Here is a 60,948-nt window from a genome sequence, read left to right on the forward strand (position 1 = left end):
CTCGCACGCGCTTGTTATTAGGCTCAAGTGGCTTCCTGTGCTCCTCGACTCCTTCCTCTCTCTTTCAAAATCAAAGAACGCAAAGTGAAAACGGACCAGTGACCAGTCCACTCCTCTTTGAGTGCTCCACTCTGGGGTTGTTGTTTTGTTTTGTTTTTTCAAGTCAAGTGAAGTGAGGATGTCGCGGAATCCAGAGACTCACACACAGCAATGGTTGTATAGCTGGGTTTCCTCCAGAGATTTTATTCTATAGGGCATTTTTTTTGATGATTTGTTTGTCTTTTTCCACATTTTATCTTTTCTTTTTATTTATATGAAGTGACTGCATTTGTAATATGTTAAACTGTTTGTATTTGAGTGATAACAGGAAAAAAAACAAAAAAAAACAAGTGGAAGATGCGGGACTGATACGCTGCTACGGGTTCCTCCTGACAAACACACTTGACACCTCCAGTGTGGACAACTGTCTGGTCCTTTTTTGTGAGAGAGAGAAAATACTGTATGTCCTCATGGTGCTATTTACACTTTTTTTTTTTTGTAAGCGTCTGTTTAACATATGTTTGAAAATTACATGTACTTCTGTTTCGGACAAACGTCTTCTCGAGTTGGTTTCAGGCCGCGACGCTTCAACTCTGATGAGAAGTTCCAGGGGAGAGTGAAGACACGCGTGACACATTTCAGTACATGGCATGGTAGATGAAAAAGAAATAAAGAGTCAAACATTTCGGGGTGGCACTTTTCTTAGACACCGTTTCCGTTTCGGCATGTACTTGATTATCATGACATGGTTAACAGTGAAAGTCGACACCGGATACAGTGATCTTTAAAAATAAATCTCCTGAAAGTGTGTAATAATTGAATAATGCACATATACAACCCTTTTTTTTTCACATGGACCAAATTGGGAGGATCAGCAGGATTTTACGTCACGGAAAATTTAACAATAAATACTGCAGTTGGTGCAAAAGAAGTGCTTAGAAACATCCTGCGGCGCTGAATCTTTACAAAAAGGGAGAGGAAATTCAAATTCTGTGGCCGATCTGGCCTACGGGGCAACGCAAAGATATTTTTAGTTGGCAAAAGAAGGCACCACCATAGCAATTACTCCACAAGTAACAGTTTGAAAATGAGGGGGAGGAGAAGAAAAAAAAAAAAAGACTTCTTGGAAATGACAACACTTGAGTTTCTCCGCATGGCTGTAATCACAGCCAACGGCATCCTGATTCTGAATTATGACCCAGGCTGTAGTTAGATTGCACTGTCTGCAGATCCCCGACCGTCTGCAAATGGCTTTCGACAGCAACACTTCTGACTGATTAACTCGCTGCCAGCGACTAACGCCGACCAGAAATGCATCTTCGCCGCGTTTCCTCCGCAGCGTGTTGGCAAAGAGCTCAAGTGGGTGGTACTTTCAGTTTTTCGACGCCCTGACTCTGCTGAACCAGAGTAACCCATTTGATACACCCGCACATGAATCAGCATGAGCTCATCCGGGCAGACCGGCTCACAAGACCGCGGTCACATGAGGCCCTCACATGACGGCCGGCGGGTCATGAGGTGACGGGGCCGGAGGTTAGCGGTGCCTAGTTGGTGAAAGTCTGGGCCGTAAAAAAGAGCGCGGCGCCCCCCCGGGGTTGAAGCGGGCGGGCCGCCGTCGGCAGGTACACAGCATCAGCACATATTTGTTTGAAAACCGCATCCCCCTCAGAAGCCGGAGTGGAATGAAACGCTCAGCAGAACGAAAAACCCGAGGCCAGGCGTAACACTGCAAAATGCTGGGCCAGCGAAGCGGAGCGGAGGGAGGGGGCGGAGGTCAGAGGTAAAGGCAAACACTGGTCTGTGTGTGTGTGTGTGTGTGTGTGTGTGTGTGTGTGTGTGTGCGTGCGCGTGCCACTGTTTTTAAAGGTTCTGCGTCAGTCCCAATTCCCTCCCCCATCTTCATGTTTTGACCCAGTGAAGCTGCTAAATACAATTAATCCATCCATCCATCCGTTCTTTCTCAATACCCGCTTTTTCCTGCACTCAGGCTTGCAGGGAATTGACTAATCACAAAATGAAATTAAACAATGACATTCCACCCATTTCCAGAACTTCGTTTTTCATTTGAGATTCAGCACAGCGGCCGCAGCAAAGTGACTCGCTGCCCGACAAACTCGAGTGGGGACGTGTGGAGTCCAGACCTGCAGAAAAGAGCAGCGTAAGCTCCCTGTTTACAGCCGCCTAGTATAACTGAAACTGACGCGAAATCAGCAAAAGAGAAAGAAAGAAAGAAAAAAGTACAAGGTGGACTTTTCCCATTCCTGGGGAGTTCGCTGACTGGCTGGAGGCTCATTAAAGTTGGCAGGACACGGAGCCTTTTATAACTGATCATGAGGAAATAGTGAGGTGTGTCCGTGACGGAGGCAGGCCGAGAGAAAGCAGAAGTGGGAAGTAACCAAGTGCAAATACTTTGTTGCTGTACTCGAGTAGATTTTTTAAGGTACTTGTACTTTACTTGAGTATTTTTTTATTTTTTTTTTACTTTTCACTTTTACTCCCTACATTTGCATACAAATATCTGTACTTTCTACTTCCTCCCCTGGAAAATAAACATGCTTGTTACTTCAGTGATTAAAAGTGTTAAAAAGATACAAATTCTGTTTTAAGTAATTCACTTATTATTTTTTATAGTTGTTGCTTGAAAGTGGAGCTATTTGAACTGTTGTGTAGTTAAATGTAAAAGTGGATCATACCTTAGGAGGGAGCTTATTTTAGAGTACCTTGACTTTCGGGGTCACTGTTCAGTTTTCAGTACAGAGAAAAATAAACGTGGCAGATAACAAAAGGTTCTTGTTAAAAGTGTAAACATCCAATAATGGCTCACAGGTGGTAACAATTGCTGATTACAGTTTGGCTGTGCTGCAGTTGAAAGAGAAAAAGGAATGTACTGAGAGTACTGAGAGTAGCAAAGCTTGATAGAAAATTGATCCAGATGCTTGTGCAAGACCTCTGGTCAGTTCAGTCCAGATTAATCTGTCACTGCTTTTTCATTTTTGCAAAATTATTGAGAAATTTATTGTTTCATTAATGGAAAAAAAAACTATTTTCATTTCATTTCAGAACCTGGACCCTCTTTCTTTTTGAGGAAAGAAGTGGAATCAGTACTTTCACTAGTCCCCAAGTGTCCGTACCTTTACTGAAGCACAGAAACTTTTGCCACCGCGGAGAGAAGGAGACTGAACACGATGTTAGGCCAAGCCGAGCAGGAGGTGGTGGGTGGTGGATGGGTGAAGGATGGGCCGTGAGGCGAGACAGCACGGCGCTGTCAGAGAGGTGGAGGTGTACTCGCTTCACGCCCTCGGCCGTCACTCGGCTCCCTGTTGTGGCAGCACAGTCGTCACAACCTCGGCGCTCAGACTTGGCGGGAACTGAACAGGAAACACAAACACGGCACCACAGAGGCACAGAGGCGCTCCACCGTCCACAGGGGAGGACGGCGTGAAGCGAGTGCACCCCCCCCAAGGGAGAGTCCTCCGTGCGCACGGGGAAGAGCCGGTTTGTAAACTGGCAGGCGCTCACCTGAGACACGGCCACTCTTACGTAACCGGTACAAACTCCGTCGCCCAATGGGAGCGGCTCACGAGGCGCTGCTCTGGTTTAATTAATTAAGAGCCACGGCACTTTAATGCGTTCTGTCAGCACACGCCGTATCGTAAAGATTCCAAATATAGAGTTGCCGACCCTTCACATGCAGAATTGTTGTTGTCTTGAACGTGAATTTATTTTGGATGCAAACTCACGTTCGTTTAGAGCAGCGGTTCTCAAACTTTCTCTGTCACGCCCCACCTTGGAGGAAGAAAGTTTTTCATGCTAGGGCTAGAAGCCCCAAATTTGACGTGGCTGTGTCTTGAGGGATCCCGATGAACCTGCAAGTGGTCCCATGTCTCTAGGAGAAAGTTGACATTCGACCCCATAGACTTGCATGGCATTAGGGTTAGCGATAAGGCTGGAATTAGGGTTAGGGTTAGGGTTACTGCTGGAATTAGGGTTAGGGTTTCGGGGTTCCTCATTGGCTAGAAGCCCCAAATTTGACGTGGCTGTGTCTTGAGGGATCCCGATGAACCTGCAAGTGGTCCCATGTCTCTAGGGGAAAGTTGACATTCGACCCCATAGACTTGCATGGCATTAGGGTTAGCGATAAGGCTGGAATTAGGGTTAGGGTAGGGTTACTGCTGGAATTAGGGTTAGGGTTTCGGGGTTCCTCATGGGCTAGAAGCCCCAAATTTGACGTGACGGTGTCCTGAGGGATCCCGATGAACCTGCAAGTGGTCCGATGTCTCTAGGACAAAGTTGACATTCGACCCCATGGACTTGCATGGCATTTAGAGTTTGCGTTCAAAACCGTATTCTAATCTACGCAGCTGCATGCAATGCGCAAATTGTGCAACCCTGGCTTGCGTAGGCTATGAATCGGTATCGCTTGTTCTTTTCAGCTTTATTTAATTCCTTTGTAGAATTAATCCATCCTGCACTTTATTGATTGTTGTGTAAAACTATGTTTTATTCAAATACGTCCATCAAATTTAAACATTCAGCTTATTTCTAATGACTATTGGTAACAAAGCCGTTCAATCTATGCGAACCATATACTTTTTTGAAACCCTATTTTAAGTTATGATTTACCACTATTGGCGAGCCACTGGCCTATGATGGCCATCGCCTCCTTTATTTTTCTGAATGAAAGTTGGCAACACTTCACCAAATATCACCTCGAAACAGAACAAAAGAGAGGTGGTGGTGGTGGTGGTGGGTGAGGGGCGTATCAGGTTGTTTTCGCAGTGTGTTCTCCTGCATGTGAGCCCCAACTCATACATGTAAACAGACACAAGCCCAGAGCAAGTCGTGGATAACTGGAGTGCCACAACCGAGGGCAGCAACCGAGGCCACAGATTTAGCCGCCATATTCCTCCCCACCTCCACCTCCACCTCCCTCAGATCCCCAGTCGCACATGCTTGATTCCGATTTCAAAGAAGCTACGCGGGCGACTCAGAAAAAGGAGCCGTACACGACTTCAAAGCCCCAGAGAGAGGCCCGACAGTCCGGGGTGTTTGGTTGGATGGGTAGCGGGGGGTGTTTGGGATTTTCGGGGGGGGGGGGGGTTCGTGAGGACACGCTAATGAAAGGATGTGTGTCGGCCGGCGCAGGAGTGTGTCGTACACGCCGGCCAAAACAAAACCCTTGAGATGTCGAGACCAGCTCTCTGTGTGTGCATCTGATGCTTGAGAGAGACGGGGGTCAGCATACCAGAGCCCTGTGTTTCCCAGACTCCATTAAGATGTGGCTTTTCCAGCCAGCCTGACTGTGTGGGACTCTGCCAAGACTCTCTCTCTCTCACACACACACACACACACACACACACACACACACACACACACAGGGCAGCCACTGTTGCACAGAGGCACAGAAGCAGCCATTTGTTGTTGTTGTGTTTTTTCCCCCTCAAAGAGGATCAAAGGAGGTGCTTCCTACATTTTAAAGGTTTCATCGCTTTTTAATGTTTTCACTGATACACCATAGGTAAAGTTTCTATTTTTAGTGACAACCGCTACCAGTCTGGTGTGGCTGTTTTTTGAAAGTCTATGTTCTCTATGTCTCTGTCTATATTTTTGGATCATTAACCAAGTGATGCCATTAGCCTCTATATCTCTGCCCTGCTGTGTGACAGATAGCATTCTGGACATTTTTCCTGGACTCAATGGCAAATGATGCACTAATGGTTTAGAAAACCATTAGTGCATTATGGTACAACAAACAACTGCTTTGGTTGTTTGTTGTACACAGATTGATTTGAGTGTTTTTGTAACTACTATACATTAATATTTTGTACTGGTTTTTTTTTTTTTTTTTTTTTTTTAGTGCTGCAACAGTGTAGTTTCCCGATTTGGGATCAATGAAGTACATCTATCTATCTATCTATCTATCTATCTATCGGACCTTTAAAATGTTATCTTTTTTTTTACTGGGGATGATGCAGAACATTGAAATTTCGATTGTGCAGCGACTGTATCCCCTTTCTGCCACTCAGTATTTCCCTTTCCACGTTCAGCGTGATTAAATGATCAGCTGTCACTTCTGCTAAGTGGCCGAGACGCACGCTGAATGTGCTAAATGCTACAGGGCTCTGATTCTGAGTGACTTCCTCCTCTGTCTGTCTGCTCTCTGTTCTTCCTCCGGTGGGTGACACACTGGACCGTCGCAACAAGTATCAGCTTTGTCTCCGGCTCCGGATGTGTGCGCCATGACACACACAAATGGAGTGTGTCAAGGGACAAGTGGAAAATGAGGCTATTAACAGAAGTGTAGGGGGATCTGGTTGCAATATGCTGGGCTTTCCATTATTCATCATTGTGTTTATTATTCTTTTTTTTTTTCTTTTTTTTCCCCTGCTGCTCCCAAGAGCCCAAAACAAACAGACAATAATCCCCTGTTTAGAGATAGACACGCTGCTGACTGCTAGGCAGTTTCAAGTGCAGAGCCCCTCGGAAATCAGACGGACGCCCTGTGATGTTCAAGGTCTTTGTATTGACAGAAATGTTATTTTATTCTGTTTTTATTGTCCAGTTATCTGGCACGCTGGAGAGAACATTTCCTTAATCCATCAGCATTTGTCCCACAAAACTAGGAATGTAATTGGACGACTTTCCCGTCTTAACTTTCAAGCAGGCCAGTTTGGTTTGCTAGTGTCGGTTTAGCCTGTTGCATCAGAGCCACTTCCACACCGCATGCTGACCGGAACGAACTGCGTGGTTTTTGCTAGACTCTCGCCGCCGAGGAAAGCCTCTGCTGTCGTTCCGTCCTCACTTTTTAAGAGCGAAGTTGCCAGACAGTCCTGACAAAACTGCTGCCACCGCAGGGTTCGCACAAAATGAATCTGGCAGCAGTCACTTCCTGTTTATCTTTGTCTTAATCTGGGCCGTTTACTGGCAGCCAGTGAGGTGGGAGGAGGGGGCTGCTTCCTGCTTTCATTACAAATGAAAGGAAGCGGATCAATTATAGAGACAAGTGCATTTTTTAAAAAAAACACACGGGACCTGCATGGGTTAAGGAAGGTTCTAGATAGCGTGCGCAGAAATCGGTTGCATATATATATATATATATATATACTGTATATGCCTCGGCCTTTTCAGTGACAGCAGGTCTGAAACTACACAGTACTTCTGTCAGAGTTCTCTTTTCTTTTTCTTTCTCACTGGAAGCTTGCTCTCTAACTGTGGTCAGCTTGTGCTCTGCGTTTTGTACGAGGAGTGAAGTGTCAACAGCCAAATTACAGGAAGCCAGGTCATGTAGGTTTGCACCCTGCGCAAATGTTGTAGTGTGCAGCGCGAGCACATAAATATCCTGGAAGCAGAGCCGCTGCCACTCTGACAAAGTGCTTGTCATCGGTTAATAGTTTCTGGCAGTGTGCTAATGGCTGTCAGGCCTCCTGGAGTGAAGGAAAAACAAACAGGAGCGGAGAGAAATTCGAACTTGACAATTTTTTTTATTTTATTGGTGTACTGACAATAACAATGGTGGTATAAAAGAAAAATCTCCATCATACAAATTTCAATAATCAAAAGATAATATGCCAATACACATACAGATCCACATAAGGCTGACATCAAGTTTCGACGAGTGGCTTCAAATGGCTTCATTTTAAGGAGAATGTCTCCCCTTACAATCAAGAGAAGATATATCTTAAGTCTAACATTATGTATATGTCTTTTTCAGTATCATAGATAGCTCTCATACAAAAAAAAAAAAAAAGAAATTTGTTTGGGAATTTAGAATGGATTGCGAGGCTGGATTTGAACATGTGGCGTTCGCTGACACGTTGTTGTCCTGCAAGTTGGTTGACCTGACTTCACTGTGGCCACTGTCACCAGCCAAGAGACATGGCACGCTGAAACAATGAACCTCCTATTGAAGAGCGTTGTCTTGTGTCTGCTGTGGCATGTCTCTCGTCCAGCATAAAATGTCCGGGAAAGGCTGTCAGTCAGGAACACGGAGCAGCTCACGGGATCGGGGGAATGGGAGGAGGGGGAGGGGGTCTAATATGCACAGGCTAAGGATATAAAAGAAAACAAAGAAAAAAAAATCTGTGCTGCTGTGCAGTGATGTAAAAATGTTGTGTGTAAGCTTCACTTGCACTTTAGTGGCACCACGTCGACCCCCAGCCAAAATCCCTCAAAAGCCTTGTTCTTTCAGCTAGCATCTGTAGTGATTTCAGACCTTTTAGCTTCTAAAACACTACACACGACAATATTTACAATGATCTTACTTCCTGATTTACAATTTTATCAATTTAAATATTTTTGCTTGTAAAAAATAAACAAAACAAAAATGCGTGTTTGTAAAACAAACAAATCAAAATGGTAAAAAGTCAGATGGACGAATAAACACTGCAATAAATTAACAAGAGTTAAGGCCACCAGTTTTGTCAGAGACCAAACAAGCAAAGAAAACAAAACTACGGTCTCGTCATTTTAAACTGGCACAGAATGGATCTGAGGACACGAGGTGATGTTGGGATGAAGCCTCTTTGTCTGAGCAGCGGGTTTCTTGTTCTTAAGTCTGGGTCAAGACTGCTCACAGTAAATATGAGAACAGGGAAAGTACGAGACAACGAGGCAAGCCAGCATGCTTTTACTTTGAAAGTCTACTGACTTTCTCAAAAGCAAAGGCCATTTCTCCCCAGAAACTATGTCATCTAGTGGAAGTGCTGATTACTGTTCTGACTAAAAAGGCTCCTTGCGTGGGGGAAAAAGAGTCTTAACACTGACCCAAATGTATCAACCTCATCCAGGAGTCGGGTGGGGGGGCGGGGGGGCAGTTTACACTGAGATAACGCTTGAATATCTATCATCTAGCTTTCCATTTGAAGCAACAAAAAGGCGTATTATACGATCTAATATGAAAGTGTGAGAAAATAGAAACACATTTCAGCCGCTTTTTTTTTTTTTTAATTCGTTTTGTTGATGTTTTTTCTTTCAAATCAGTGCCAAAAAAACAAAAACGTTAAACAAAAAGGTGGGAGGAGGAGAGTTAGAAGTTGGTGACGTTCACGCCATTTCAATCGAACACGCAGGGAGAAGCGCAGCTCGACGCAAAACGCTTCGCCTGACCGCCGTTTCCCGCCGGGCGCCACCCGAGTCACTGGCTGCCACGTAAACACCTGTTCCTGACATGAACTAGAACAGCATAGGTTTTCCCGGTGGAAGGAATAATAATAGTGATGATAAACAAAAGGTTCTGCACGTTCACAAGGTGACTTTTGCCGCATGGCAGCAGCTTGGGAGTCAAATTAAATGCAACCAAAAGAGCAGCGGGAAGTTTTCGCAGCCACTCCTGCGACGCGTTAAAACCTTTGGATTTTGTTCTAGAAGGAAACTCCCAGAGAATCCCTGGAAGGGAAGCTCGGAAAAATCAGCACCACCCATCACCAATCAGCACTAACGCGGGAGGCGCTCAGCGAGCCACGGCGGCAGCCAGCATTTTTCTTTTCTCCTCGCTCGGCGTCGTTGCTCTTCCCTGTGGTCGTCACACAAAATGGCCTCCTCCCAAAGTGTCCGTTCGCCAGCTTCGAAATTAACACCGGGCAGCGAAGGCACCGTTCCATTTCACTTCAAACCAGCTCCCCGGGAAGGAAAAACCTGCGTGTAAATGAAGTGGAACGCCCCCCCCCCACCCCCGTTTACACAGACCTGAACCTTACAATCTCACACTAAAAAGGAAAAAAAAAAAAAAGGAAAAAAAAACAAAACAACACACACACACACACAACGATGACAAGTTTCAGTGCATGTAACACGGTCCGCTGTACGTCCCCTCCAACAGATGGTCGCATCGACCTGAAGAGAAATCAATATAGAGAAGAATCCTGCAGAGATCAAATCAAATCAAATAAATAAAACGAGGCCCCGCCTCTTCTTATTTTGTCGCGGGAACGTCGACATTTGGTCCAACGCCCGCTTTTATTTTATTTTCTTTTCTAACGGGACTCACTGCTATAAATGCATACAAGGCGATTTGTGTGAGGACAAAGTGGGTGCGAGGTTAACAAAGAGAGCGAGAGAGAGAGAGAGAGAGCGAGAGAGAGAGAGAGAGAGAGAGAGTTAGAGGGGCGGGGAGGGACTTCATTTCTTTCGTCAACACTGATACATGAATGAGGGGGACGGACTTTTTGAGCCACAGCCATCAAAACACCTCGACTCGTGATCCGCAGGCGAGCTGGGCCGAGCCGGGCCGAGCCGAGCCGAGCCGAGCCGACCAGAGCCGAGTGGCGCGGTGTCGTGTTACAACCCCACCTCACGCCTCTGGAAACAAACAGGTGTTTAGATTGGCTCTACTCTACGGATGACGAGCGTCAGTTAAAACACACACACGCACACACGCACACACGCACGCACACGCACACACACAAAAAAACCAACAACAGTCAAGGCAGCAATAGACTTTGTGATCACAGACAGGCAGTTTTCACAGCACCTACAAGTAGGAAGAGGGCCGGCAAACAAACACAATTCAGACAAAAAAAAAAAAAAAAAAAAAGAAACAACACAGAGCAAAGCGGACGTGACAAAGCCGAGTATTGGACCTAAACAATACAAAGAGCAAAGGATTTGTCTCCGCCTAGCGCGTGTCATCCGAGCGCCACAGACAAAGAAAAAAAAGGCCAAAGTCTGAAGCCAGGCTGGATGAGTGAGCGAGTGAACGGCTCCTTCCTGTTCAGAGTCTGTCTGCCACCTACAACAGGATACGCACTTCCCCCATTTGCATAGCTCTCCCTCCCTTTAAACGCACACTTGCACCACACACACAGGTTTTTTTTTTTTTTTTGCTTAGGCAAAGGGTGTGCAGAGTGTTTGTTTTGCATACGCAGTCACTCCCTCTGCATGGTCCAGACCGGGGGGGTCGGGGCCAGGCTCGGCTTTCTGAGGGGGAATTATTGCCAACGGGGGGGCAGGGTGGGGGTCGGGCTTTGCTCGCAGACATACGGGACAAATGAGCGGGGGGGACAAAACAAACAAACAAACAACGACAACAAAAAAAAAAAAAGCCTGCTGTGACCACGCAAACAATAGTCTTTAGGAGGTACTTTTCACAGGACATGACAGGGAATCACAAGAAATGGTCTGTGTGATATTTTGTTTTCTTCTTCTTCTTTTTTTCGTCCGAGCTCGCCAGTTTTCCCTCTTCGTCTCCGCTCGGACGCTCGTTTCCTCATGCGTAGATTTGGCAAACCTTGTGCAGAACCAGCTGCAGGAATTCGCTCGGCTGCGTACGCCAAATGCTTTTCCGCAGGTTAAACGCTTTGTTGGCCAAATAAAAAAAAAAAATTAAAAAAACAAGCCAGACGAGGCAAAGCGCAGTTCAAACCAAAGCTATGGGAACCGAGTCCTGTGTGTGTGTGTGTGTGTGTGTGTGTGTGTGTGTGCAAGTGTGTCATCCCGTTTTTAAGTAAACAAGCGCAATAGCAGAGGGCCGAGTTAATCATTAAAGAAGACGGATGAACGAATGAGATACTGAAGGCCAAAATGGTGCAAAAGGCATGTGGAGACTGATAAGCCCAGATGAGCGGAGTGATGTACTGTGGCACAAGCAAGTGCAGCATTTACCCTTAGCTTTTCTCTCTCTCTTTTTTTTTGTTGTTGTTTCTCTCTCCCTCCCTCCGTGTAGGATTTACCTCGCAAACGTTTGCGAGTCTGCTTTTTGCATACAAACAAAAGAATCAAAGCAAAAGTCAAAAAAAAAATCAAATCAGAGAGTCCTTAAGGAGCGCTGCAACCGCTGAGGATATGGCTATTCCCAGAGGACTTTGATTCCCACTTTGACTTTTTCTTTTTTCTTCTTTACTTTCTTTTTTCTTTTTTTTTCTTTTTTGCCCCCTCCTCCACCACCGAACAATAAGCAGTCCAGCCGAGCCTGCGTCAGTAGTCGGGTATGGGCGCGAGGTTTTTGTTCAGCAGGACCGATATGTTGGTGTAGAGAGGCGTCCTGGACACCACGGGGGAGTAGTTGAGGTTGCTGAGGCCGTCCACTTTCTGCCTCTCTCTGGAGTGGCGCAGCAGACGATACCTGCGGGAAAGACACCATCGATCAGTCAGTCAGCCGGGCCGGGGTAACCTGGCGCTTCAGGTCGGACGAGTTTTGAGAGCGCGGCGGCAGTAACGACGAGGAACGAAACAAATCGCAGAACAGGTTTCACAGTCGGAGCGCGTGTAAAATTAAAAAAAAGCACCAGGCGACACCTTGCAACAGCATCTTGACGGACGGCCCAAAATGTTTTTTTTCAATAGGAAACAGTCAAGCGTTGCAGCGTTGCAGGCTGCGTGAATGCACGAGAGGGAAATTCCCCGTAATACGTGGGAGTCTGAAAAAGTTTTCCACTGAAAATGGATCAAAGGTTACAAAGGTGCCTTTGCCAAGACTTGAATGTGAACTTATTCATTTTGTTGTATTGCATTTATCATTTGTACGATGATAAAGTAATATAATACAAACCGATGATTGGATTATTTATTGCGAAACTGGACGTGCAAGTTCATGGACAAGGTGCACGGCAAACTGGGCCTTTCACACACTGCATTGCTTTAATGAAACAGGAAGTCAGTTGGTTGTTTATTTCCATTTTTTATTATTTCTTTTAAATGAGGCGAGCTTCCTTCGTTGGGGCAAAAAAAATAACAACTGAAAGAACTCGCTGTTTTGACCTTTGAGCTGTTTCCAATTATTTCAAATTCGGGGCGACTGGAACATGATCGGAATTCGGCCCTGAAGGATGCAAGCACATCACATGCAAAGTCTTTAAAAAGAGTTGAAATTCGCTCAAAGTCACTGCGGTGGCCGTTCATGTGACTGGCTTACACCACGTGAGCCTAAGCCTCATTCTAATGACTAGCCTCTGCTTTTAACCAGAGGGTGTGTGTGCGTGTGTGTGTGTGTGTGTGTGATTGCTGAACCGTGCGTACAAACAGTGCACGCACAACACTAACCTTCCCAGGAACTGGACCTCTCCGCGGTGGTGATGAGGAATTGACATGTAGCGGCCCTGCTCGCTGCGTGGTCTGCTGATGGTGTAGTTGGCGTACAGCAACCTGCGCAAACACACCAGAGGGTTTTAGCGACGCACTCCAGCCGTTCACGGTGAAGAACGCTCGCTAAACAGAGGCCGGCGTGAAAGGCGATACGCCGACAAACATCCAAGAGATGGGAGAGGCTGCGCGGTTGTGGCACATGAAAGGAACAGGTTGCGTATCAAAAAAAACAAAACAATAACACAACTCAGTCAACCGGGGGCTGCTTGCGTTCGCGGCGAGCCTCCGGTGTGCACAGCTGCCCGTGGGAAGTGTAGGTGGGGAGAGGACAATGGCGCGCGGACACAAAGAAGAGCACCGCAGACGGCTATTAGGCGCGAGGGACCTCGCTCCTCTTGGGAGTTTGGATTTCACTGCCGTTTAGATTTACAACTGTCTTAAATATCCCGGCGGTCTGGGTGAGCATGGACACGGCGGGTTTGCTCTGCGGATTAATTCTTTCACCGGTTACACTTTCAACCCCCCCCCCCCCCCCCCCCCCCCCCCACACACACACACACACACACACTTTTTACTGCCGCTGTTTGCTCAGTGCTCCTATCAGAGAGGTCCGTGTCTATGTGTGCGTAGGTGGGCGTGTTCTGTGTGTGTTTCCCCCTCACCTGTTCCAGAGGTCATCGTCCTCTCCTCCCCAGCCCCAGAACGCATTTGGAAATCCATTAACCTCCTTGAACTGCTTCACCGTCAGGCCACTGACGCCTCCGAAAAACTCATTATAGGGGAGCCTTGGGGAGACAATCAGAGGCGTTAAATTCATTGTAAGTAAAGGATATGGGCGTTTGGCGAAAAAGCCCAACCAGGACTCACATGTAATAGTACTTGTCGAGCTTGACCGCAAAGTGCCGGGGCATGTCCCTGCAGCCGTAGTAGTTCCTGTCGTTCTCCATGAGGTGGTCCACGTCGTGGAAGATCAGGCAGTCCCAGTCCAGGTCTTTCATGGCCTCCTTGAAGCCCACGTTGAACAGCATCGCTCGATTGAACGACTCGGTGCCGCCCTGGAGACGGAGGGGAGGGCGGTGCAATTACGCGGTCGTTTGTGCATGCGATGCGATTGTGAAACACAGATCAGAGTCACAGGGTCACGGGAGCAAAACTACGGACAAGGCGCTCTTTGCTTCCCGCCGTGGGAAGGACGTGCGCGTACCTGCTCGATGAGATAAAAGGCAAACTGCAATCTCTGCTTCTGCAGCACTGGAACCAGGTGTCGCAGCAGAATGGGTAGGTGCTCATGTCGGTTCCTGAACGGAATGAGTATCGCCACCTGAGTGGACACAAAGCGAGAGGAGACCGTGACATGACACGACGTGCATGGAAAAAAAAAAAAACGGGTTTGCGGCACTTGTTTGCACAAAGTGAGGCCTGATTTATGGCTCACTGTGTGTATTGCACCAACGGCGGGGCGAGGGTGCACTGCACGACTGCAGGCCTCAGGCAATACCCTACATGGTGGCCTGGCACACACTTTCCCAGAAATGTCCCCACACAATCCCGGCAGCGCAGGCCCCAACAAGTGCGGTTGGATCGCTTGCATGCAACACATTGCAGGATGCCATCGATGCCGAGGATAACCGGATAATGCGCAAATTGGTATGACTCTATTTTATTATTATTTTTTTTTAACGGAAGAAAAAAAGGGAAAAAGAAGGAAAAAAGAAAAAAGGAAAAAGAAAAGAAAAAAAATAAATAAAAATTGATACAACTCTGTTCAAAAACCAGTGAAGACTTCCAAAGCTATGGGAGCGGCTGCCAGAGAGGCTGAATGAACCCCTATAAGTTGACCACGAGAGCTACTGTGTGCAATGCAGGTATAAAATGGGCCTGATTCTCTGAGCTATTTTCACATGAAGAGGTGAATGGGTGAAAGTGTGGGTGATAACACAAACACCAAAAAACGGTTCATGACTATGGAGGGAGCAACGGAAGAAGCTCCTCCATCCACTGAAGATCCTGTATCAATCGCTGATAGGCTAGATTGGAATTTTCTCTGCGTTTGCTGTTTGCAAAGACAGCCTCGCCTTTAAGAAATCTCTGCAACAGTCACAAGGGGGATCAGAAACCAGTGTGTGTGTGTGTGTGCCTTTCTGAGGGTAGGACAACCAAATTATTTTACTGCACTACAAGCATACACTTTGATTAATGTATTTATAGGCAGTATGTTTTCAATCCATTTTTTTGTCAAAATAAAAGCGATATTTGTAAAAATTTTGACAGAGAACAATTGAGATTTTCAGGTTGGTTCCGTTGAATGGTGCGAAGCGCAGAAGCCTTAATTTTCGTCAAATCTCGTCCCACAAAACTTTGTTTACATTTGTTTGCCGGCAAGAATGGTGGTTATATTTTTCTCTTTGATTACTTGTAAAAAAAAATATTCCGTCTCCTCCTCTGTCTAAACATAACGCGCCATTTTCACTTGAAGTGAACTGGTCACGTGACCCCGTATGTCACGTCCGGTGATGTATAAATGCGTAAAAAATGCGTTTCCACGACACTTTTGCGGTACACCTCTTTATCGCTACGTCTGAAAAACCACCTCATGAGAGCATCAAAACCTTTTTCGCGATATTTGAGAGGTTTTCCGAAGTTTATGTGTTTCCATTACCAGTTTTTTATTGCGATATTTAGGTTTTGCGCAATTCTAAGGGGTAATGGAAACGCAGCTACTGCCGTCACCCTATGACAGCTGGGGGAGGCTGCGGCAGACCCCAGCAACCCTGAGAGCAGGATGGAGTGGGTATTGAAAGTGGATGGACGTTAAGCTTTTACCAATACAGAAATCATAAATCAAGCCACATTTTACACACTGGACTTTCAAACTGCGAGAGGTTCCTCCTCTTATACGCCTGCCGCATGCGTCTGCAGTGCAGCGGCGGGTGGAAAAAGCAGACGGCGCTGCCGACGTCGAGCCGTCTCCTTGGTGGGCGCCTCGACAACTCAGCGAGACGGAAACCGCTCCCCCCCCCCCCCCCCCCCCCCCGTCCGTCTCGTGTATTCCCCCCGGCGACTCGCGCCGAGCAGCGTCTCGCCCGCACTTACCTTCCAGCGAGGTAAACAATCTCTGGGTTTCCAGTAGCCTCCCAGGGCTATGCTCGGCTCTTTCTCCAGCAAGGACCTTTCCACCTCCTCCAAAGACACCATGGTCATGTTCACCTTCAACATGCCCTCTGTGAAAGTTGTCGTGAAAGAGACAAACAAGCAGACGAAGGGGAATAAAGAGAACAGAGGTAAGAGCCAGAGGGGGGAATAACAAACAAAGAGACAAACAAACAACACGAACATTGGCGAAAGAAAGAGTTGATAATGAAGGAAAAGTGAGTTCAAATAATAGAATGCGGACGCTTGTGGGCAGCGCCACTTTTAGGAAGTTGGCCGCGCTTTAATGCTAAATCAAACAAAGCCGAGCCCGGTTAAGCACGCCAATAAGCCATACATGCATTATTACTTCATTACTGCACAAAAAAGACATTCATCATTTTACAAGGTCAATCAAGAGGAAAAATGTCATAAATCATTAACTACATGGACGGAGGGAGGGGTGGAGTGGGGAGGGGAGGGGAGGGAGGTTTTTCTCTATCGCTGCCTTTACACGCTTTACATTTGTTCATCGGGAAAGACACGCAGGGTGCACTTACTCATCGAGGGCAGCCTCTCGGGGCAAAGCTGAGAGGGGTAGTAGGTGAAGTCCTCCGGGAGGTATGTGGTGGGAGGCCCGTCACTTTCGCTCACATTGTAGTAATAGGAGTAATCTGGGGGAGGGGTGGGGTGCAAACAAACACACACATGACCCTCAGTGCAGGGTGGGTCCTTAATCCAGTCCACAACTGCATAAACCCAGCTCTCTTTTTTTTTTTTTTTTTTTACCCCAGTGTGTTCTTATTTTCTAATTTCTTCAAGTGGCGGTTAAATCGTTGTGCTGCCATGCATGTGCGGCGGTTTATTTATTTATTTATTTTTTTACCTGTGCCGTTTATGTTGTAGGCCCCTCGGACCACTTGCTCTATGACCTGAGCTCCGATGCTCCTCACGTTCTCTCTGATCTGGATCCCTCTGGCCTGGACCATGAACACATACTCGTTCACTGCAGGCAGAAGAAGATGGAGAGAAGGACGCGCTCATTAGTCGCTGTGCGTTACCGGCGTTTATTGCATGATTAGATCTGCTGCATGGAATCGATGGCTTTGCCGGCGAGTGGGCTCATGAGTGGATTAGACAGATATCAGGGACTTCAGCTGAGACGCTGAGGGGGCCTGATCTGCACTGCAGAGGTAAAAAAAAAAAGAGAGAAGCTAAAGCTAAAGGAAGAGCAGAAGGGTGAGGGTTGGGCAGTATGAGGGGATGTGGTGGAAGTGACAAAACCTCATTGCTTGAGATGTCTCATTAACGACCCTGCATACAAGCTGCCCTAAAGCACTGCACTGCACTGCACTGCACGCACCACAGCAGCAGATCTCAACTGGCTCAGTCTCAGCTCAGGACCCACATTGTTTTTCCTGATCACAAAGTCACAACTCAAAATTTATTCCACAGAAAAATGAAAAACGCTAGGCCACTTTCCATCATGTCAATGAATGATTGAAATTATTGAATTGAATTGTGTCCTGCAGAATAAATGCAGTATGTTCTTCAGAAATATATGTTTTTTTTGTGATTCTCCTGAGACACTATTGTTTGCCTGCTCTTTTTTTTTGTTATATTTTTGTTGTTTCAATGTATTGATTTGAAACAACAAATCAATACATTGTCTGATACATGTCTTAAAAGTACCTTTAAAGCATAATTGTCAACCCAGCTGTTGGTCACCTGGACAGACAGAGGGTGGGGGATTTGAAATTTACGTCCATGTCATGATTGTTCGAATACTCTTATTGTACTTATTGTAAAAAAGAAACATATCTGTTTTAAACCCACCCTCCCTTTCCCCCCTCCCACGACCCACTTTTGGGTTGCGACCCACCAGTTGAGAAACGCTGCACCATAGGAGGCAGTCTGGGAGGCAATGATTCCCAATTAAAGATGTCTCGTAATGGTTTTTGTGCATCAGCACAGGAGAGTCCAGAAGCAATGACCTCCAGGAGGATCACCGGCTTGTACCACTGTTGTTTCTGATATTTTGAGCAGCACGCCGGCATGATGGATGCCTGCCCCGCTAGAGCCCAGCCCAACAGCGCAGTCTCTGTCTCTTAATCCAATCATCATTCATCCCGAGACCATCCACACCCTCCTGTGAGTGCATGTAGGTGCGCTACTGGTGTGTGTGTGTGTGTGTGTGTGTGCGTGTGTGTGTGTGCGTGCGCGCGCCCTGATACTGCTGAGCTCGAAATCGAGGGGATGCGATTTGTCATTAGTAATTGCATTACACTTTCCATCACATTCGTCTTGTTTTGTACAAACTGCCGGCCCTGCAGGACCACAGGCCGGAGGACAAGCGGAACCAGTAATCAATGTTCTTGGCTTGTGTCGCCTGGCGCACAAGCAAATCTGCAGAGGACGTCAGAATTGATGGAGGGGCGAAAGGAGGGGGAGGCACTCAAGGGTGATTAACAAGGCTCGTAAAAGACAGACTTAAAAAAAAAAAAAATAGACCCAATTATGGACGAACATTGAAGAACACTTCTGCTTTTAATAATAATAATAATAATATAATATTAATTTTTTATTATATTTTTATATTTTTTTTATCGTGAGGTATTGACTTATCTCCATTCAGGGGCTTCAATGGATGGCATTGCAAACTGGATCATATGTTTAAGACCTACTTCCCACTTTTAGTGACGAGTGAAATGAAAGAGAGAAGGTAAAATTGAGAAATTCAAGAGAAAGCGCTGAGAGACTCATTGCAAGGGGCTTTTTAGTTTCTCATAAAGGAGATGTGAAAACCGTTCCAGGGCTTCTCCTTTACAGGCGACATATGATGGAAAAAGGCCACAAGGCTTCTGGAGGACGTTCCCGTCCTGAAGGCACCAGCATATTCCGACATGTTAGTCTGCCAAAAAAATAGATGAATTATTTATAAAAAAAAAGAGTAATAAAGGAAATGGAGGACACATGAGACAAAAGGTCGATCTCAACCAGAGACAGAGACTCAGAAAGTCGGCTCACGGCTGCAAGAAAAAAACAGTCCATCCTGTGTGGGTCTCCGCGGTGAGTGTTTCTGTTCACTTGGCCTACTGTACACAAAGCGGCAGGCCACTCTGTTTTTACTTTATGCTTCTCCCTCCCTCTGTTGGCAAACACGCACTCCGGCGCCAGCGCTAATGGCTCGCGTCGGGGTATTCGGGCCAACAAACTGTGACAAATGCAATTGAACGTCAGACCTGGGCGAGGGGCTGCCGTGACGGGCGGAGGCAGGGGGCCCTCACAGACCAGGGGGGGTTTGGCTGCAGGCATACATGTATACCAGGGGTGGGCAAACCTTTTGACCGGTGTGCCACGATGGGTTTCTAAAATTTGACATAGGGGGAGCCGGAGTAGGAGTAGATGGATGCAGTGTTTTGGTGACATAGGAGGAAAAAATATATATTGTGGGATATGTAGAAAACAGACGGGAGCATTTACTGAATAAAACAATTGTTTAGGCATCTCGTAATTATGAGAAAAGATGTCGAAATTTATAAGATAAAATAGAGAAAAAGGAAACTTCAGTAAATCCTTTCTAATCAGTGGCCAGTGATGGCGCTATCGCAGTTAATCTGCTACAACTACCTTCTCGGTTTGAGACACTAGGAAATACTTGCATTCCTTAAAACTGAGGATGGTATTAATATTAGTATGCCAACACTGCGCAGGTATGGAAGCGCATTGCGAGATCCTCTATCTCATAATTTCGAGATCTTTTCTCGAAATTACGAGATAAGGTGCCTAATTTCTTTTTCTATCCAGCGAATGCGATGCACTTGCGTGAAAACATGTTTTAATTTTAACCGAAAGTGAACAAAGCGCTACAACAAAATACTGTCTTTGAAGCCTCATGGTAATTAGCTTTTTATTGAAATGACTCTTAAAACACTGAAAACATTGTTAAAAATTGAGCTATTTAATTACTTTATTATAATTATTTCAAAAGCTTAGCAGGTAGTTTGCCCATGCCTGATATATACACAGAGTGGGGGGGGGGGGGGGGGGGGGGGGTTGTGCTCCACCCACAAGCTCCTCCACCATCAGACCCCCTCCCCTCCCCCCTAACATGGTAACTTATCAAGCATGACAGGGGACCTTGAGCGCCCTTGTCCCATTACAACTCTCACTCACGGCCTGCTTCATGCCAAGCCCTGCCCACTTTCCTCCCCCTGCCACTCGCTCCACACCCCACCGCAGCCACCGCCTCCCCCTTTATCTGTCCTTCCCACCCCCATAAAGTGGCTTCTATCGGCTCCTGTCAAGTCCCGCTTGTTCCTAACGTTTAAGCAAAAACAGAAAAAAAAAACAAAAAACTGCGAAACATCGCGATGATGGAGAGATTCCAGCAGCATCCTATAGGCTGGAATTTGAGGTAATAGAAAAAAAAAAAGGAAGGCAACCAACAAGCCACGCACACACACGCAAGCGCATTGCACCCCCGCCCCCAACCCCGAAAGGCAATTAACTCCACATTGATAGCTCAGCAATGGGAAGTGGGGAGCGATCTCTCCTGTTTCTGGTCGTTTCCTGATAAGAGCTGAAAAGGCCGTTATTTTCTATTTTCTCCCCACAGAAGCTGTTTCTGCATGGACACACACAAGGACACACACACAAGCGCACGCTCTTGCACCATACATTCAGCTGTAGCCTACAGGGTTTGAAGCCGTCACTTGCACAAAGGGTCATTTTTCCTGCCGCTGCATATCACAGGCACCCACGGAGGCACACATGCATAGAGGAAAAAAAAAGAAGAAGGGAAAAACACTCAGGAAGCGGCCGCAAAGAAATCATTCCTCCGCCCGCTGGATGTGAAATGTGCCAGCCTGGCAGCGACATTAATGACACTATCAGCAACACAACAATTAAAACTGACCGCGCGCGATTTAGTGGCCCATTTAAATACCTATCCGGAGAGTAAACACTCGTTTAGTCAGGGCATTAGAACCAAATCCCTCACGCTCAACCAGAGCAACTGTTGTAATTACGACGTATTGATCCAGGCAGAGAGCCGACGTGACACGCCGGCCAATTGAGTGACTTTATGATTGGATCGATGTTGATTTTCTTCCAGGAATGCGTGTTTTCGAACTCGCCGTATCTCATCGAAGGGGGGGCCGGCAGGATATTACCTCCGCTGACCCTCTGGAAATAATACACGCTGAACAATGAGGTGGAAGTGGATCAATACATCTAGGCACAGCGGCTTGCTGATCACACACACACACACACACGCACACACACACACACACACACACACACACACACACAAACACCAAGTACTCTCTCCCAAACTTTTAAATCCCAAACAAAGAAAAGTTACATCCTGTTTTCCCACGAGCAAAAATTATAACAATCAGCTTGTTGTTAACATGCATTCAAAAACGATCAAAACATTCACTCATGCTTCCTCCTGCCCTGTAGCGTGCAAGAGTTTCACGATCACGATGCCAAACCTCAGGAAAAATGTTGCCCCCCCCAAAAAAAAATGCAAATGGTTTCCTTTTTACATCCAACCATTTTTTTTGGTCCCGCTCTCTCCTCGACAATGGATCTTTCAAATGCCACGCCACAACATCACTGCAGCCGAACCACATGAAAGCTCTGCATAGCTCCACTGTTTATAAATATTTAACTTTCTGAGTAGCTGCCATTTCTCCGACGAACCCCGGCTGTGGCAACCGACCTCCGTATGCAAAAACTCGCGGCGACGAGAGAGAAGCGACTTTGAAGACGGCCGACAGGGAAGATAGAAGATAAAGTTGTGCACTTTTGCGAATTTATCCCATGTTTCTATTCTCCGTCGGCTGTCCCACAGAAACATCCTTATCTTCATCTTTGCTTTCAACAAGCAACATCTTTCCGCTTCACGCAGACGCTGTCCGACTGTTCTCATGGGTAACTTGAGGTTATGTAAACCACAGTGTGTAATACCCAGAAGTCCATTCTTAGAACAGTCACTTGTGAAGGCAAAAAGTCACTGTGGTTATGGTGACAAAAAACATAGTGTATGGCCTTGGGTACACAGAATGAGATAATTCTAATCTTATATCATTTATTAGGAGCCTTTGCAGCACCGGTACAAAAATAGCAACTGAACAATGGCCCGTCTGTCATGATCTCCCTGTTTCCTCTCAACCATGTGTCGCTCTCAGTGCTTCATGTCACGAGCAGATTCAGCGCTGAGCTCACTATCAACACTCAAACATTAACAAACTCCAAAACAGTCCATAAAAAGTCAAATGTTTAGGCTTTACGAGAACAAACTACACTTGTGGCTGCCAGCATTATAGATGATGAACAGTTATGTCTTTGAGTGCCATTATGTTAAGTTTGTCGTCAGTTTACATTTGATCACAATCGAGATCACAAAAAGCCCCCAGTGAATTTACTCTTTTTTTCTTTTTCTTTTTTAAACTTGAAAATACTTTCCCCACTCTAAACGACCCGGCCTGAGAGCACTTGAGTAAATGTTTCTCCTTAAGGCCACATATTTAGACCAGAAATGATGCATTCATGAGTGAGTTATAACCCATTCTTGTTGATGATTACGACTGTGGACAGTGGATGTTTTCATTCCGCAGAGAATGATGAACAGATCCCACACCACGCAATGGTTCTACACCGCACTGTAGAAAGACAAAAACCATGGAACGGTGTGGTACTTTTACGGGAGGAATGAGTCACGCTGAAAGAAAAAGTGAGAAGGCGAGGGTGGAAGATAACTGAAGAAATGTGTCACGCTGTGGTTTTAATGTGGAAGTGACTTGATAGGTGAGTCACGGACGTTTTTTTGGGTTTGCTTGTACGAAAACGCGCCACAAAAATAAACTCTGTGGACAAGGGAAAAAATGTTGATTCTCGAGGTGAAATGGGAGGAACATTGACGGAAAGTAAGAAAGCACAAAAAATAGCCTCCAAGTATCTTTTTCTTTCCTCTCTCTGGGCGCTCGCCACTCTAGCAGGTGCACCGATCTTTTCCTCCTAGGCATCACAGGTTCCCAACTTTTCACACTGGCCATTTTTTTTGATAAACCCGACCTGAGATGTGCTTTGACGTGGGCAAACAGAGCGAGGGCACCCCTGGGGTCAAAGGTCAAGCTCACGTTTGCACAGAGGGAAAACATTACCTGCCATTACTCAACTCCGCCTCTGACAGCGCTTGCTTAACGCCGTTCTTATCCTTCAAAATAAAAGATAGCGCTGAGTTTTTTAACACTAGCTACTATTACCAATAAATGATACTGATAATGATTCTGCCAAATACTCAGCCACTGTAAGCCCCTTATGTGGCAGTGCATTATCATGCAACTAGGGATAAACACAGAATGGAGACACTGTTTAATCAGTGTTTTTCTCACCAGTGGTTACTTAACACAACTTAGCTGTGTGTCATGTCATTCCTGTGTAATCACACTGGATCACTGAAGTCCATGGAAAATCTTACCAAATATTAAGATAAAAAAAACAAACAAGGCTGCTCAAACAGACACCCCAACCCAGGCCGCACCTACATCTCATCCACGCCATATATGGAAAGTTTGCCACGTCACGTGACGCTCCCGCGGAATCAACTGAAATGTGAAACGTGTTTCATCCTCATCTTGTTCCCGGCAAGCTATTTGCTCAGGCGCAGGACACATGGTCTAGTTCATCGACTCAGGAACAGGAAATGCTTATTAGCCAGAAGAAGATGATGGGGGACAGATGGTGCTGCGGTGCCCAGCGCAAGCTAAAAGGCGGGAAGATAAGATTCTAAAAAGCAAATAGAAATGTCTGCTCGGAAGTGCTTTACACTTGTTGGCTTCCAGAGGCGCAGCAAGGCGAACACAAGCCGGCCACGGCTGATAATGAGGAGAATATTAGCCCAATCCTCGCTCCGTCACATGGCACTCAGTCATAAGTGGATCATAAGACTTCCTCTGAGCCACACAGCTGCACTGCACAGACGTACTCAAACACACACACACACACACACACACACACACGCGAAAGGTCTTTTCAGCACAAACGCAGACTCCTGTGTGTGTGTGTGTGTGTGTGTGTGCGTGCACTGTGTGTGCAAGCACAATGACAGGAAAACCAACACTGGCTGCATTAACCAGAAGTCTCCTCCTGCACGGAGGAATTTAACAAAAAAAAAAAGGATCCTGAAAGAGCAGCAGTTCCTCCCTTGGACTGAGGACGCGTAAACAGATTGGCTGGCTGATACACAGGAGAGAGCAAGAGAGAGAGGGGGGGGGGGGAGAGAGATAGAGAGAGAGGGTCCAAGAAAGGCGAGACTCCTCAAGCAGATGCCTCTTTGACGGGAAAGAGGGCTCTTCATTTCGCTGAAGTGACGTCAAGATGTGATCACAGCCGCTGGCAAGCGTCCAGCTTCCTGACACATTCCATGCTCACATCTCGTGCTTCCCCGTGTCCGCTTCCTCCCGGCCAGCTAATTTCATTCATTTCTACCCGTCACCTGTCCCACAAATCTTTGCTGTTCTCAGCCTTGAGTCTGTCGCACTTTCCGCACGGCTAAAGGCCTCCGCTCGCAACCTTGAGCGTTGGCCCTTGATTCGTCTGCCAACTCTACTGTGACGTTTTTTCTTCTTCGTTTTTTTTTTTTAGTTTTCCCAAAACAAGAAACTCATTTGTGCGAGAAAAAAACAAAAAAACTTTTGCATACAAGCTCCTGTACTGATTTCCTGTGACCACACTTCTCTTTTGCACTACTGAAGAATTTCCCTTTTCTTACGTTGGTGATCACGAGGGTGGTGCACTTCTTGTACGGTTGATTTCCTCCTTGAAGCATGACCATGTAAAACCCCAGTGGTGTTGCACAAGCCAGACCGAGAGCAAGGTCAGAATGGAGAGAGTACAAAGTGGGAAACTTTGTACTCTTTCACCGCACCCTAAGCACGAGACCCGACTCAAACATGTCCGCAAAAGAAAGAAGAAACGTACTCGCGCTAGTTCTGATATCGGATGCTGAGGCAACGTTTCCTCATTTTCAGGTTTCATAGATCATGCAGTCGTTTTTCCAACGTCTCCTAACGCAATGTGTGTCTTTAGCCAGTCAGTGAAATCTCCAGTGCTAAGAAAATGCCACACTTTAGGTACTTTCACTGGAGGGTCAACCATGCTGTTTTGTGATTCCAGTGTGCTAACAAATCCACTGACACCGCTTCAGCAGAGTCTTAATCTAAAGATCTTGGAAAAGGCACGCCGCCTTTGGATGGATTCATTTGACTTCGTTCGCAAGCTACGGCCGCAACGGCCTTTGCCGGCTGAGAGCGCGCGCTATTTTTTCCCCCCGCACCTCTTTATACTGCAAACACCAACGTGTCTACCTCAGCCTCCCTCGATAGATTTCCACTCGAAGTCTCTCAGCGTCCCGGTGGCTTGATCCGCCCTGAATAATCTATGGAGATAATCAATTGATTAACCTGCGGGCGGAGAGGAAACAGAATAGCTTTCCAGGAAACGTGCGCCAGTTGTCAGGAAAGCTGAGCGTCTTGTACCGACGCCTCAGAACACTCAAGATCAAACACTACATTGTGTCCAGGCGACAGGACAACAAAAGAGGTTCTGGGTTGTTTTTTGCTGTTGTTTTCTTTGACTCCTTTTTTTTTGGTCTTGCACTTGTCGCTCTCCTCCATCTGCTCTCCTGTCCCAAGTGTGCGTTTCAGTGTGTGTGTGTGTGTGTGTGGGTGATGAGTCACCATGTCTGCTGAGCCACAACATGACATGAGAGACGATACCAGACACAGTGAGCAGAATTACATAAACGACAGTGCAGTGCCAGGACCCCTCTGGAAAACAGATCGGAAGGAGGCAAAGAGAGAGATGGAAGGCAGCTCGCTGGCAGATTGTGGGTACGGAGACGCCTTTGGAAGCGAGAGAGAAGACACCTGCCCATTTTCCATAACGCATACATGCGCCCTACGCTGACGAATACACAAAAATTGGAAAAAGCATGAGTTTGCTTTGAAGAAGCATCTCCTGAAAACAAATATGGCCAATATGTCTCTATTTTGGATTGTGATTTTTCATCCCCTGGTTTCAGTCAAAAATAAGCAGACTGGTAATGCTGAGTGTCAGACAGTGTGGCTGAGACCCTCCGGTGAACCGTCAGGGCACCGAGGCAGCATCTGGACACTCTCTGACCTGTGGTCAACACGACCTTAATGGAAACAACAAACAACAATGGTTTGCAAACCCACCCGCTCTGATCCGCCCCACCAGGCCATGACTGCACAGCTGGCCAAATGGCTGGCCACCACAGTGGAGTATTTGCATATATGCACTTGATTATTTAAATTTCTCTTGATTTCTATACTTATTTATGCCTTCTTAAACTGGGCCTGACTACTAATTTCTAACCATAAGTGTAAAGATGAGCTGGTATGACAATAAAGTTCCTTGAAATCATGAGCTGTATAGGTTCAGAGTGTAAGCTGTACACCGGTATGGCGATTATGACCAACCACCATCTACTTTATGGAGTCTGTCTGTCCTGTCGACTGGCTGGGAGCTCCTTGACATTTCTAACTGTCTGTACTTAAAACAACTCCTCCTTAATCCAGCTCCACAGATCCACGGCAGCCTCTCCCCTATGCGTGCCCTCTCATGTCTCACGACAACGACTATAGGTTCCTTCTCTTGCCTCATAACTCACAATGCAGCCGACGGTTGAGGATGTCGTGTTGCAACCGTGGATTTCAAAAGGCGCCCTTAATGACTGTGCGCACCCACAGCGTGTGAGCAATCGTGTCGAAATGCGTCAGTTAAGCTGCCGTGTCGGCGGTGGCGTCGAAACTTCCGGGGCTGCCCCGCTGCTCCGCTTTGCCAGTTTGCTTTCACTTGGATTTTTTTCGCTCCTTATTTTTATCTCTGGCCACCGTCCAGCACATTCTTGTTTTTTCTGCTGCAGCTCAGCGTCCAGGCTGTGAGGCAGGCAAATACTCAGGTACACACACAGACTCTGCGAGCTCTCCCTCTCTCTCTCTCACTACCACGCATTCCCTCGGCCTAATACACCCAACTTGCTCTATATTCCCAACGTCCCCATCCCCGGGAGAAAGATAAGGTCCCTTCACAGCTGGAGGTTTTCTCCTGTCGACTGAACAAATGGGCCAGAGTGGGCGAGCGAGCGAGGGAGCGAACGCGAGGCTGTTTCGCAGAAGCCGAATGCAGATGCTACAACCGAGCCCGGCCCTCCCTGCTTATTTCCTCACATTGTTGTGAGCGAGCCTCCACAAGGCTACAGTGCCTGTAATGCTCCCTTTAATCCGCTAAATTCAAAAATAAAATTGCACGGGATTGCTGGTTTGTGTCCACACCCGGGTGGTTAATCTGTTGACACCCACCTATCTAAGCCAGCCAATGACTATCCTTGTGGACATACGCACTGACACAAATTCTCTGATGCAATATGCTGCAGGTGGTTTTGCAGTTTGTTTGCTCTTTTTGAGCTCTCACAAAAAAGGAGCGGTGCTGAGATTTCAACGTCTCCACGATGCTGAGAGGATGAAGTCTTCTCCTAATCGTGTTCATTAGATTGCTTTATTACAAGGCATTTGTCATGCACTAAGGTTTCTGAACATCTAATTACACCAACAGACCAGTGTTTATTGGTGATGCCTCAGCATGTTTTTTGCATTAAGGAATTCCCATGGCCCACCACCGACCAATAATACAATAAAATGACACTTTTTAACCTCAAAATGACAATATAGTCTCTAAATTTAGATGCACACAAAACTGACAGCCTGGGAAGAAAATAGGCAATAATAATACATTAGAATAAATTCCTTTTAAAGAACAGTTTTTTTTTGACCAATTAAGTGAAATTGGATAATTTCTCACAGCACACCTGACATTATCTCACGGTACACTAGTGGTTGAAAAACACTGCAATAGACTATAGTTCATCTAGCACCACCTGAGAATGGCATAAAGGCCCTTTAAGCTTTGCAGCAACCACTGCGTCGCACAGAAGCACGTACGGTCATTAGCAGCGGGTGCATTTAAGCTTTTATCACAGGTCTGCATGTAAATCAGCCGCCGTCGCCACTGTGCTTTGTTAATCAGCCGTGCTGCTGCCCTCCTGAGGTTTAATTATAAAGGCCTTGGAATAAAGGCTCCGACGCGGGTCCTGCGCCGAGTGTTTGTGCGCGCTGCCAGGGCCAACCTGAGGTGTTGATCTGGGGAGCTGAGAGCGAGGCAGCTGCGACAGTGGAGGCAGCGACACAACACCCTGCAACTCCGTGGTCGCGCAGTACAAACAACAACGCCCCCCTCCATCACCTTTGCACGTCGACGCAGGGAGCTGCTGCAGATGAGCTCAAACACAGACACACAGGTGGATACACAGGCCTCAAAATGAAAGTTTGGCATGCAACGGGCAGCACACACTCAATTATACGGCGTGCAGAAGAATCATTGAATTATAGCTATGACGTCCATGACAAAAGGCAGGGAGAATAATTCACAACAAATAATTCACAACCTAGGAGAATTTATGGTCATGTGTCATTCATAACAGAGAAAGTTATCAAAAGCTCTCCCATCAACCTTGTGAGTAGTTACCTGTCAAACATGTTTGTTTTTTTTGCCAACTGTTAACAGTCCCTGTCCTCTGATTCCGGTTTTGTGTGACAAATGCTTCCTCCTGGATTCCTGGTCCATTTAAGGGCTTTGATATAGTGGCACGTGATGTAAGTTGAGTGTGACAGGATAAAGCTATTCAGTTTCCTCGAATGTGTCACTGATGTGTTGCTCTAACATAACAAAATCCAGCAAAAAGGAAATTGAAGAAAGGAATTAATTGTAAGCAAATATTAGACATAATACACATGTTGGTTGTGGCTGGTAAATTGTGAACGACTTCACTCCTATGATTGTTTAGCACAACTAGACACTGATATGGAGAATATGTTTCATTTTGTTTGGTTTTCATTTCATATCTACTACATGTTTTGTTTTAAATTGGCGACAAGAAAACTGACAACACTTTTCATAACACTTCAAATGGAACAGAAGAAGTGACAGCCTGCCTTGGACTGAGCATTTACCGCAGGGAAAACAAGTGCCATCATTTCAAACATGATCCAACACACAGTCAGCAGGCCCTCTGCTCGTCATCAAGACCAAAACCTCATTTATCTACTTTGGTGCACCCGTTGCTCTGAGTCACGTGACCAAGGTCGCCATGGTAACAGTCTGATTAGGAGAAGCAGATGGGGCCTGACCGGGTCAACAAAGAGCGGGGTTCTCCTCGGGATGATTGGGTTACATAAATGATTAGCGTCTCAAAACGTGCGCCTCTGAAAATGGCTCACGAGTCTCCACCTCAGACACCTCTGCTCCCCTCAGCTTTGATGCACTCAGCCCCACCATCTGTCAGTGGTCAAATAACCGGACTGTAGGAGCTGGACATGAGTCATCTTACAGATAACAATGCATTAGACTAGAGTTACTGTGTGTGTACAGAGATCAGGCGTGGTTGCCATGCCACCCTGGTTGGCCAAACAGTCTGTAATTGCAGGAACATTATAACAGGAATTACCGCTGAGGAAAGTTTGGGATAACGTTACAACACAGTAATTATTAATTGCTACAAAAGTGTAAATGACATGACGCCTTTCTGCTGTCGCACTGTGTCATTTTGTGTTGCTCAATGTTTCCATCTGTATCTCGAGACGGGTTTATTCATTAACAGCGGAAAGTTTCTCATGTATTCTCACGTCACTCAACACTGATAATAAAGTAAGCGATGCACCTGGATGGATATGATTATATTATTGAATATTTTGTATAGTTTGAGAAGATCATAACTACTGGTTATCCCGCTGAAATAGAGGGGGCAACATTGGAAAAACGGATCAAAAAATGATTATTGCATGATAAATAAATTACAAGGTCAAGACAAATATTGAGAGCCACCACAAATAAAAGCTGTGTGTGTAAAAAAAAAAAAAGGACCACGCCCTCTTAAGTCAAGAGAAACCAGCTCATAAACAAGCATAAGGACTTGATTTCAACCAACTTGTCTATGTTGTACAATAAACAATTGTGCCTCCATTCTGTAACGCAAGTCCGTTCACACAGAACAGGATACTTTTAAGATGTGCACTTGTTTATGGCCAAATAAATAATGTATTAGCAGAGACACATGCAAAGCATCTGCCCAGAATTGATCCCGCCTCCGCGTATTAGGTCAGACCACTCTGATTCCCTCTAATACGCGACAATACAACAGCCAGACATAGAGAGAAAATTGACCAAATGGTCTGGAAAACGTTTAAGAGGTCTGCTTCCTTTTTAAGTGTGTGTATAAAAGCAGGGTCTTATCTAATCCAGGCACAAAGAATGTTTGAGGTTTTTCAGTCAAAACAGTTATGTAATCCATGTCCTTTGGAGTTGTGCTCACAGCTCCAGCATATTGTAGTAAAGCATGTTTGGGGTGGGCACAGCGGGTTGGGTATCACACAGTCAATAAAGGGCTTGCTCATGACTCGGACTGACTCACCAGGTGCAATGAACTCCCCCTCCAATGACGGTTAACTGCATTCCAATTTTATAGTCACAATCACAACAGGACTTCACAGCAAAGCGCAAAGTGTGGCAACAAAAGTACATGACACGAGTTGACGTCTGCATTTTAGGGGCCAGTTGATGTCTTGATCTCTCAGTGGCACATGACAAAAGCCTGCAGTCACCTCAAAGTGTTTACGCTGGCTGTAAAGTCTCTCAATGAGCGGTCCACTCGACAGCGAGCGCACACAAGTCTCTGAAGGCTAAAGAGACCCATCACTGCTCCGTCGCAAATGATTGTAATGACTGTATCCTTGGGGATCTGTTGCGACCTCAATCATCATGGAAACGAGGATGGCATGTTTCTGGGGTTGCCTTGGCAATAGGGGAAAAAAAAAGAAGACCTGGTTAGGTCCCAAGCCCTCAGGGGGGCGATGGCAACGGCAGTGAAAATGTCAAAAGTCACAAATCTAGCTCAAAAAAAGTAGAGGAAAGTTTTGATTGAATCTGTGAATGATTCATTTTCCGTCCATCCAGTTTTGCCATTCTTGATTCCATAAATCGCTTTAAAGGCCTTCGAATCCCGGAGAAACTGCATAATTAATCACAACCAACTTGTTTATTCACAACAGAATCCAACCGAGGCGCCTTGGCACCAAGTTAATATTTCACCCCCGGCAACCCAGGAGCCGCTGGAAATTTGCCTTGAGAGAGGTGGGCCGGGCCATGCTAAATGGATGGATCAATTAAGTGACAGAAGGGAGGAAGGTTGGGAGGACGGGTGTTACATTACATGGCGAGAGATGGATGGCTCTTAAAGTGCCAGGGAAGCTGCGCCGCATTGATACAAATGAGGCGTCGGCTGAGAGTCAGCTGAGCGCTGAGCACACACGGGCACAAGGTTCAGCAATCCAAGGCTATTACCACCGGCAAGCATGTTTAGCTGCCGCCACACTGCACTTCAAACAGACACGCCACTGGCACAGGCCGACAATTTGTTTCTGCAGCTGCTTAGAGCTAACGGTTACCGCGAGGAACGCGGTGGATTTTCCATACTTTAAAGCAACTTTACAAGGCTCAGGTGAGACGGTTAAACCTCAGCAAAGGTGATTCGGGGGTTAGTGTCCACCCACTGGGTTTAAAAACGGGAGCATCATATGCTGCGTGTATGGAGTCAGATTAAATCAAATTAAATTATTATGTACTTTACTTCGAAATCCTCACCTTAACACCGGAACGACGGAATACGTATTGGGGAGATATTACTATTTGTGTCTCAACATTTCCTCCCCTACAGTTTGTGTATCATACACTGCTGGATTTAACTAATCTGTGTGACAGGTTGAACAAAGGTTCTGTGAGCACAAGGTCTAAATATGCACCTCTTGCCGCTGCCTAGTTAATAAGTGACTGCAATTAAGTCTTGCCACAGGAACAGGCCAATATTTAAGCCCGCCACCAAAGTGGGATAATAACCTTTAATAGCCAACAACGTGTAAACTACTCTTTTTTTGTAATCCAAAGGAATGCTACCACATGGCACAAGCATTACGCACCTGGTGTTTTCTAAGCACTGGCGTTTACTCAAATCAGGATTCAAATGTTTCTGGGCAAAGCTGGCTCCACATTGATAAGTTAGAGAGTCCGATGTACAGGGAGTGGCTTCGAAAGCACACACACACACACACACACACACACACACACACACACACACACACACACACACACACACACACACACACAACGCTCACATCCATTAGAATGGATGAGGAAATGCAGAAATCGACTGTGAGAAAACAGCTCTACGCCGGGGCCGGCGGGCCTAGTGGCAGTGAAGAGGGACAGGAGTAGAATTCCATTAGAGGCCGAGAGTGCACGCACTGATAGCACTGAGGGGGCCCATGATGTGTCAGCAATGAAAGTGATGACAGGGCGCAAAGCGAGCACAAATCAAAAACATAGCCCTTCCACAAGTGTCTGTGAATTAATCCCAGGGGAATAGGAGAAGCGAGCTGCGCGCAACGTCCAATTATCAAACGGCATAATTGCAGGATTGCGGGAGACGCGACACGTGTCATCATCCGTTTGAAAATGTGATGCTTTCGTAAGCAGGGAAAACCCAACACAACGCAACCTAACACAATTTACAGGTGATATCAAATGCTGTTGTTATTTTAGCCCAAATCATTATATTCTCCCTGACTTGATATTGTCCAAGGGGGAATTTATAAAGGCATCAATCAGGAGGAACAATGTGTCCGTTTGAAGCCAAACGCAGAAAAAATACTATTGTTACAGTTAGAGTCAGAGTCAAATGCTTGTAAAGTGAGGGAACACTTTAATGGGAATGTTTTAGGCTGGCGGTAATCAACCGGTGTATTCATGGGTTTGGTAATAAGTTTCTTTAATGATTCCTTTGTGTTTTTTTTTTATTTACGCAAACCTCACTTTTCACTTCAAAATAAGGCCTTTGCTCTTTTTTTCCATTATAAAAACTGAATGCCTTCATCGGAAAAAAAAAACAAAAAACCACAAAGTTGCACACAGATGGTGGAGTGTCTTTCTTGCTGCTATCGTCATAAGTTGGGCTGACTTGAAGGCAGTCCAACTGCAGATGTACAATTATTTACCTGCTGTAAAAGCAGGAGGTATGCTTACGCAGGTCAGCTATCATTTCGCAAGAGAGACGTGCACTTAAGCGGAATTCTCAGCGCTCAAAACAGCTTTTGAAAGGGTGACGAACAGATGACTCATATGGCTGTCTGTCAGAATTGATCCAGATGGGTAATCTTTGGGCACATGTAAACAGTCCAGGCTATTTTGCCGTCAGCAACCTGCTTTGTTAGTATTAGCCAAGTCAAGGCTTCAGTTATATTTGTGGGGGGGGGGGGGGGACAAGACAAAAGGAATTACAACGTTGCTGCTAGGCCACTCAACAGCCTTCATTCCTTTCGGTGTATGTGTGAGTTTGTGAAGAAACCTGGACTGATTGTTGATACTGTCTGTCAACACATCACTCCAAGAACCACATCTGGTGCACTTAGGCCCAGCATTACAGGAAACGAACATACTCTCCACGGCCTGTGTAGACCAGGGGGAGCACCTGTATTCTTTTGTCTCCTAGGAAGTCAAGGTGTGTGTGTGTGAGCATCTGTGTCCAACCCTATAAATAGAGCCTGTGTCTTCCCTAGCGCTCTCTCCAGTGGGATCCTCTCATGTTTTAATTAAATAAACTACTGCAATCAAGCCCAGCTGTGCCCTGCATTCCCAGCCTGCGTCAGTCGGCAGCCATGCTCTTGGGCAACATGGAGACCGAGGGGATGGCGCATATGAGCACGTGGAGGCGGAGACAACCGAGAAAGATGCATACAGCGGGCGGGCGAGGCGAAAAAGCGGAATAAAGCCGGGAAATCGGGGGCATCCTGCATGGAAGCCAGCTGGGCGTCAGAGGAAGCCCTGCTCAGGTGAGCTGAATGGCTTCCCCCATTGTGCACAGCAGCAAAAGGAGAAGAGGTCATCAGTGGGGTTTTTTCTCCCTATCATTCCCCTTTAATTCAACTTCCTCCTATATCCTTTGATTTTGAATTTCTTCCACTTGCGTGCATTCGCCCACAGTGTACTCACATCACATACCCAACATTGGGTCAGGTCACCTGCAAATATATGGCAGCCATTGTGCTGCGGCAATCTGTGGTGCCACTCACTAGAACGGGCGCTATTGTGTTGTTAAAATGCGCTATTAATTGGCACCTCTGACAGTGGCGTCCTTCTGTATTACTAGAAAAAGGAGCAGATGTTTGAGACATACAAGGCGTATGTGCTGATGTATGCACATTAGATCATGGTACTGCCGTGTAAGAGATCTTAGTAAGGTCCTGGGATGTCAGATGGCAGTAGTTAGCAAATCATACCCATAGCAAAACAGTACGAACAAATTAAATCTACCATATGCTGGATTTATCTCTTAAGCCCGTGTACAGACGAGTTGTAGTTGAAAGGGTTTTAAAAATCTTCGCCCCGATCACCTCGTCTCAGGATCATGCATCGGTATGACTCGCAGCAAGTCAGTCGCGCCAGCTTGCACTGCAAGAAAGGGGAACTTCTTTTTATGAATCAACACCCCCTTGACCGACTTCACAACCACCAGTTCCACAAAGCACTCAAAGTGTAAAAAGACTAAACTGTAGCTTTTAGTGATCGCAACATGAGCTGCTAGCTGCTGGTTACCATTTATAATTAATAAACTGGTACTGTTGGTCCTTCTGCTGCTGAACAAATCCCCAGTTAACCACGTGGCCATTATGGGCCCAACAACAGTCAACACTCAGGAGGATGGAAACGGCTCGGCGCAGCTCTCAGTCAGCTGCTGCAAACCATTAATATTTCAGCTGGTAAAAAATAGGGAAAATACCGCATGAGGACATTTTCTTTTTTTCTTTTTTTAACCCTGGCTGACTTATTTGTTATTAGTTTCACATTTAGAGGAATCATTACTTTCTGTTATTAGGACTTGCATAGGGTATTACGGTCAGTAACGTGTCCGCCATATGAGAATTGATCCAATTATTGATTGGACTTGTCCACAGCAGGTAAAAAGCGTGAATGGATCAATAGCCATTTTGATGAGTAAGAACCGCTCCCTGTGATGTTTTAGGCAGGCACAGACACATCCTCAGTCAAAACATGGGCTCGCTGACAAGCTCCTGTTTTGGAACTATATTGAGTATATATCGATTGTAAAGGGTCAATGTAAAGTGTTTTTTTTGTTTGTTTTTTTTTGTTTTTTTTTTGGGGGGGGGGGACTTCCCTCTGTAAGCTGTAAGATGAGTCAACTGGTGAAGACCGCAACACTTAGGCTGTACTAAAAAAAAGTAATGCAGCGTCTCTAAAAGGCCAACAATGCCTGTTCGGCAAGTGCGACAGGACGTCCACGTTAATGGTGGTATGAGAGGACAACAGAAAAAAAAAAAAAAACATTCTTCAAGCCAACTTTTGTAAACTTGACTTTCCTTCAACTCTTCTTTTTAAAACGTGCTCAACTCTGAACTTTGTTAACCTTGTTGGGAGATTAGCTTGGCAATGACTGGGGACCAGCCCCACATGTGTCCACATACAATGTTCTGCACTGAGATAGCCTCTGCTGATAAAGATGTAATAAAGGGACCGCAATTATGTTGCACTGAACGGGGATAGGTGGCCCACACTGTGGTTTGACACAGATGGGGCCTGGGAATAGAGTCCACTGCGAGTCCGATTGCATTCATAATCATTGACGTGACGTGTCTGTCAATGATCTACCTTATTGAGGTAGTTAAATTCTGTTTATTTTTCAGAATGGTCTAATCGTAGGGCCTGAACTCTTTTATTTTTTAATTTTTTAAATGAATTAATAAATCAATTACATGCAAATGAAACGTGCAAGCGCCGCGTCACCCCCCCCCCCCCCCCCCTTCCTCCGTCCCACCCCTTCCTCCATCCCTCCCCTTTAGAGGCAACACTGTATTTTACCACATGGTGCCTGTCACCATATTATAATCATGGGGCCTATAACATAAGCATTATTGCAGTGGCTATGGCGAAGTACTGTTATTTCCATGGTCAGGTGCATGGATATTATAGGGGACTGCGTTCCCAGCATCCATCCATCCAGCCAGCCGAGTCTCACCGACCGACTGGTAGAACAGACGAGGCTCGTCAGCGGGAGCATCGCCGCATCGCGGCGCGGCGAGCTGTCAACGCGGCACCCACAGTACGAAACACAGCTCTCCCCCCCGCTATTAAAAATCAAATCAAAAAACAAAAAAAAAACACCAAGACGATCAGTTTGGTTCCACTTACCGATTCCGGGGGCGGTGTAGACGAAATACAAGACGGAGGTGGAGAGTGAAAACAGGAATATAAGTCCAAGGAATGACCTTCTCCGGAATCGCAGATGTGTCGGCATTATACAAGCGGCGGCAGCGAAAACCCCGGGCACGTTTAGCGTTTGTTCACGGCGATGGAGGGAGCGGTTCCGACGCGGTCCAGATGTCAGAACCGCTGCACAACAGACACACCAACCGTGGTTGAGTGAGCCGAGAGTCTGCGGCACAGCCCCCGTAACGAGGAAGTCAATCTTATTTCCGCGGCAGGTCGAACGCAGTAGGGCTCCTAATTAAATGTTTCCTGATTCCATTCCTGCGCCTTGTGGTTCCGGTTTCGTTATTTTTTTTGTTGGTGCCGTTTATCTGGCGTGTGGTAGAGTCTGTGGAAGATGGTCCGAGCGGCCGGCGATGATAGCGCAGTTTCACCTGATCGGAGCACCTTCATTGACAGACCATCCCTTCGACTCTTCCGCGCCACACAACACAAAACACGCGCGCGCGCGCACAAACACACACTGACACACAAACACACAATCTCTCTCTCTCTCACACAGACACACAGACACACACACAGACACACACACACGCTCCGTCGCCGATGGTTGTCTGGGCAGTGCTGCCTGGCCGCTCCTTTTGCGCGTTCGACTCCAATGAATGAGGCAGGCGGGCGGGCAGGCAAGGAAAGGAAAGGCAGGCGGGCGGGCAGGCAGGCAGCCTCTCCGCCGAGGCAAGAGAGAAAAAGGAGCAGCACTCCAGTGGGCGTTAACGCCAAGCAAACAGGAGCTGCGTTCAAGCGCCGTAGCCCCGCCGATCCGAAATTCGAGGCAATGCAGCGTTTACTTTTTTTCCCCCCCTCTTTTTTTTTTCTTTTTCACACAACCCTCCGAGCGACTTGGGATCGACGTCATCAATTATCAAAAAAAATAGTAAAACGGCAATGATCAAGAAAGTTTGTCAGCTGGTGTGGAACGCGACCTTCTGCAGGTCTGCCGCGGTCTCAGAATTCCGCCACTCTCAACAACAATACGTAAAGAACATTAAAGGAAAAATAAGTAATGCAGTAGTAGTGAAGTTGTCGCACAGCTGTGGTCAATATTAGGGCAAGTTTAGAATTCATGGCCATACTTTTAAATAGGAAAATTTAAACTTAATATTTGAATAGTCTGAATTTGACCTCAGCACACCTCTGGTTGGTGTGGTCCTTTCGTGTCTGTGCGTGCAGTTAAATAAAACAAAGTAACCAAACTGTAAACAAAACTGACGCCCAAACCTTGAAAAGCATTCATACTTTCATCAAAGCACACATTATTGTTTCACTTTTGTTTATCTAAACCACATAAAGCCACTGTTGTATGCAACGTTTAGCGTCGTTTTCCCTGCAGGTAAAGAAACTGCATGACGTGCAGGACATAAAGAACTGTCGTCAGATTGCTGACGCGTCACTACGCAAGCTCATGGGAAATTGAGTTTAGATGTTTTATAAGATTTATATGTATTTACACAAGTAACCGCCCGTTCCACCTCAAACAAAAGTGAGAGAACACGATTTAATATAAACACGTTTTAATAACTAACAATCACTTTGTGTTTCTCGCCGCATTCCGTCGCGTTGTCTATGAAACATAAAGACTACAACTCCCATCGGTCATCTCACCAGGAAGTAGTATCGTGATGTAAACATACGTGTCCGGCTGTCGAAATGGGGCTCTCCGTCTATTTAATTACAAAACCGCGTTCTCTTGTCTAAACGTTCGTTTTTAAGAATGTCTGGTGTTCGGAATGTAATTTTACTGTTGTCCCTTCTGTTGTTGTTCCTAAATCCGTGCGTGCCACAGCGAAGCGAGAGAGAAAACCTGTCGGACCTGACGGGGAGACATGAACATGTCAAAGAAAACCACGAGACTGCTGAAAACACACAAGTAGATTTAAAACGTGAAAATGAAGACGGTCCCAAAGAAGAAACAGTCAGGTTTGGGACGACAATTCTTCATTACTGAAGACAAGTTCACCCGTTGTACCTAGCAATAGCATTGTATCTAGCTAGCAGTAGCATCACTTCTGTATATTTTATATCATACAGTATATTAGAATATAGTATATGATATCCAATTTATCACGGCACAGCCCTTTAAGACAATTTCGCAGGACAACAATAAGACTTAAATCAAATTATTGTTGACTGACACTTCGTACAACCCTAGAATTGTCAGTTTTTCTAAACGTGTGTATTCAAGAGCTGTTTCAATAGTGATCAGTAATGATATTTTTCCTTCTTTACCCGACTGTCACGCTCTCATTCTCAATTACTTTGCGGTTAGGTAATTTTTGCAGATTTTTTTTCTCTTCGAAAATATGCCGTAAAACCTTAAACTTCTAGAAATTGACTGATTTAAAGTGAATGTATGTCAGAACTCGTTAAGCCGACATTCTTCTTTATGGGGGGAAAAAAAAAAAAAAAAAAAAAAGAGCCTGAAGGTGCTCGGAACTAAAGAAGCCTTTCAGATGATAGTCAAAATGTCTTCATTTTACCAAAAAACAAACAAACAAACAAAAAAAAAACAGTTCAGTTGCATTAACCTTTAATATTTTAGTAAAGTATTCTGTATCAAAATTTTGCCATTATACGTAAGAAGGACCTGTGCCTTTGTAGATACAGTGATTTACAGTGTGCCTAGTCGACCTACGGGATCACTTGATCATATGCCTACGATTGTGTCCTTGCAGCAAGCCCAATGACACGGATAGCTACAGCAATGAGACCCTTCAAACCACAACAACAACTGTCAAGCCAACAACGCCTACAGCCCCAACACCCAAGCCAATTCTTCCAGTGCAAACAGGGGTCAAGGCCCAGGAGGAAGAGCAGTCCAGCGGGTTGACCATATTCTTCAGCCTCTTGGTCATCGGTATGTACATCTCTTCTGCGTCATCGCCAAATATCTGTCAGACTCAATTTTGTTTTCAATTGACCACTAGCGTAGATCCCTCCCAGAGGATCCAAGATTATTATCCATCAGTGTATAGAGAATGCAGGATTCCACAACCAGGAAATGCTTTCACTGTGGTTAATGCAATGCACATAACTTTGGTTCTTCTTCAGCAAATATCCAGCAAATGTACAGCCATCTCTGAGTTCATTAGATCAAATGTGTGACTTGATGTTCTGGCTTGAAGGAAATGGAGAAGTAAGGGATGTGGTTTTAAACATTATCGTATGTGAGGTCATGAGCTGCTCTTTCGGACACAGTCCCCATTATGCACTCTAGTTCAGGTTAAGTCATATGCCCTCTCAAGAGGACTAAGGAAATGGCATACATTATGCATACACTCGCTAATTAGAAGCAGAAACTCTGATAGTCTAATGTGACTGCTGTTGCTTTAACAGCAGTTAAGACCTTCTTCTAGCATCTTTCTTTAACAGTCCAGATGAAATGATCCAACCTCTTGTTCCTCCTGCGATTTAACAAAATAAACTGCTTGTTACAATAATAAATTGGTTGCAATTCACTGTATTGGGCCCTTGTGCATTATGATTATGATATTTTGTGTACACATTCACTTCATCAAGTTGATATACTTACAGTACTTTGCTCATGGCATAGTTCCAAGCTAATTGCAGGTTTTGATTGGAGGAAAATGTCATTTCGTGTCAAATGTGTGTACTTTGTGTACATTATTGCAAATGCCCAGTCTAATTTGCATAAAACCTACTTAATCAAAAATGGGCTGTTAGCAGAGTCGATTCTGTGCTTGGCCTGTATGTAGCTGCCCACAGCAAACTGGCTTTCCAGATTTAGATCCTCAGATGTGCAATGATGGCAGAGTCCCTGAGAGCTCTTTGACCTGAGCACTCTCGTCAATGCAAGTGAAACTACTTCCCCTCCTTGCAAATGTATGTATTTCCCACTTGCCATTATCCACAGGGTGGTGATGATCGTGTCATATCCTTAATTGTTTGGTTGATGTTTTGCTTAACTGGCTGCTGTATAGGAGGCAGTCCCTGTTAAATAAACGTCCCTGTATACACCCGTGCAGGTTGTGTGGGCCAAAAGCAGCCAGAGAAAACATCTTTGCACGATGACGAAGTGAGGGTTATTTTTGGGCTGATCTAAGTTGTTATGACAAGATGGCTGAGACATGGATGTATTTGTCCTGAATATTCACTCAGTGTTCTCTGCTTTCCTCAGGTATCTGCATCATATTGGTGCACCTGCTTATCAAGTTCAAGCTCCATTTTCTTCCAGAGAGCGTGGCTGTCGTGTCCCTCGGTAAGTTCCTCTCACGTAAACATGCTGATTGGCGCAGGCACCCCTGATATTCCCCATTTATCTTCAAACCTTCTTTTTTTTTCCTCAGAACTATTTCTGTTTGGTGATGTCACAATTAAAGGGCTAATCTTGTTTAAGATTGCAGTACAAGTTCATATTCAAACGTGTCTTTTAAGATAATCAATGTTGCCTAAACCAGAGGCTTTAAGAGCCGTGCCAGTTATGTTTTTGAAAGAGGTCTCATAGAAAAAAAATATACATTGACATTTTTTTTCTCTATAAGTCATTCTGCTCCTCATCGAAGGTCACTCTAGGTTGGCGCTGCTCCCGGCAGTGCCCGCCATTGTCTCCTTCCTGCATCCGATCGGACCCTTTGCTGAAGCCTTAATGCTGCAGATGAAGCAGAGCCTGTCACTGTTGAGAGTGGGGAACTCTGTTCTGAAAACATAACACTTTGCTTGCAAATCAGGAAGCAGGGCCTATCTTTTTTTCTTCACTTCCGCCCCTTTATTTTCCTCTCTGCGTTTCCTTTTTACCCCCTCTTCCAGGATTTAGGATTGCACTCACTGCCCACCCCCCTCGGTCCCTCTCACTTTGGCTTTTTGACATGTCTCTGTGTTTTCCTCTTCTCTTATGATTCTTATTCTTGTTAAATACTGTCCTGCTAGGTGTTGTCACAAAACAGCCAAGGTCCATGGGGAGCATGTCAAAGGCAAAGCAAAGACAGGCCCTTTAAAATGGTTCTTTTGTCGAGCATGTGTGATTCAAACCAGTGGCCTTGATTTTACATTTTCTCCTTTTTTTCCCATACTTTTTTCCCATACATACATAAAAATGTTTGAACAATTGTTATATTGTTTTCTCTCCTGCCTGTGTTTTCTAGGGATTATAATGGGAGGTTTCATTAAGATCATTGAGTTCCAAGAACTGGCAAACTGGAAGGTATGGTTGGATTTTCTTTTTGTATTTTATGTGTTTCTTTTGTTTTGTTTTTTAATTCTGAGCAACTTTCCACTCGCAACGATGCTTGCCGAACACTAAAACACACAAACACACGGCCTTGCGACCGGCGCTCCCTCCATTGAATCCCTTTGCCCTCGTGTCCGTTGGAAAATTAGCTCCCCACACAGCAGTGATATTAATCACTTGATTTATAAGGCTGGGACAAATGTCAGTTTTTGGTCTGGATTGTTGTAAATATTTTTTTCCCCAGGAAGGGAGAGTTAACTAGTTTTCCCAGCTCTTGCACAACACAAATATCCCACAGCAAATTCTCTGGAAATCCCCCACCCACTGTATTCTGTCATCTCTCCCTGCCTGCCACTTTGCCCTGTTATTCATTTCATGGACAATTTTTTTGTTCTTCCCTCCTAAACAAAAAATCTCATCTCTTTGGATCTGTGCTTTGTTACCTATTCACAGTGGCACGTTCCATTATTTGCCAGCTATCTTTCCCTTCTCCGGTATCCCGATGAAGCCTCCCTCCCCCCGCCCCCCCTCCTGGTTCTCACAGCCTTTAATTAACATTCCTTGTTCTCTGCCAGCGAGTGCGGGAGCGAATGAACAAGAGGTAGTGGGGAGCGAGCGGTAGCATGCGGGGGAAGGGAGAAACGGAGGACAGGTTGTGTCAATGTTCCCTGCACACTGGAGCCATTGTTTTTTTGGGCCGGGGGCCCCAGGGTGTTGCTGAGTCATCTGCACCAGAAACCAGAGACCCCAGAGCCCTTCTGTACCGAGACCCCCGTCATTCTCTACGCCCATTTTGTTTATGCATCTTGTGTACCTGTGTGTGAATTATAGTAACCGTCGATGACAATTATTGCAACGTTTTATGTTTGACATGTCTGCAGGTGCAGACTTTAATTGATAACGACAGTGATCTGAATTTTTGCGTTTTTTCGCTCCACATTATTGTACCTCCTCAGCATTTATCCCATGCGCATTACATGCGTTTTGCCGCTTCGTCCTTGTGTCACGTCAGTGTGCTTGCAGTTAAATTCTTCATTCGCGCTTGAATGGGCTGGTTGCTCCACTGCTATGACCATGTGAAATGGACGGCTGAAAATGGATATGTTGAAAACAGCATGTGATGTGCACGCTGGGAGGAGGAGTGAGAAAACAGCAGCGCCTTTCAGTTTCATGTCTTTCAGTCCCAACATTTCCTTTCTGGCGTTCACGGATGGAACTTTGCGTGCAAGTCTTTATCGCGTACAGTCTCACAAACGGTGTCCGCTCCAAACAAGGTGCGTCTTCAACAATTTCCAGATTGACCCAGTGCAGTGGCGGCAGCAGCAGCGTCGTCATATTCATTCCAGTGCTACTCGTGAAATCCATACGGTCAATCAACTTTGACCGTTATGTGCGTATCACCTTTTTTTTTTTTTCCCTTAAGAATTCATTTAATTTAACCATTTAAGAAAATAAGCGTCATAATGTAAAAGAAAACTTTGTTCGGTTCCAGAAGCTCTTGTGGAAAGTCAGTTACTAAGCAACTAAGCACTCTGCCCTTTCTCATTCATGTGCCAGCCTCCCCACTGTCTATCTGTATCAATTATTTTTGATACTATCAGGGAGTAATAAGCTTCTTCCCACAAAACAAAACAAAACAAAAAAATCCCACAAAAACAACGCACTGTTGCTGCTTGTTCATTATTATGTCCCAGAGGCCTATTGGCAAATCATGCATCATTGTTGACGAGTTGTTTGGAGGGAGGTGGCCGAGCTGGAAGATAAATTTTCACACACACACACACACACACACACACACACACACACACACACACACACATGTATATATGTATACTAAAAAGAAGCATGCGATAAGCAATTTATGAGGCACAACATCACTTTGCTGAAATAATTGTGTGTTCCAATTGTGTTGGTGCCTCGATGTTTGAGTCTGATACTTCCTCTTCAGTCTCTCAGGCTCCAGCCTTGCATGGGAAAAATTAGTCAGCAGCCCTCAAGTCTTCAAAAGACCCCGACCATGATGCACATCCATTACTTTTGAGTTGTCGGGGACAGAGGCCCTAATAGCAGGATGTGCTGTTAAAATTTCACTGAGTAACACAGCCACCGGCAAAACTGTAATTCTGTCAGTGTTTCTCCCATCTCAGCGGCATGTCATGAAACTGAGCCTACCGCACATATGCTTGCTTTAAAGTGCAAAAATGTTATGTAACCTCCTATCATTTATTTTATAGAATATCTGGTCATTATTTACTGACAACGGTACATGGACTATTGAATAGCTTAATTTTGAAATACTGTGTACTGACAGTTACGCAGTCATGTGCTCAAAATATGAAGCGTTTTGTATTATCAGCTCAGTATATCTGTCAGCTGGAAGAACAATCTTAACGTGTTAACTCCTAACGGCTTTTCTGCAGTTTCTTTTAGCTGCTGAAGCAGCTTCGTGTCACTGTCATATTTTGATCCCCACATTAAATGTCGCTCTTTCAGCTACAGGATGCTCCACCCAAAGTGTGTGAAATAGAAGTCTCACCGATCCTGCCTTCCTTCCTGTTTTCCAGCTGTTAGACTCGATAACTCGATGGAGGATAACAAACAGCTGCACCAGTGGGACTCAGTAAAAGTGCACGCACGCACAAGTCTTGACGTACACATGGCCGCTGTTGCATCCTTCGTTGTAATTTATTATTTGCATCTTTTAAATCTATAATTCCTTCTGCTGTAAGGTGCAGTTTTACTCCCACGCTGGACTTATGAAGGTTTATTCTATTCTATCATAAAATCCAGACCAGTTGTCACAAATAAAACGTCCTCGACCGCCTCTGATGCCGTCACATCCTTCACGCTGACATCGGGACGCGACAGAGGAGCGATTTGCCCTTCTGAACGGGCCGTGTGAACCTGGTGGCAGTCTGTGGACGCCATCTGCCTTTTCTTCCCATAACCGGAGATTTTTTCATCATGTCTCCGCTGGATACGTCCTTGTGATGGCAGTTTTCTTCGGGGGCTGCCCCGTGGCTTGATTTCTAAAGAGGTCCCACTTGGCTCGTCCAGCAAGCCCCTAGAATTGCCCCTTCAGCCAAGTAGGGGTATGCTACTCCCCCGGCGGTGGCATTCTGCCGTCACTCGCCCTTCTCTTCATCTTTTGTACCAATCTGCCTTCTCAACTGTTTTCCCTTTCATCTCCAGTCCCACTGCTACAATCTAGCGTGTGAAGAGCTCTTCTGTGACTCAGTTATTCTCTGTTACCGTTCACTTCTCTCTTCTCTTTCGTCCGGCCGCCTGCACTTTGACACAGATTGAAAAAGAGAATCTGGTCAACGCAGTCAACGCATGTGAATTATATCCGCGTCTCCAGTCTATTGTGGGCCACGATTTTCTTTATTGTAGTGAGGCGCCTGCTTGTACGGTGACATCGGGGCTAAATCTCTCCTGTTCTGTTAAGCGGTGTACTTGAAACCCCCCACAGGGCTCGTGCTTTTATTAGATCTCTACCATGCAACAATGAGTGATGCAGGGACAGCAGTTTTAATTATGGTTATGGTTTTTTTCTCCCCCCCCATGATGATGTCACCGTGCCTTAAACCTTCAGGGAATCCGTATCCCCACATGGAATGCTTTTCCATCGTCACTGCTCGTCTCAGAGCCCCCCGATGACGTAGCTGGCATCTCGTCTCGTCACCTCGTCTCGTTCATTTAGTTCAAGCTCAGCACTCCCTCCTCCAGTGTGTGGTATCTTAAGTCCTCCCTCGGCCGCCACAGTAGGAGTAAACTAAAACTGCACTACTGTCACTCGAACAAGTTTGCGTTAGTACTGTTTGTCAAAGAATTTGTAAATAACTTCTTAAATACGTTCAGTTTCATATTTAGTTAATTAGTTAATTTTTTTTTTTTAATTTAACAAAAAACTGACCATCAAATGTTACCATCTTTTCTTTCACTCTGATTAACAATTCTGTTTAACTGAACACCAATTAAGAAAAAGTGAGATGTGTACTGCCTTGTCCATATGTGTGTGACTGCCATTGGCAGGTCTGAAACTTTTCCACAGGGCAAAGATCTTTTTATTTTAGCCAGTCTCTCACATTGGCTTCAACGTCTTAGTCCTAAAAGATCAGGATCTACCACAAAAAGCTGAAATTTAGGGTATGATTTCATTGCATTCATAGAAGAAAGTACTTGACCTATAATGAATATTTCTGTCAAAGCAAATGGAAAAGAAAAGTCAATTTTGCATTTATTTCATAATATCACATTTTACCCACTATAAGTTGATGGTAGTTAAAATTGAGAAAAAAAAGTATAAAAACCTGCTGCACAAAAAAGTCTCCAGTTATAGTAGACAAAGGCCTGCATCATTATTTGGGGAACACACACATGCATACATTCCACAAAAGCTTTTTTATTTGTCTCCACTTGCTCAGTTCTCATAGAAATTCTTCTCTGCAGGGTTAGACGCGTGCTGGCGCATGCAAAAATGCATCCGTGTAGCTGTCAGATTGCAGCGCATACACAACATACCGTCCTCTGCCTCACGCGTTAATATTCATCCCTGACCTTTCTCCCTCGCTAAAGAGTCGAGGACCACTGCCTTAGATAAATGTCAGCGAAAGTGGCAACCTGGGAGCGTTTGTTGTTGGCCTACTTTTTCACAAAATTAAATGCAAAATAAGACAAAGGGAGCAGGAGCGCAAGGCTTTTACCGCGGCATGTGTCCTTTATAGGCTAGGCTCTATGCCTGACCTATTTCTGAAAGCTTATAGCCAGCACAGTGCTAAAAGTGTCGTTGGGAGAAAACCGAGAGTTACCATCTTGACAAGCAGTGCGCAGACTGGTCTGGACATTTGTCATTTTATGCTCCTTTGCTTCTCGACCCTGACTAATCTGTCATTTGAAAGCAAATGCAAAGTGAGATGTTTATAAACGTGGTCCTACCAGTGTTTCATATTTTTGCAGACCTTTTTTTTTTAAAAAGATCATTTTTCTTGCCACAACTTTGACAAATAGAGATAACTGTCGGTTAAACGTGCGTCTATCTGCATGACATTCTGGCTCCGTTCTGACGAGCGACACACTTAAAATAGAACGCACATCAAAATAAAAGGTGGCTTTTTTTTTCTTCATCTGAAGTTGAGCCGCAAAGGTCTTTGAACAGTTTTTTTGTTTTTCACGCCACCGCGCCGGGGCCTAGCTTCCTGCCCTCTTCCTGTCAGCTGCCACCCATTGACTTTTACATTAGCGGCAAACCGTCTTGACGCAGCTCGTGTCTGCACACAAACACGAGGGCTCGCGCAGGATCACACGGTGCATCGCGCAAAAGCGGTGTAACGCACGGCCACATGATGCCCACGCCTGATCCAAGAGGGCTGGCCCATTTAGTGGAGAAGCAACAATGATTTCATTATATCGCTGAAATAACCGGAGCTAAGGTCACTCCATCTTGTGTCGGTGTGCGAGCGTGAGCGGCGGGGTGAACAAGCGACGCCCGAGTTGTAGTGGTGTAAGCAAGCGTTGACGTGTGCTTTTACAGCATGTGTTAAAATAAGGGCGAGCATGTCAGAAGCAGGGCGTGAGGGCTTTTCTGCCTCACGCGACGTGCGTGTGCCCGTGCGTGCGTGCGTTAGTGTGAATCCACATCCAGATATGTCATGTCAGATGAAGGGTTGCTACTATCACCCTCCCATCCCCCCCCTCCTTTCCCCTCACTAGCTCATGACTAAGTGGCAAGTCAGACGATCATCACTGAACCAGTTTTCAGCAGCAGCCGGATGAATAGTAAAACCCAGTTCGCCATGGCCTAGTGTTGTAGTATTCCAGATGGGTCTCGGCCTTCAGACCACTTTTTAAGGGTCTCGGTCTCATCTCGGACTCATTTTTACTCTTCAGTCTTGTCTCGGTCTCGGACTGGGCGGACTCGGGATTTTTGATCAAGACTGGTCAAGACTCAGCCAACACTGCAATGACAGAAATAACGGAAAAGAATCCAGCTGCTGCCGTTTTATGCTCTCTTTGTGACACCCAGAGTAACACAGCCTTATTTTTTTTTTATTTTATTTTATGAAGCAAAGTTGCTGTTTTGAAAATGGTTTAAAATAGTTGGCAAATTAGCAAAATGTTACTGAAAATAGATATCACTGTTTGATTTAGAAGCAAACTTGAATTGAAAAAAAGACACTTGTCATGTTTTTCTGTTTTGTTGTTGTTTTTCTTTGATAGACGCAGTCTTGGTCTTGTCTTGGTCTCGAACTCTTAATGTCTTGGTCTTGTCTCGATCTCGATACTCTCTAGTCTTGATAATGTTTTGGTCTCGGTCGGTGCGGTCTTGACTAAAACGCTACCATAACCACAAGCGTGCGGTGCATCACTCAGAACTTCCATCCGCAAGAGTGAAAAACAGCATTGCGTTCAAATCTCAGCCAACGACGGCCTTGCTGGATGCGGCGGGCTAATTGATGTTTTGGAAGTAGAGCACCTGACTGTTGTTCACGCAGCTCGGTGGAAAGGTTTTTCCTTCTCCTCCGCGACTCTAATCCGCTGTGTTCTCTGTCCTCCCACAACAGGAGGAGGAGATGTTTCGGCCCAACATGTTCTTCCTTCTGCTCCTGCCGCCCATCATCTTTGAATCAGGATACTCCTTACATAAGGTACGCCGGGGTGTACTCTGCTTTGTTTACATTGCTCAAGACGCACAACATGAACGGCGCTAGGCACGTTCGCAATGGGATCGGCCTCGGCATACCAGCCTGTGTACTAAACACGGCGTAACGTGCGCTACCAGTCAAAAGTTTGGACACACCCCATGTATTTAATGTCTCTTCTTTCATTCTCGTGACTATTGACCTTGCAGTTTCTCACTGAAGGTGTCAAAACTTTGTATGAACACTCATGGAATTATGTGGGAAACAATAAAAGTATAAAATAACAAACAAGTTTTATATTTAAATTCCTCAAAATAGCCACAGTTCATAAAAAGCATGTTTAAAGTTATTTAATGTGCTTTTCCTTTGCCGCACAATTACATATATCTTGCTCATATAGTTGATGTCTTCAGTATAAAAAAAAAAAAGATTTCCATGAGATGGTGTGTCCAAACTTTTGACTGATAGTGTATATAAAGCTACCCATGTTGTATCCAATTTCACACTTTTATTTTTCTAAGACTGACTCAAAAAATGCTGAAAATTTGCAAGAAACTTTGTGGAAGGTTTTTTTTTTTTTTTTTTTTTTCTAAAAAAAGCTTAGTTAACAATTTATAATGCCATATGAGTAGTCATATTTTTAAATTGTAAGTTGTGGTAAACAAGGAAATATGCAGTGTTGGAAAAAAATCAAAAGAAGTGAACAGAAAGTCAGTTTTGGTGAATTTCCACAATTGCGAAATCACCAAAAACTGGAGGGTCTGATTGGTTGTCTCATGCGGCACAATTTCACTTCATCAAGAGGGTAATGTGGGTGCCAGATGTCCAGAAGTATGCGGTTGCATAAAATCCTTAAAGTGAGGTGCCGTTTCTTGCATGAAAACTATTTTCAGGTACTTAAAATGCAAGACACATCGCAGTGAATAAAGAAGTAATTAACGGGAACGCAAGCAAAGCAGGCTTTGAGTTTGTTTTATTTATTTTTTTCATGCTTCCGGCTGGAAATGATGTGGAAGCGTAGAATCAGTGCGGCGCTGCTCTCTGTTCTGCCGGCTATGTATTTCTTTGACCGCTAATATCTTCCAGCTCGTGTTTTGTATGTATGACATTTGTATAGGCTGCCTGCGGATGTGCTTTACTGGCTCCAATTCAAACAGTGTGCTGACATCTCAAAAAAAAAAAAAAAAAAAAAGAATAGACCAATGTGTACCTGTGCTGTGTCCCACTTTGCATATAAACAGTGTCCGCGTGTTACATAACACACCCACTAAACCTATGAACTTGGCCTCTGCCGTGTGCCCTCGTACGTTTTAGGGTAACTTCTTCCAGAACATCGGCTCCATCACGCTCTTCGCCGTCATCGGCACAGCTATCTCTGCCTTCATAGTCGGCGGTGGCATCTATTTCCTGGGACAGGTGAGCAGTCGTTTTTGCTTCTCCGCTGTCTAAATGGTCTGCTCGCGGAGGTAGCTGCAGAAAACATCCAAAGATATCAATAGGGCATTGTATTTCTTCATGCGTGTTTGGTCATATTTTTTCTGCTTGGTTTGTTTTTGTCAAGCCAGCATGTGTCTCTGACGTATGTTTTTTGCCCTGTTATGGTTTTTTCAGGCTGATGTTATCTATAAGATGAGCATGACTGACAGGTGAGTTTTCCATGTTCATTGATCAGCAAGTTACTCTGACAGGTTTTATCCATTCTAAAATAACTTCTAAAGGTGTTTCTCATTCCATTATTTCTTAAATTCATGGTGCTCATCTTAACCCTAACCCCAACCTTAATCCAGAGCTCCCATACAAGTCTATGGGGTCAAAAGTCAACTTTGTCCGAGAGACCAAATGCAGTTTCATCATGATCCCTAAATACACACCCATGTCAAATTTGGGGGAGCTCTGGGTTAGGTTGGTGTTGGGATTCAGGTTGGGATTAGGGTTAGGGTTAGGGGGTTGCTCGTGTGCTAGAAGCCCCAAATTTGACGTGGGTGTGTCTTTAGGGATCCTGATGAACCTACAAGTGGTCCCATGTCTCTAGGACAAAGTTGACTTTTGACCCTCATAGACTTGCATGGCATTAGGGTTATGCTTAAGGCTGAAATTAGGGTTAGGGTTTCGGGGTTCCTCATGTGCTAGAAGGCCCAAATTTGACGTGGGCGTAGGCCTGGGCGATAAAACGATTGCGATAATAATCGCGTTTAAAAACTCCACGATAACGATGATAAATGCTTGCGCTGTTATTTCGATAACCCAACCAATCCCACAGGAGAGAAACAAGCGCGTGCTAAATGAACAGCCAATCCCAGCAGAGAAACAACGGCGTGCTTCCTTCGCTCCACCCGCCTCCTCTCGCTCACAACAACTCAGATGGGAGACACACACAGCCGTCCGCTAAATCTAGTTATAGGAACATGTAGAAATGAGTAGCGACTAGCGAGGAGCAATCAGAAGTCGAGGGAAGTGAAGAAACTGTCGGCTACCTCAGGTCCGACAAAGTACAGGCTAACGCTAAGTGCAAATTATGTCGGAGAACAGTCCCAAGCAAAACGGGAAACACCACGAACCTCTTTCAACATCTCAAGGAGTACCACGATAAAGAATGGCATGAAAGCCAGAGTTTACGTTTTCATGCTAGCCTCCCCGCAGGTAATGCTAAAAACAACGCACTGCTGCGCCCAGGGGGAGTATGCTGCATAATACTCCCGCTAGCAGTAGCAGTAGCCTAGCTAGCGACAGTGCTAAGCAAACAGTTGCTCTTCAAACAACAATACAGTCAGCCTTTAACGCAGCTACCTCGTACAAGAAAAGAATCGACGCAGTACAGAAACATAACCAGAGCAGCGACGTGCAATATTGTACTGTCTGTCTGTACCTCTTTTTATTTTAGTTTTTATTTTATTTAATCAGTTTAGTACACTACCTCTAAAATGTTTGAGAGATGTTAAAAACAAGACACATAATCCTCAACATTTAAGTTATTTTATTTCAGTACATCTAAGATGTAAAAAATAATACAAACGTCTTGGTTCTGTCGGTTTGTTGTTGAATGTTTTATATTGTCATACATTCTAACAATAAATATATAAAAATAATCCTTCTGGTTTCTTTGCGGTCCAAGGAGAATATTAATATTAAAACTATTATTGATTAAAAAAAAATTCATATTGTGATAATTATCGACATCGAGCAATATAAGAAAACATATCGTGATAAAAAAAATTTGCCATATCGCCCAGGCCTACGTGGGCGTCTCATGGGGTCTCCTGAAAAAGCAAGTGGCCCCATGTCTCTAGGACAAAGTTCACTTTTGACCCTCATAGACTTGTATGGGAGCTTTGGGTTAGGGTTGAGGTTAGGGTTAATGTTGGGATTATAATTAGGGTTAGTGGGTTCCTCATGCGTTGGAAGCCCCAAATTTGACACGGGTGTGTCTTGAGGGATCCTTATAAACCTGCAACTGGTCCCATGTCTTTAGGACAAAGTTGACCTTTGACCCCATAAACTAGTATTTAGGGTTGTGATTCTGTCTTGTGTTCTATTGCTACTGTTACAACCTGAATTTTCCCCTTGGGGATCAATAAAGGTTTTTTTTCTTCTGTTCTGTTTTCTTTTTTGCAAATGTTGCTTGTGATTTCTGGTCAATTAAATATCACATTGTCCCGCCACCTCCTCCAGCTTTGCCTTTGGCTCACTAATCTCAGCTGTGGACCCCGTAGCTACCATTGCCATCTTCAATGCCCTCAATGTAGACCCGGTACTCAACATGCTTGTGTTTGGCGAGAGCATCCTCAACGACGCCGTCTCCATCGTCCTCACAAAGTAAGATTTATTTTCCCTCAGTGGCATTTTCTTTGGCAGCATTAGACCACCTGCTCCTTGCGCCTTACAAATGACCTGCAACCAGTCTACAAACACATTACCACCGATTTTACAGTACCCACATTTTATGATTATTTATTTATTTGTTTATATATTTATTTTTTACATCCCACAGGCTAGTGCCTGAAACTCTGTCTGTTTGCGGCCTCCTACAAAAAGAGTTGGCACTCACCCAAGAAAGGTGTCATTGGCCACAACTGCTTGTTGTAGAACACACTTTGAAAAATGAAACAAGCAAAACATTATTTTTTTAAATTTTGCATAGGAGGAACTAATGCAAACTAATGTAAATTTGATCTCTCACCTTCTTCTTATTTTTTTTTTTTTTTAAATTAGCCTTCCAGGAAGTAACAAGAGCAGGACGATTAACCTATTTTACCCTTCCCGAATCCTGACATGCAGATGTTTCTGTCAGCATCTGTGATATATCAAGCCCAAAAGCTGCTTTTTAAAGGCTGCGATCTGCCGGATGTTACTGCCATTGAATACATTCAGACGAGGATTTTGTGTGGAAACAGGGAAGGCTTAACTGGAAACCAACCTCTTAGCAATAAAGAGACAAAAACTGGAGGGAAAAAAAAAATGCCTCCGCACAAATTTCACTGAACGGAGTCTTTCCGAGCGTAACCACATGTTAGAATAATTTGCCACTGTTTTTGCCCCCTCAGGCTGCAGGCTGGATGCACTGGCATGTGCACAAAAGTGTTAGACGAAACAACTGGAAGAACAGCAGAGCTTTACACGCCGCTGTCTCTCCGGCTGCCGGTCTCGAACCGTTGCGGCCTTATCTCTCCGACTCATGGCCAGCTAAACGTGCGCCTTCACCCATCTAGAGAACGAATCTGTAAATAATAGATAGGCTGAACAACCCAGGCAGTTTGCTAGTTGTTAGCGCCGTGTACACTTGATTTCTTAGAGAGCCACTCAGTTGTCAAGCACAGATGCAGGGTGCAGGGCGCACCATTAAGCTTGTAGGCATTAATATTAGACTCACAATTAAACTGTGTTGGGCTTTTTGTACCGGTACTATTTGTGGGAGTGTTAATTGCACAAAACAAAATCAAAAAAAAGTATTTTTGCCAATTAATAACCATTAATATCAATAACAAAATGCTATTCATAATTAAGAATTTCTTGATTACCAAGCTTTCGCCGCTTACTAGGATTGAAAAAAAAAAAAAAACTTCCAAGATTTAGCAATGGAGTTTTTCTGCCCTCTAGTGTCCTATATGTGTATTACACCAGACGGTCTTTAGCTATTTGATGTCAATTTGCCCTGTTTCCCCCTGCCCCCCACCTCTTAGCACAGCGGAGGGATTCTTCTCTCGCTCCAACAACTCCACCGTGACGGGATGGGAGATCTTTATACAGGCCCTTGGTTACTTCCTCAACATGTTCTTCGGTTCTGCCGCCTTGGGAACCCTCACCGGACTCATCTCGTCACTTGTATCCACACTCACTTTGAGCTCCGTAACGTTCATAGCCTGCTGCTGTGTGTGTCTGTTTGAGTTCCCTAACTCTGTCGTCAGTTTCTCAAACACTTTGACCTGAGAAAGACTCCTTCGCTGGAGTTTGGCATGATGATAATATTTGCGTACCTTCCCTACGGCCTGGCCGAAGGCATCAAGTTGTCCGGTGGGTTCAGACTCTCGCAGTTATCGTCTTTGTGTGACCCCACAAGGTTTTTTTTTTTTTTAATGCTTTCTGATTATTTGCAGGAATCATGTCTATTCTCTTTGCGGGAATCGTGATGTCCCACTACACCCACCACAACCTGTCGCCTGTCACCCAGATTTTAATGCAGCAGACGCTGCGCACTGTGGCCTTCATGTGTGGTCAGTGAATTTTATTGTAAAATGTGAATTCATTTTTTTTTTTTTTCCCCCGCTCCACAAGCCTAATGGTGTTTTCACTCATTTCCCTCCGCAGAGACGTGTGTGTTTGCCTTCCTGGGCCTCTCCATCTTCAGCTTCCCCCACAACTTTGAAATATCCTTTGTTATTTGGTGCATCGTGAGTGGCCTTTTTCATTACACATAGATGTCATTTCTCTATGAAGGACTTTGCCACTTCATGACGCTCTCATTCTGTTCACAGGTCCTGGTTCTTCTTGGCCGAGCGGTGAACATCTTCCCTCTGTCGTTCCTGTTGAACTTTTTCCGAGATCACAAAATCACCCCTAAAATGATGTTCATCATGTGGTTTAGCGGTGAGATACCAAGCAGAATCAGAACTGACTGCTGATCTTACTGGAGTGGCTGGAACAACCCTGTGTGCTATATCGTGCTATAACTGGCCAGTGTTGGGCCAATGGTGTAGGGCAATGAATTATAAAACAATATATCTAATATTTGTCAATTTATGTCAACGCAGCTATATAGTGTTGCTTTAAGGAACTATAGACAATTGCATGTATTTCGTTACATGTATATAAATATGTAAAATTAATGTTTAAATTTCATAAACAAGTCATTTTGAGTACTTACCTCTCAGCAAATTCAGATTCTGCGTCGCTGCTGCTGCTGCTGCTGCTGTTGTTGTTGGTGGTGTTTTTTTTTAGTTTTTCTTTTTATTATGATTATTTTCAATTTATCTTTTCTTCCTCTGCCAGGTTTGCGAGGCGCCATCCCCTACGCGCTCAGCCTCCATCTGGGCCTCGAGCCCATCGAGAAGAGGCAGCTGATTGGCACCACCACCATCATCATTGTACTCTTCACCATCCTCTTCCTGGGGGGCGGGACCATGCCGCTTATCCGAATCATGGACATTGAGGAAAGCCAGTCGCGGCGCAAGAGCAAGAAAGACATCAATCTGAGCAAGACGGAGAAAATGGTACGCGCTGATGAGTCTCTTCCAGCGCGCCACACTTTTGTACACATGCGCGCATACATCCCTGCCCGCTGTTTTGCCGACTCCTTCGAAGCCGTGTTCTTTTATCTGCCATCAGACTCGTATTGTTCCCTCCGCGTGCGTGGACTCCAAAGGCTTGATTGTGGTTTGTTTAAGGAAGAAAGTGCTTACAATTAAGAGGCTGAGCTGACAGCGACTGAGTTGATGTGACACAAAAATAGTTTTGATTTTCAGCTGTACTCTCGGTAATGTCTTGAAGTGAATTTATTTCCATTTGAAAGCTGAGCATTGTACCCCTGGGTTCTGGCAACCACATCTTTTGACCTTCCATTTTCCCCCCTACATCCTTTGTACTCCCTTTGAAGTTATTCCCCTCGGACTGCTCCCTCCGCTCCCTCCTCCAATCCCCTGCTCGTCCTGGGAGTAATCTGGATTTAAGCACTCTGTCTTCCCCATTCATCCGTTTGCACTCTGCCCCTTTCACACCCCCCAAGTCTTGATTTCATTCGTTCTATTTATCCTAACTTGGCTGTCTTTTCCCTCTGCTTTGTCTCCAGGGTAATACCATCGAGTCCGAGCACCTGTCAGAGCTGACAGAGGAGGAGTACGAGGCTCACATCTACCAGAGACAAGATCTGAAGGGCTTTATGTGGCTCGATGCTAAATACCTTAACCCCTTTTTCACTCGCCGCCTCACCCAAGAGGTGAGTAGAGAGAAAATCAGCTGGACCACAGCAGCACTGGCTGGTCTGTTTTCCCATTTGTTCTCATATTAAAAATAAACAAATACAAAAAGAATTAAAAAAAAATAAATAAAAAAGCTCCAACAGAGGAACCACTCTGTGAATTCCAATTTTTGCAGATTAAGTTGCATGTGGATCTGTAGATTCTGACATTTTCATCCCGTTGTTTGTGTCTTGTCAAACTGTTTTTTATTTTAAATATCAGAAATGTGATTCACTGACCTGATGTCTTCCAGTAGACTTCTTTTTTGCGTAGGAACTGCTCTGTAATAGTAGTTGGTAATGGTTATTTAGGCTGACAAATGCCTCTTCAGCCCTGCATGAACCTCAAACATCAAAGGGAAGCCCGAGAAAGTTGTCTGATCCCAAGTTTGATGCCCACCCAGTCTTTCAATGTCAAAGATGCTGCCAGGGGCTGATTTGTGTCGTGTTTTTTAGCTGAGCAGGACAACACAACTGTACTGACAATACAAATCCATCATTAACACACTCCTGATAAATGACTAAACCCGTGGAGTTACACAGCAGTGTCGCTGGCGTTAACAATATGTGTTGAAGTACCCGTTAGCTCAGCCTGTATTTGGCAAGTGCAGCCTGTGGCGCCGAGCCGTGTTTCAGGGTTTCTCTCTCCCCGCCTGCGCACTTTGCTCAAATGTTTGTCCTTTGTGCCTCGTAGGACCTGCTCCACGGCCGCATCCAGATGAAGACTCTGACCAACAAGTGGTATGAGGAGGTTCGTCAGGGACCCTCGGGATCTGAGGATGATGATGATGAAGCAGAACTTCTGTGACCGGACTATTTTGTTCACGAAAAAGTTTGTCATGTCCTCTGTGAAAAGGGAAACGGGAACACAAAGTTTTCCCCTGTCGGATGGGGGCAACAGGGAGGCTAAGAAGGATTCTCTCATTCATGAAGCCAGACACCTTATTGCTTTTTTTTTTTTTAACAAATCTTTCTCTTCATTATTCATTGGTATGTGGCACCTGTTTCTTTTTGCGTTGGAAGCTTTTACCTGTGGAAATGAATTAAATGTCAACCGGCAGTGATGTATTAGCCCAAGTCATCTAAAGCAGCAGGCGTGGCAAAATTGTAGCTCATGGGGCTCAAGATTAAGAAATTATTGTCACCGCCACAAGGGGGAGACAACATTTCAACGCTGCAGGTTCTGATGTAGTTTGACATATGACGTACAAGGGGATATGATTTCCTCTGGGTCTCCACGTTTTTATTAATTCCGGGTTCAGGAAGAAATATGTGATGAAGTGAAACTGCCAGGAAGGCCACTCGAGCTGCTGCTTCACCCAGTGGTAACATCATAACCAAGATAAATAAACTAAAACAGGAACTTGTGGAATTTACCGAACCCACCGTGAGACCTGTTAGTCTGTCAGTCTGAGTTCTGTCAATTACTTCTGTTTTGCTTTGTGCACTGTGATAGTGTTCACAAAAGCACTTATTGATGAAGATGGGCACCAGTGAATGTACGGGTGAGTGTGATCACTGCCTTGTGACTTTTTTCCCCCCACTTTTGTGTGAATTATTTATGTTTTCCAAATGTTTACGTGATGTTTGCGGGATTCGAGGGGTTTTGTAAAAGCTCTGTGAGCACTGCTAAATTATATAAAATAAATAAATCATTGATATCCTTCACGTTGTCATGGTGTCATCGTGAAAAAATTCACAGCAATAGTTTTAATTTGCTAAATCCGTGGGAGTCCCCTTAATGCACAGCACAGGATGTGCTAATTAGTCCGGAGACCACTAAAATGGTATATGATTACGGTTGGAGTTGAGGCAAAGGGCCAGAGTTGCCCTCAGAGCAATTTGAATTCATGAAAAGGTTAATGTGTGGTCATGCTGGGAACAATATCCTGGACCCTACAGGCACAGCGTCACATGTCCAGGCCTGAGGAGCACCAGACTGACTCATCCTTGAACCATCTCATGGGATCTCATTAGGCATATTGACGAGGATGCGACGGTGTTGAAAAGGGCGGAAGAAGCGTATATCACAGTGTCCGAGTCAGCAGTGTAATTAATGTCAGCCTCGCGCTGTGTCTCAGCCAGGAGTGTGAGTGCGTGTTGGATTGGTTGTTGTGTTCAGGCTTTTTCCACATCGGAAGATAATTAATTTTTTTTTATCGAAGCATCAGGTGATCTCAAAATTCAATTTGCTGCTATTTATACACACTCACTTGCTGCCATGACGCCATATTTGCCACCACATTGCACCACAATCACCGCAGTCCAGTGTGAAACAAGCAGGACTGAGTAAACGTATCACGACCCCTCTACTTTTGTAGTGAAAGTATACAACCAGTAGGGGGGGTCTAAATCCACAGCATTGCTTTATGAAAATGGGTCTTATGTAATGATTCTAGTAGAGAGACACATAACCTTCTCTGTGCTGCCTGATTACGGGCTGCCTCATAACCCTCACACGTGTAATTGATTGTGTAGCCCAAGGGGAAAACACCAAATTACCTTGTCTTGTTATTACCTGAACGTGCAAAAGTAAACACGATACTGACCAAACCCGACCCTATCTGTGTTGAGAAAACACCTCTGGTTTTGTTGATATCAGTATTAAACTATAAATTATTTCATTGTTTACATTGAAATCCCACCAAAGGTACTGTCATGTTGTGTTTCATATGACCAGGTGCAAATGCTGCTTTGACTGACCCGAGGCCTCGGTCTCTCGCAGACACATCGACCCTCATGTTAACCTAAAACGCCAACTGTAACCTTTTCACGGCAGAATTTTTCAGCTCCGGTTCCCATTCCACCGGGGTTTCAAGTGTGCGTTACCACAACGTTACACCTTCAGCCGTCATCGATCAACTGGGTTATAACAAGATATTTGTACAGCAATCAAGACGGCATAATGTTGTGGGTTTTTATGGGTGAAGAAGCAGCGCAGCTACACGTTTTTCATCCAAAGTAGCGCTGCATGCAGTGAGAAAACAACCCTGTTAAGCCAATGCTGTGGGCCTGGGGAATACCCCAGTTTGTTGTAGTTTGATTTAAATTGTCTATTACTGAAAATGTCATCATTCACATTTGCCTGCTTAGGCACAGCAACTGCAGTATTTTATTGCACTCGGTTACCTTTTCATATACATAATGCAGCTGTGTTAGATGTGAACGCATAATTAGAACGTCTTTTCATCAGTCCTCCAGAGGTTTTTGTGAGATTAATCTGTAAGCTTGTGACCACATAAAGTAATAAGTAGCTGGTAATAATAGATCACAGTAAATCCCGGATAAAAGCAGGAACAGAAAAGCACAGCCTTGGCCATTTTTAACCCTGCAGTGCCGAGCTGACCTGTTGAGTCACACCGAGCCAAGCCTGGCTGACTCATGTGTGTAGTGGAGCACGTCGTCTGCTCTCTATGTTTACAAGAATACAGCACAGCTGGCTCACTCTAAGCTGGCTTTCTTTGGTTTTCACCAAGACCTTGCAGGTGAAAGCGGTGAAAGATTTGATGCAGCAGTGGCTTTGAAAGGTGGAAAAGTCGTTGGGATGTTGAATATTGTGTATTTATCTGGTAAATACACAATAATGGGAGCGTGGGCGGGGTGGGGTGGACTGGAAACACTCTTTTGTGTAAATGCTACTTGAGGCCATAGGCTGTCGACTGCAGTACTTGTATTAGCAGGGATGTAGCCATCATCTTACAAGTGAGGGGGGCAAATTGTTCAGAGGTCTACTGAGTGGTCTATCATCCCCTCGCGTTCAATTGATTCATTTTTGAAATGCATTTTTTCATAATGCAATATCGCAATGTTTAAGTTTTATTTATTTCAAGTTAATAAAGGCAGTCGGTTAACTGCAGTGCAGCTTACCGTGGGTTGACCACTTGCCCCATCATTACTGTTGTTGTCATTGTCACTTAGAATGCTACAGACTCAATCTTTGAGGTAAATCAACCAGAACTGTTTCAAAACCCTTTTGTCCTACATGTAGCTGTTATATTGGGGGAGGCGTCGCAAAAAACTTTGGCTTAGTTGTGTGTTACCTCTCAGGAGTACATAAAGTTTACAAAAAAAAGAAAAGTGCTAAAAAAAACCTCTCAGTGCCTCTGGAAATAGCTCCAAGATAAATCAAACTGTCTATCAGACTTTTGCTTTATAAAATAAGGCGGACATGAGGAAACTAAATAGGGAACCACAGCCATCGTAACCAAATTATATTTTTCATTATCCACGACTGATTGCATTATTTTAATGATGGGCTAAAGGCTCGCACTAGCTTACTGTCGTCAATTAAGGAATTGACGGAGAGGACTGTACGTTCCTATGGAGAACGGCAAAGCAAGCACTCGAGATTTCGGTAGTGCGCGGTAGTGGTATAATTGTGTACCATAGACAGTTTTCAAAACTTCAATGTTCAAACGTGCGTTGTTTTTCCTCCTCTCAATTTCAAAATTATTCAAATTCAAAGTTTTTCTCAAAGACTTATTGAAGCTAACTGATCTCTGATGAGGCTGCATGTCCCATCCCAGCATGTCCCGCACTGACTCCAATGCGTGCACTGACAGATGTAGGCAGTTGGAGGTTAAGCCGGGTCTGGAGGCATACCATCTTAAGTCCGATGAGTTGCCATGGGAACTGCCCATTAAGTCAGTCATCATTTACCTTTTTTTCCCCTGGGTTTCATACTGTGAACAACAAGTTGCACCGATCCCTAAGAGGTCACCAATGCGAGAGCTTTTTTCATGAGCGATGTCTGAAACTGTCACGTTGACTGTATCTTGAAGCCGAAATGTCAGACATCTCATTCTATAATTTGCCTGGCTCAGTCTATAAATGCATTTATTGTTGCACACGCATGTGCGAGAGTGGAAAAGTTAACCTTAAAACTAATTGCATAAATGTACAAAAGTTAGAAAGGAGAATGGTTTGTTTCATGTATTCAACTACCAAAAACGTAGTGATTGTACTTATTGCATTAATAAGACATTTATCTTGTATTGTCACAAATGCTT

The 60,948-nt window shown here is 45.0% G+C and overlaps 3 protein-coding genes across 4 annotated transcripts in view; 2 read left to right on the forward strand and 1 right to left on the reverse strand.

The window, feature by feature from the left end:
* The window catches only part of emilin3b (elastin microfibril interfacer 3b), a 15,239-nt gene extending 14,515 nt beyond the window's left edge, over positions 1-724 (forward strand). For both annotated transcript variants that reach the window (XM_076028528.1, XM_076028527.1), the window contains exon 7: positions 1-724. This exon is cut by the window's left edge and continues 1,220 nt beyond it. The gene's annotated coding sequence lies outside the window, so the exon portion shown is untranslated.
* A 6,776-nt stretch (positions 725-7,500) lies between these two features.
* On the reverse strand, positions 7,501-37,480 carry b4galt5 (UDP-Gal:betaGlcNAc beta 1,4- galactosyltransferase, polypeptide 5). The gene is made up of 9 exons (XM_076028530.1): positions 36,589-37,480; positions 17,072-17,191; positions 16,746-16,859; positions 16,150-16,277; positions 14,261-14,377; positions 13,924-14,111; positions 13,719-13,841; positions 13,015-13,116; positions 7,501-12,097 (listed from the first exon to the last, which is right to left on the reverse strand). Exons 1-9 carry the CDS (start codon positions 36,692-36,694, stop codon positions 11,950-11,952), a joined length of 1,146 nt encoding a protein of 381 aa, XP_075884645.1. The 5' UTR covers positions 36,695-37,480; the 3' UTR covers positions 7,501-11,949.
* Positions 37,481-38,262: 782 nt separating this feature from the next.
* slc9a8 (solute carrier family 9 member 8) lies at positions 38,263-57,605 on the forward strand. The gene is made up of 16 exons (XM_076028531.1): positions 38,263-38,583; positions 39,339-39,520; positions 40,802-40,882; positions 41,766-41,824; positions 48,415-48,498; positions 49,807-49,908; positions 50,104-50,138; positions 52,162-52,305; positions 53,670-53,811; positions 53,895-54,000; positions 54,084-54,200; positions 54,295-54,377; positions 54,462-54,573; positions 54,976-55,196; positions 55,772-55,918; positions 56,634-57,605. The coding sequence occupies exons 1-16, from the start codon at positions 38,378-38,380 to the stop codon at positions 56,745-56,747; spliced, it is 1,935 nt and encodes a 644-aa protein (XP_075884646.1). The 5' UTR covers positions 38,263-38,377; the 3' UTR covers positions 56,748-57,605.
* The last annotated feature ends 3,343 nt before the right edge of the window (positions 57,606-60,948 follow it).

The sequence above is a fragment of the Nelusetta ayraudi genome, unplaced genomic scaffold (assembly GCF_046127955.1).
Source record: "Nelusetta ayraudi isolate G7.1 ecotype Tasmania unplaced genomic scaffold, CSIRO-AGI_Nayr_v1 ptg000024l, whole genome shotgun sequence".
In the NCBI taxonomy this organism is placed as follows: domain Eukaryota; kingdom Metazoa; phylum Chordata; class Actinopteri; order Tetraodontiformes; family Monacanthidae; genus Nelusetta; species Nelusetta ayraudi.

What these genes read in the sequence shown, in the direction of transcription:
- b4galt5 (XM_076028530.1), bottom strand. Translation starts at nt 36,694, where the DNA reads ATGCCGACACATCTGCGATTCCGGAGAAGGTCATTCCTTGGACTTATA. An exon ending in CTACAACATAAACGGCACAG is followed by an intron (nt 16,860 to 17,071) that starts GTAAAAAAATAA and finishes CCCCTCCCCCAG; the next exon opens with ATTACTCCTATTACTACAAT. An exon ending in GAGGTCCAGTTCCTGGGAAG is followed by an intron (nt 12,098 to 13,014) that starts GTTAGTGTTGTG and finishes TCTTTCCCGCAG; the next exon opens with GTATCGTCTGCTGCGCCACT.
- slc9a8 (XM_076028531.1), top strand. Translation starts at nt 38,378, where the DNA reads ATGTCTGGTGTTCGGAATGTAATTTTACTGTTGTCCCTTCTGTTGTTG. An exon ending in GTCTCCATCGTCCTCACAAA is followed by an intron (nt 52,306 to 53,669) that starts GTAAGATTTATT and finishes CCCACCTCTTAG; the next exon opens with CACAGCGGAGGGATTCTTCT. An exon ending in TGAGCAAGACGGAGAAAATG is followed by an intron (nt 55,197 to 55,771) that starts GTACGCGCTGAT and finishes CTTTGTCTCCAG; the next exon opens with GGTAATACCATCGAGTCCGA.